The sequence below is a fragment of the Muntiacus reevesi genome, chromosome 5, assembly GCF_963930625.1.
Source record: "Muntiacus reevesi chromosome 5, mMunRee1.1, whole genome shotgun sequence".
In the NCBI taxonomy this organism is placed as follows: Eukaryota; Metazoa; Chordata; class Mammalia; order Artiodactyla; family Cervidae; genus Muntiacus; species Muntiacus reevesi.
The window spans coordinates 38557150-38627954 of record NC_089253.1 but is presented as its reverse complement, the minus strand read 5'-3'; the positions used below and the strand labels follow the sequence as shown (position 1 = coordinate 38627954).

The 70805-nt window shown below is 49.1% G+C and overlaps 2 protein-coding genes across 4 annotated transcripts; both read right to left on the bottom strand.

Moving 5' to 3' along the window:
• Positions 1-14253: 14253 nt before the first annotated feature.
• Positions 14254-42104, bottom strand: INCENP (inner centromere protein). 3 transcript variants are annotated; one of them, XM_065937487.1, is made up of 20 exons: positions 41972-42091; positions 41128-41753; positions 38492-38642; positions 38026-38139; positions 36416-37200; positions 31291-31342; positions 30385-30442; positions 30208-30301; positions 28841-28892; positions 28295-28412; positions 28057-28191; positions 27578-27589; positions 21887-21996; positions 21695-21815; positions 21249-21371; positions 20011-20189; positions 18209-18287; positions 17927-18019; positions 16230-16380; positions 14254-14782 (listed from the first exon to the last, which is right to left on the bottom strand). In XM_065937487.1, the coding sequence occupies exons 3-20, from the start codon at positions 38629-38631 to the stop codon at positions 14568-14570; spliced, it is 2631 nt and encodes an 876-aa protein (XP_065793559.1). In that variant the 5' UTR covers positions 38632-38642; positions 41128-41753; positions 41972-42091; the 3' UTR covers positions 14254-14567. The 3 variants fall into 3 exon arrangements, with proteins under 3 accessions (XP_065793559.1, XP_065793558.1, XP_065793560.1); XM_065937486.1 differs by lacking the exon at positions 41128-41753 and having other exon boundaries at positions 41972-42104; XM_065937488.1 differs by lacking the exons at positions 27578-27589; positions 41128-41753 and having other exon boundaries at positions 41972-42104.
• Positions 42105-43910: 1806 nt separating this feature from the next.
• Positions 43911-46830, bottom strand: LOC136168935 (uncharacterized protein C7orf50-like). The gene is made up of 2 exons (XM_065936679.1): positions 46725-46830; positions 43911-44493 (listed from the first exon to the last, which is right to left on the bottom strand). The coding sequence occupies exons 1-2, from the start codon at positions 46740-46742 to the stop codon at positions 44143-44145; spliced, it is 369 nt and encodes a 122-aa protein (XP_065792751.1). The 5' UTR covers positions 46743-46830; the 3' UTR covers positions 43911-44142.
• Positions 46831-70805: the final 23975 nt, after the last annotated feature.

Sequence of the window (70805 nt, the reverse complement as noted above, 5' to 3'; positions counted from 1 at the left end):
GCTCAGTAGTTGCAGCTCCTGGGCCCTAAAGCACAGGCTCCAAAGTTGTATGGCATGGGATTAGTTGCTCAGAGGCGTGTGGAATCTTCCTGGACCAGGGATAAAACCCATGTTCCCTGCATTGGCGGGCAGATTCTTATCCCCTGAGATCCCAGGGAAGTCCTGGTCAGTTGTTTTGAACAAGTACAAATCCAAGTGAAAGTCTTACTTCCTTTTAGTGACTTTGACCATTGCATTCAGGAGTGTAACATAAAGGCTCCTTCTAGTGACCAGCAGTATACATTCTGCGAGTGTTCAGGGAGATCCCAGATTCTATGTGAAATGGCACCACCTGGAGGCCCAAAGCTTACAGTTGCAGAGACAACGAATCTGCCATCTGGTTCTATTAAATTACCATTGCTCAGTTCAGTTCAGCTGCACGGCTGTGTCCGATTCTTTGTGATCCCATAGACTGCAGCACACCAGGCTTTCCTGCCCATCACCAACTCCTGGAGCTTACTCAAGCTCATGTCCATTGAGTCGGTGATGCCATCCAACCATTTCATCCTCTGTCATCTCCTTCTCCTCACGCCTTCAATCTTTTCCAGCATCAGGGTCTTTCCAAGGTCTTTTCCAATGAGTCAGTTCTTTGCATGAGGTGGCCAAAGTATTGGAGTTTCAGCTTCAACATCAGTCCTTCCAGTGAATGTGCAGGACTGATTTCCTTTAGGATTGGCAGCTTGGATCTCCTTGCAGTCCAAATGACTCTCAAGAGTCTTCTCCAAACCACAATTTAAAAGCATCAATTCTTCGGTGCTCAGCTTTCTTTACAGTCCAACTCTCACATCCATACACGACTACTGGAAAAACCATAGCCTTGACTAGACAGACCTTTGTTGGGAAAGTAATGTCTCTGCTTTTTAATATGCTGTCTAGGTTTGCCATAGCTTTTCTTCCAAGGAGCAAGTGTCTTTTCATATCATGGCTGCAGTCACCATTTGCAGTGATTTTGGAGTCCAAGAAAATAAAGTCTGTCACTGTTTCCATTGTTTCCCCATCTATGTGCCATGAAGTGATGGGGCCTGATGCCATGATCTTCTTTTTTTGAATGTTGAATTTACCTTGTTTTGTTGTTGTGGGATTTACAATTTTTGAATGTTGAATTTACCATTGATTGAGCCTATAATCTGTGCTGCACAAGGCAACAAAGGGAGAAAAATATCAAGCTTGCTGTTTGCAAGATGTGCAGCTGGAAGAAGAGTTAAAACAAATGACAGGAGGGGACGCTGTTAATGTTGGATGTTGTTGTTTTATTAGTTGCTCAGTCGTGTCCAACTCTTGGGACCCCATGGATGGTAGCCTGCCAGGCTTTTCTGTCCGTGGGATTCTCCAGGTAAGAATACTGGAGTGGGTTGCCATTTCCTTCTCTAGAGGATCTTCCCAACTCAGGGATCAAACCTGGGCCTCCTGCATTGCAGGCAGATTCTTTACCACCTGAGCCACCAGGGAAGCCCTTAACCTTGTTTAGTTTACTAACATCGGATGTATTTTAGTAAAATAAATGAGGTTTAAACCAACACTAAGCCATTTGTTTGGAAGGTTGGGGATGACAGGGTCTTTAATAAAATGATCTCCTTTTTGGCCAGGCAAATGCTCTCAGAATGGAAGAGAATGTTCCATCAGTGGTTTGCTGAGGTTCAGATAAGTTGATAAGCAGAAGTTGTGTCTTTAGTTCACCGAAGTCAGCCAAGTCCCAAGGCTGGGCTTGGGGCCAAACCCCAAGCCTTCCAGAAGGAGATGGCAAGCTGCCTTAGATCAGACCTCAAAATATGATCCTCACTCCAGCACCCTCAGTATCACCTGATGTTTGAAATGCAGCTTCTTGGACCTCACCTCAGAGCTACTGATGAGAAACCCCAAGGGCAAACCCAGCAGTTTCATCAAGACCTCTAGGTGATTCTGATGCAAATTGTATTTGAGAAACACAGCCCTGGAGCATCTCCCATTTGCTGGCAAACAGAACTTAATTGCTTATTTCCTGGAACACTGGTTCCTGCTAAGAGTCAAGACAACACATACTTACATAAAAACTAAAGAGAACTTGATGATCAGACCCTGGAGCACTCCACCTGGATCGCTCACTGACCAGACACCTCGGGCTCTGTCCCTCAGCTCCTTCATTAGGGCTGAAACATGTCCTCTTCTGTGAGGCTTTTCCTGTACATCCTAATAGTTTTACTGAAGTAAGGGAATGGCAACCCACTCCAGTATTCTTGCCTGGAGAACTCCATGGACAGAGGAGCCTGGCGGGCTCCAGTTCATGGGGTTGCCAAAAGTCAGACATGACTGACTAACACTACACCACTGTGATAGCCGATTTACAAAAAAAATATTAGTTCCAGGTGTTGGCTACCCTAATTAAAACCACAAAACCACCCTACCTCCTGCCTTATTTTTTCTCTATTGTATTTATCACCTTGTACTTTAAATTTTACCTCTTTAGTTGGTTTATTGTTTTGTTCCCCTCAATAACATATAAGCTTTGTGAAGACAAGGATTTTGGTTTGTTTTCTTTGCTAATGTATCCACTGTGGCTTACATGAAACACATGTTCAACAAGAGGTTTTATGCAGGAATGATTGTGACTGCAGGGAGGAACCAGTCAAAGGATGATTGATGAGGGAAGCGGGCTCCTGGGCAAGTCCAAGTAGGAGATGATGAGTAAGTAGCAATGGAATCGAAGAGAAGGTGGGTTCCAGAGTCCGGGTTCAGGAAAAGAACCATCAACAAAGAAACGGGAACTCCAGTGTGACCTGACTTTCCCTGCACCATGTATGTGCTCTCTAGGAGCTAGATTTACTGTGAAATGGGAGCGGGGGGGAGGCAAAAAGCAGAAACATTGAGGTTTGGAGGCAAAGAAGTGATTCCCATCCCTGGGGCACAAAGCCTTCTCTGTGAGGGGACCCAGCATCCCCGCTGACCTTGAGGTACATAGGAATACCACTCCCAGAAGCACTTGTGTTGCAAGTTCACATTCTTGCTCCTGTGACACCTTGGGACTGGCCTCCACGCCCTACCTGTCCCTAAGGTGTGTCCAGGCCGCCAGCTGGAGCCCAGATTGCTGTGGTAGGTGGGCTGCGATGCTGGGACACACGCAGTGGACACCAGAGACTCGCTCCTCGAGCCTTTAAACACTGCCCACTGCCAGTCCAGTCACGCAGGGGATCTTGGCCTTCCTGATTCTCACTCTGGGACTCCTCACCCTGTTGAGTGTCCTCCAGGTCAGATGCCTCCTGCCAGCAGAACATGGGTTACCCTGACCTTCTCAGCTCCATTTTACCTCTGGGGCATCGCCCCAGGAAATCTCTTATTGGATGTAGAAGATGCGCTGTGCTTAGCTGCTGTCTGACTCTTTCCGACCCCACTGACTGCCGCTCCTCTGTCCAGGGGGATTCTCCAGGCAAGAATGCTGAAGAGGGCTGCCATGCCTTCTCCAGCGGATCTTCTCAACCCAGTGATCAAACTCAGGTCTCCCACACTGAGGATGGATTCTTTACCGTCTGAGTCACCAGGGAAGCCAGGAGACCAAATATTAACCATGTGCCTGGGCTTTAGGGACAGAGACCTGAACTGGAATGTGACTGCATCATCTACTCGCTGTGTGATTTTTAACCCTAAGCCTGTTTACCACTCTGTAAAATGGGCATATTTAACTTACATGCAGAAAGGTTGTTGAAAGGTTGTTGCTGAGCTGTGAAAGATGCCGGGATTCTTGGCCTCTGGAGGAGAGGAATTCAATCCTGGGCCAGTGATGAGGCTTGATCGCTCAGAGCCTTTGTGTAATAGTTTTATTAAACTATAGAGAAAGCTTCTGACATAGACATCAGAAGGGGGCAGAAAGAGTGCTCCTCTGCTAGTCTTTAGCTGGGTGTCATATAGCTACTAGCCATCTGCTAATTAGAGAAAGGAAACGTCTCAAAATTCAGAGACTGGCATCAGGCCCCTCAACCACAACATGCAAATTGAGATAACACTGACACAAGGTCAGGATGCCAGGCTTCAACAGTACGTGAATTGTGAGCTTCCAGGTGTTCCAGCTGGATTTAGAAACGGCAGAGGAACCAGAGGTCAAATTGCCAATATCCATTGGATCACTGGAAAAGCAAGAGAGTTCCAGAACAACATCTATTTCTGCTTTCTTGACTACGCCAAAATCTTTGACTGTGTGGATTACAACAAACTATGGAAAATTCTTAAAGAGATGGGAATACCAAACCACCTGACCTGCCTCCTGAGAAATATGTGTGCAGGTCAAGAAGCATCAGTTAGAACTGGACATGGAACAACAGACTGGTTCCAAATTGGGAAAGGAGTACATTAAGGCTGCATATTGTCACCCTGCTTATTTAACTTATATGCAGAGTACATCATGCAAAATGCCAGGCTGGACGAAGCACAAGCTGGAATCAAGATTGCCGGGAGAAATATCAATAACCACAGATATGCAGATGACACCACTCTTATGGCAGAAAGTGAAGAACTAAAGAGCCTCTTGATGAAAATGAAAGAAGAGAATGAAAATTTTGGCTTAAAACTCAACATTAAGAAAACTAAGGTCATGGCATTCGATCCCACCACTTCACGGCGAATAGATGGGGAAACAATGGAAATAGAGAGACTTTATTTTGGGGGGCTCCAAAATCACTGCAGATAGTGACTGCAGCCATGAAATTAAAAGACATTTGCTCCTTGCAAGAAAAGCTATGCCCAACCTAGACCGCATATTAAAAAGCAGAGACATTACCTTGCCAACAAAGGTCTGTCTAGTCAAGGCTATGGTTTTTCCAGTAGTTATGTATGGATGTGAGAGTTGGACTATAAGGAAAGCTGAGCACTGAAGAATTGATGTTTTTGAACTGTGGTGTTGGAGAAGACTCTTGAGAGTCCATTGGACTGCAAGGAGATTCAACCAGTCCATCCTAAAGGATATCAGTCCTGAATGTTCATTGGACGGACTGATACTGAATCGGAAACTCCAATAGTTGGGCCACCTAATGCGAAGAACTAATTCATTGGAAAAGACCCTGATACTGGGAAAGATTGAAGGCGGGAGGAGAAGGGGATGACAGAGGATGAGATGGTTGGATGGCATCACCGACTCGATGGACATGAGTTTGAGCAAGCTCTGGGAATTGGTGATGGACAGGGAAGCCTGGCATGCTGCAGTCCATGGGATCACAAAGATCTGGACATGACTAAGCAACTGGTCTGAACTGAAAATGTCCTGCAGGGCCCTGAGAGGGTGAGTGAGGATAATACAGGTAAAGAACTCATCATAATTCCAGGCACACACTGTTTTTATTAAATGAAGCTGCTGATGACATCATTCTTGATGACTTTTGTCATGCTTTATAACGAAAATGTTTGCCACCGAATACATCGGTGGTTCCTTAACTAGAATCCCCTCGGGGACTTTTAGAGCTCCTACGCTCTAGCTGTGCTTCCCTTGTGACTCAGCGGCAAAGAAAGTGAAAGAAAGTGTTAGTTGCTCAGTCGTGTGTGACTCTTTGCGACTCCACGGACCACAGACTGCCAGGCTTCTTTGTCCATGGAATTCTCTATGCAAGAATGTTGGAGTGGGTTGCCATTTCCTTCTCCAGAGTATCTTCCTGACCCAGGGATTGAACCCAGGTCTCCTGCATTGCAGGCATTGGCAAAGAATCTACTTGCAAATGTGGGAGACATGGGTTTGATCCCTGGGTCAGGAAGACCCCTGGAGAAGAAAACGGCAACCCACTCCAGTTGTCTTGCCTGGGAAATCTGGGAAGCCCAGGCAAAGACATACTTGCCACTTTACTCAGCACAACTCCTCCCAGTCATAGAATGTCATATGAAACAAATTTGAAATGCACTCTGTATTTGAATAAGTCCTAAAACACTGTTCTTTGTATAGATAGAATCTTTTAGACTAAAGTGTACAGTGCATGTTAACTAATCTCTCATTTTTTGGAAAGCGCTCCTGTATTTAGCCTTAATTTTGTTCTAAAGGTAGACAGCTATAGATAGAGATATATATGTAGATATAGATATGGATATAAAGGTATATATATTAACATATGCAACTTTATATATAGTAAAGGTACTATACTTTTAAGTCTCATTTGGGTGCAAGGTAATCATGAACTCCCAAAAGACTGAGAAACTCATAATGAAAATTGTGTGGAGATGATGACAGAAAAAAAAAAAGGGCACACACATCATTATTGTGACATGTTTATGTACAGAAACTGCATTGTGACTTTCAAGGTGTCATGTATTATTTAAAACTTTCCTTTGTTCCACTGATATATTTTTCTATCTGTGAAAATAATTTGGGAACATTGGTTTGTAAGGAAACACATCATCATTTTTCCCATTAAAAATAACAGGATTTTTTTCACCCAGCGGGCAGGGATTTTAGGAATAAATGAAAGTTGTTATGCAAGGCACTGTGTCATGGACAGAGCACTCCTTAGACATTTTGAAAAAAATGAAGAAAGTGCAGGGAAGATGATGGAAGTCACTCGGATACAGCCAGCATAAACTCGAGTTTTTCCCCCATCCGTCCAGACACGGATGTCCATAGGCTTCACAGGTGGGGCCATGCTCCATGCACAGTGCTCCCCTGACAATGCACAAGCGCTGGGTTGCTGTCATGGTGAACGGGCCTGAGCCTTTTCCTCCAGCATCTGTGGGCAGAGTTGAATGTGTTTGTCAAAGCTCGCTTTGAGAGCTCATTTGCTGAGCTTTTGGCTGAGGAGAAAGCAGTGACAGCAGACACGGAGGTGAGCCCAGCTCTCCCAGCCCCTCTGCTCTCCTCCCATCCACCATGAGTCAGGGCTCAGTCCTGGGCAGGGCAACTCCAGACGGACCTGATCCAGAATCCAGAGATGCATGTCAATTTCACTGTATTTCTTCAACGTGTAGCCGGTGCTCCAGTGTGAGAATCTGATGTTTAGATTCTCCCTCTGACCAATGGAGATCCCAACAACCAAAGTTACAAGGGTCCTTCATGGCTGATGGGGGTCACTGTGTGTGTGTGTGTGTGTGTGTGTGTGCATGCTCAAGTCATGTCTGACTCTTTGCCATCCCATGGACTGTAGCCTGCCAGGCTCCTCTGTTCATAGCAAGAACACTGGCGCAGGTTGCCATTTCCTACTCCTGAAGATCTTCCTGACCCAGGGATCAAACCCACATCTCCTGCATCTCCTGCACGGGCAGGCGGATTCCTTACCACTGTCACTTAGAAAATAATAAAAATAAGGAAACTGGCCCTGATCTACTGTACTGCTCCCTTACTTGGCCAAGTCCGGGGACATCTATGCTGTGTACACCCGCTGTGCCCCTACCTCACCACTAGATGTCCCCAGGCCTCCCGGGAACCTGGCAAAAGGGACGTGAGCCAGGACAGGTGTCAGCCAAATGGGCCTGATTGCATCAACCACCGCTCAACGCCCACCCAGTGTGGAGACACGGCAGTTTGCTGGGCTGTGGGACTTCTCCAGATGGGCTGTGCGGAGAAACGATGCCTCAGAAACCCCCGTGGGAGACAGGAAGGTGGCAGCTCCCTCCTACCTCCAGTTCCCCATTAGTCAAAATCCACCCCAGGGAGACTTCAGTTCCTGGCGCTTCCCGGTATGTCATCTGCCAGCCTCCTGGGTGAAACATGATACCATGCCTGGCCACCAGGGGGCGCCAGGAAGTCTGGGTAAGTTACAGCAGCCTTGGATGAGGACTCATCGCAGGCCAAAGACTAGGTGGTTGCCTGCAGCATCAGAAAAGTCTGGGAGCAAGCAAGAGAAATTGGAGGGCCTCCCCTTACCTTCCTCATGTCTGGACAGCGGTGCAGCAGAGCTGATCTGCAGCAACACCTTCAGAGTCAAGAGATTCCGACCCGACCACATGCCCCACATGAGCTTGGCATTGACATTGAGTCTCACTTTGCATAAACTTAAAATGAAGACGAAAATGATACCATTACCACCCCTCCCCTGGCTCGGAGAGAAGGTGTGATTGAGGGCACAGACCCTCAGACCTTGCAGAAGACTTGTACATGGTGGTTTAGTCGCTAAGTCTGTGTCTGACTTTTTGTGACCCTATGGTCTGTAGCCCGCCAGGCCCCTCTGTCCATGGGATTCTCCAGGTAAGAATACTGGAGTGGGTTGCCATTTCCTTCTCCAGGGGATCTTCCCAACCTAGGGATGGAACCTGTCTCCTGCATTGCAGATGGATTCTTTACCAACTGAGCCACCAGGAAAGTCCACAGTTGGTGCTTTGTAATTGACAGTTATCATCCTTACTCCCAGACAGTTCCCAGGGAAAGCAGTTAACTCAGGCTGCATGACAAACCCCATGCCCTTGACCCTCACACAGTACGGAGTTTACTGCTGGGTTATGTTCTCTGCCTGAGCCACTCCTCCTTATCTGTTTCATCAAAACATGGGACACAACAGCGGAAGGGCCAGCAGGACCCGGTCCTGAGGCTGCAGCCCAGGAGACCATGCTCTTCCGAGCAGCATCCCCCGGGCTGGACCAGAGCGGGGACACGTTCCAGCTCCTTTGAGGGCCACCGTCTTTGTCTGGACCCCCCGTTGCTCCCACAGTACCACCTTCTTCTTGGCTTCTCTCAACAAAAACACTGTGACTGCCTTTGTGTTTACTTGTTTTGTTACAGAATCCCAGGGGTCCCTACCTCTTTGTTATTCTCAAATCACAACTCAAGGACACAAACACACCCCTCAAGTTCTCCTGCTCTGAGGGATGGATGCTCACCCCCACCAACCCCACCAGACCCAATCAGAGCTGGTAGGGACAACACAAGAGGCCCAAAGCAAAGTCACAGCTCTCATAGGTTGTCACCTCCTCTCCCATAACCCCAGAATGGTTACCCTGAAATTAATCTGATATGACCTGCCTTCCTGTATCTTCATAGCAGAGGATGGGGAATGTTTGAAGAGGTAAATAATGTTGGCAGGTGTGTGTGTACACAGGTGTGTGTATCTGTGGGCAAGTACGATTAAAGGCAACTAAATCAGAATGAAGTGTCCACGTACATGTCCACTTTTTCAGGCTTAATTAATTGGGATTAAGGCAAGTGCGAAATGAAGATGTGACTATTTTAGGGACTTCCCTGGTAATCCTGTGGTTAAGACTATGTGTTCCCAATGCAGGGGGTTCGGGTTCAACCCCTGATCAGGGAACTAGATTCTGGATGCCGCAACAAAGACCCGGTGCAGTCAAAGAAAGAAAAAGATATGACTATTTTAAAAGTCCTGCCCCCCCCCCCCCTCATTATAAGAAAATAAATTCACTTCCTCTTTCCAGCATGCATGACAGATTGTTTTGGTCAAGATAGTTCAAAATTATTTGCATTGAGTGGAGCTTTGGTTGGGGTGGGCCATGGAATTTATTTTGTTTTGCTGGTTGGGGACAACTAAGCTTGTTCTCCCATCAGGAAGGATACAAAGCTGGCGCCTTGGGGCTCGAGTGACAGCTTCTCTAGTGCTAGGCGCTGCTGACTGCTCTCTAGATGTTCAAGAGAACCTCAGAACTGAGCTCCAAGTGGCTCAGACAGGACCATAACCTTAGGTCTGGGTCAAGTTTGGAAGCCTTTGGAATACAGGCTATGGTCAGTTTCCCTTCTCATGCCTGCACTTCCTTCTTTCCTAAAGCTTCTGGAGGAGTGTTTGCATCACGGAAGCCCACAGGAGCAGAGGCTGCTACGGTTCTTGCCCAAGCAGAGATTACCCAGCACTCCTGCTGCTCAGCTGACTTCAGAGTTGTGGGTACCCAGAGCATCACCACCCAGAGGGAGCCAGAAAGCAGTTGTGCCTTAGTCCACCTGAGGGAGACAGGGGAAGCTTCACAGAGCAGGTAGCCAGCTGGGGCCTGACCAGGAGAAGAGTGTCAGATAGGTAAAAGGTTACGATGATGGGCAGGATGGGCACACATGAATGGGTCCTATGGAAGCAAGAGAGAGCCTCATTGAAGCCATTCCCAGCTTCATCCCTGGAAATAACGGTAAGCTCAATTGCTCAGTTGTGTCCCACTTTTTGGCCTCATGGACTGTAGCCCGCCAGGCTCCTCTGTCCCTGGGATTTTCCAGGCAAGAATTCTGGAGCATGTTGCCATTTCCTACTCCAGGGGGATCTTCCCGATCCAGGGATCAAACCCGAGTCTACTGTGGTACTGCATTGGCAGGTGGATTGTTTACCACTAGCACCATCTGGGAAACCCCAGGAATATGGTTACGGGCTCTTTGCATCACCCCAGTCATAGGGATGGGGGAATGGTTAGCAACAGCGACTTTCTAGTACTTTATTTGGCTGTGCTGGGTCCCTCCTTGCTCCGTGTGGGCTTTCTCTAGCTGTGGCGGGCGGGGACTACTCTGTTGCAGTGCATGGGCTTCTCTTGTTGCATAGCACCAGTTCTAGAACATGGGCTTGTAGCTGCGCTGCTCAGGCTTAGCTACCCCATGGCATGTGGGACCCTCCTGGACCAGGGATCCAACCTGTGTTCTCTGCATTGGTAGCCAGATTTTTAATCACTGGACCACCAGGGAAGTCCCAGCACTGACTTTTAAAGGGCCAAGAGTTTTAAACGTTTCCTTTTTCCTTTATGAAAGTGTTAGTCACTCAGTCGTGTCTGACCCTTTGCAGCCCCATGGATGGTAGCTCCTCTGTACATGGGATTCTCTAGGCAAGAACACTGGAGTGGGCTGCCATTCCCTTCTCCAGGGGATCTTCCCAATCCATGGGTAGAACCTGGGTCTCCTGCATTTCAGGCAGATTCTTTACCCTCTGAACCACCAGAGAATACTTTCATTGTCCCGTGTAAGAGAAATCTGTGCTGAACACAGATGCTAAGATTTTGTCCCATTTTTTTTTTTCTAGTTTCATATTTTCAGTTTTTACATTTAGGCCTACAATCCATCATGAATTAACCTGGTAGATGGTGTGAGTAGGGTTGAAGATTTTTAAATATATCCAATGGTTTCAAGACAATTTGCGTAAAAAAAAATTATTCTTCTCACACTAAATTGCCTTTCCACCTTTGTCCAAAACCATGTGACCATACATATGTATTTTAAACAACAAATTAAATTTCTCTCATAGATAGGGTTACTTGGGTTTTACATTTCTTTTTGAGTGACTGAGATAATTTGTATCTTCCAAGAGATCTGTGTTCATCTAGATTGTCAAACATCATAAACTGTTCATAATATTCTTTTAGTGTCTATAGAATCTGCAGTGTTTCCTCTCATTCCTGACAATGGTCATTTGTTTATTCTTTTTCTCTTTATCAGTTTTGAAAGAGGTTTACAATTTTTTTTTTTAGCTTCTTAAAGAATCAGCTTTTGGATTAATTAAACTTTTCTGTTATTTTTTCTTTCCAATGTCATTGACTTCCACTCAACCTTTGTTATTTCCCTTCTGCCTATATTTTGGGTTGTTCTTTTTCTAGTTTCTTAAAGTGGAAGCTAGGGTTGTAGATTTGAGACTTCTTCTAATACAAGCATTTAATGCTATAAATTTCCCTCTAAGTGCTGCTTAAGTTGCATTATAAGATACAAGGTCAACACGCAGAAGTCAACTGGATTTCGACATACCAGCAATAAATGAACAAGTAGAAACCAATATTAGAAAGACAATACCATTTATAACGGCTCCAAGAAAATACTCAGCTATAAATCTAACAATACTTACACAGAATCTGCATGCTGAAACCACAAAATGCTGATAAGAGACTAAAAATGCAAATAAATGGAGAAGAGCTATGTCATGTGACTCACCATCACTAACATGTCAGCTCTCCCCAAGTTTATCTATAGGTTTAATGTAATTTCAATCAATATCCCAGCAGCATTTTTATATAGACAAGTTGATTCTAAATTTTATACAGAAAGGCAACACTAATAGAAAAGCCAAGATAATTTAGAAAGGGAAGAATAAAGATGGAGAAATCACACTATCAGATTTTTAAGACTTTAAGCTACAGTAATCATGACCATGTAATATGGTCAAGACTACTGTAAAAGGAGAGACCCACAGACCAAGGAAGGAGAATACAAAGTCCAGAAACAGATACAGTCAAATACGGCTGACTCACTCTCGATAAAGACACAAAAGAAATTTAGTGAGAAAGAACAGTCATTTAAACAAGTGGCCCTAAAACAACTGGGAGCATATAGATATGCTCCCAAAACAAAAACATAAACTTCACATTAAAAAAAATTAACACAAACCAGATCATAAACCTAAACGTAATATGTAAACAAAATATGTATGTAAATATAAAATATTTAGAAGAAAACAGGAGAAAGTCTTTGAGAACTGGAGCTAGACAAAGAATTCTTAGACATGAAGCCAAAAAAGCATAATCCATAAAAGGAAAAAGTTAGTACACTGAACTTTATCAAAAGTAAAATTTGTGCTCTATGGAAAATACTGTAAGTGAATGAAAAGACAAGTTGCAGACCAGGACAAAATAGTGCAAAGCACATATCTGACAACAGATTTATGTCTAGAATGTATAGATTCTAAACAGCAGGAAAACTAACAACTTAAAAATGAACAAATGAGTTGAACAGACACTTCGCCAAAAATACGCAGATGGCAAGTAAGCACATGACGTTCAGCATAAGCAGCCATTAGGGAAATGCAGATTAAAACCATGAAGAGGGAATTTCCTGGTGGTCCAGTGGTTAGGACGTATCGACTCCAAGCTTCCACTGCAGGGGCACAGGTCTGATCCCTGGTTGGGGAACCAAGATCCTGCGAGTCTCACAGTGCCACCAAGGTGAAAACACAACAAACCACAACAAGAACTCACTACACCTCTATAAAACCAGCGAAAATAAGAAGCACCAAGAATATCAAGTGCTGGCGAGAATGCAGAGTAACTAACTACCCTTTTGCTGATTAACAACTTCTTCTCAAAACCACCATACAAATAAGCTTACAAGAGGCAATATTTTGACATTATGGCTTTAGGCAAAGACACCCTCAACAGTAGACTCAACACAAGTTTCTCATCAAAGAACATCTGTGTGTGTGTGCGTGCATAGACTGCATCAGTCATTTCTGACTGTGACCCCATAGGCTGTAGCCCGCCAGGCTCCTCTGTCCATGGGATTCTCTGGGCAAGAACACAGGATCTTTCCGACCCAGGGACAGAGCCCATGTCTCTTAGGTCTCCTGCATTGACAGGTGGGTTCTTTACCACTAGCGCTACCTGGGAAGCCCAGAGAACATATGAAACAAATTTAAATTGTGCACCATATTTGAATGAACAGTAAAATGTTTTTCTTTTCATGGGTGGAATCTTCTAGATTTCAGCCTGTTATGTATATTCACTCTTTCCTCATTTTAGAAAACCTCTCTTATATTCAGCCTTGGTTTTGTCCTGAGTAGGGTCAGCAAACATTTTCTGTAAAAGTATAAAAGAAATACTCTCACCTTTGTGAACCATTAGGTCTCTGGTGTAACTACTTAAGTCTGCCCTCAGTAGGGCAGGTGGAGACAGTATTTAATTCATGTCTAAAGAGTGGGTTCCAATAAAACTTGACAAAAACGGACTGTGACTTAATTTGGCCCACAGGCCCAAGTTTACCACCCCCCGTCCCAGGAGCTGGAGCAGGAGATGAAGCTATGGCAGGTTTAGCACACAGCTGGCGGCAGTGGGGCAGGGCCAGCTTCCATGAACAAGAAGTATTTAATGAGCGGCTGCCTGGTTTTGCTGGAGAAACATCCCAGCTGCTTGCACGTACTGGTCCCGAGGTAGTTTCAAGAGATGTCCCCTTCCTAATCCAGATCTGCTTCAGCGGCATGTCCATGTTCTAAAGTCCTTTCAGCATCCATGTGGCGAGGGTGGATGGAACCTGAGGCATGGAGGAGCTAAGGGCCTGTGTTAAGTGACAGAGCTGGGTCAAGAGCCCAACTCTGACTTCAACTCCAAGTCGGACCCACTGAACGAGCCTCACTTTCCAAGCCAGGGCGGTGCCCAGAAAAACAGGCTTGTAATGTCACCTGCCTCAACACGAAAGTAACTCAAGTGTTTCTCAGGGTTGTTCAGGGCTGCCATGGGAATCGCCTGCTCCATCGGCCCCTCTGGGGGGTGGGACCCAGCTGACCTTGACACATACCTCCTCCTCCAGCCCCTCTGGCAGCCCAAGACAGAGCCAGGGTCCAGGGCTTTGTGCAGCGAAGCCCTGGTGCCATGATACCCACAGCAGGCTTAAAGGAATAGACTTTATTAACCTAGCTCTCAAACACTAGAGGCTAAAATTCAGCTCAACTCTAACAATCTATTTACAGAGTGCTGTCAACAGACCAGCCGGGGCTGGGCCCGGGTCTTCCCTGAACACCCACCAGGCTCAGCCTCCCAGCCGGCCTGGGCCGCTCTTCACCCGTAGCACAGAGGACGTTTATATACACCTGACCAAACCCTCAGCGACAGGATTCCAAGCAGGAGGGCACCGGGTCAACAGAGAGACGGACAGACAGACACAGACAAAGGCCGAGACGGCCGAGCGGGCCCACGGGCCCAGCTCAGTGCTTCTTCAGGCTGTAGGCCAGGCTGCCAGGGACCCTGGGGCCCTGCAGGGGCGGCGAGTTCCACACGGCGGAGCTGGTGCGCTTATGGTAGCGGGGCTTGCTCTTCTGGAAGATTTCCTCCAAGTCCAGTTGGAGGAGGCTTCCGAAGAGATCCAGAAGGTCCGGGGGCTGGTAATACTGGCGGATGACGGCCTGGCTGAGCTGGGTGCCTGCGGGGGCACATGAAGGGCTGGCTCACTGCCCTGGGTTCCCCCTGAGCCTCCTCCCATCTCCCTGCCTTGCCACAGAACCCCTGTCAACCTCTCCACCTCATCACTCCCCCACCTCCTGCCACATCAACTCTCCTCAGGGTCCTCCTCCACGAAACAGCGATAACCTCCCACTGCCCGCTCCTGCAGCCCTGCTCTGGCAGCTCACGTGAGCCAGGTACTCGGCTGAGGTCACTGCATGACTGCCTCATCCCCACGGCCACCTTGGTGAGACCTGCCCGAAGGCACACAGCTGGTGACCGGCAGAGCTGGGGTCTGAAGACAAGTTCAGCTCCAGAACCAACTGACACCAGAACCATCTGACACCACGCTTGACGGCCTTGATCGGCTACTCACGCCATCAACAGCGCAGCCCCTGTCATGCCTGGAGCAGGTTGAGGCTGCTGCTGGCTCAGGGCCAAGAGCAAGGCTGAGGAGGAACCCAGGGGGTCAGGGTGGCAGAATGCGTGCCCAGCGCTTGCCTGGTACCAGGCCTTCCTGCACTAACGTGCTTCGTCATCAGTAGCCCTTCTCAGCTGGGTGCTCTCAGCACCCCCATTCCCGATGGGAAAACCGAGAGTTCAAGGGGGCTGGTGGAGGTCAACCACAATGAGCCTGGCATCCTAGCCATGCCGACTCCTGCCGGCTGCCACCTCCAGAATGACTCACTATTAAGGAGACGGAGTCAGATTCTGCTGACTGTGGGGTTGAGATGAGGTGAGACTCAAGGGCTCGTGGTCTGTAGAGGGCTGAGCCCCCGGGGTTCTCAGCCCTCCTCCGGGCAGTGAGGCCCACCCTGCCCCCAGCTCAGCCAGCTCTGTGAGATGGGCGCCCACTGGCCTCGCTCACTCCTGCAGGCTTTGGACCCGGGCCTGAGGCACCTTCAAACTCACCTGCACTCCCGTTTAGAGACATGTAAACTCGGGGACCAATCCTGCTAAAGGGTCCTTATCTGCACCCCCAACTCCCGCCACCAGCTGGCCAGAAGCCCCGCTCCAGCTCTTCATATACGGTCAAAGCCCCGCTACCTCTCTGAGCTCTGTTCCCATCCCAGGCGACATATTTGGGTCCATCTGGCCTGCTGGGTGGGGCTCCCAGGGGGAGGCCAGAGTCTGAGACGGAACACCCCGCAACACGCCTGCCAGCAGTCAGCCAGGATCTAACACATCTGCTAGAGAACGGAGGCACCCAGCCCCGTAGATCTGGTCTGCAGGTGAGCCCACTAGTCACGGGACACCCACCTTTCCAGGAGTGTCCGGAGGTCTGATGCAGAGTTGGCTCGAGACTCAAGCTGCCAGCCCACGGGCACAAAGGGCTCCTGACACCCACAGCCGCCGAACCACCCTCTCCAGGCCCTCGAAGTCACAAGTGGGGACCCGCCCTCCTGGGGGCTCCAGGCCCCGCTCACCTCGGGCCCAGTTGGGGATGGGCTTCCGGGGATGGGCCTCGTCATCGGTGGAGTCATCACTGTTTAGGTCCATCCCGTAGTCATCTGCATTGATCTTGGGGGGAGCCCTGTGCCCCTGGGGGGTCATCTGATACGAGGTACAAACTGGAGACTGGAAAAGATGAACACAGCTACTGGCTGCCCGCCCTACACGCTGGCCTCTCCTGACGCTGAGAAGCGCCGGGCTCTGGCCACCTCCCCTCACTTCACAGGGAAAAGCAAGAAAAAGGTTCAGGGGTCGCTTTTTGATTGGGGGGAAAAAAAAATCAGACCACATAGATGACTCCGTGTCTTCCTTTTTCATGTAAAAGTATGTTGCAAACGTTCATCCAGTGTGTGTGTGTGTGGGGGGGGGGGGGAATCAGACCACACAGATGACTCCGTGTCTTCCTTTTTCATGTAAACGTATGTTGCAAATGTTCATCCAGTGTGTGTGTGTGTGTGTGTGTGTGTGTCCTCTGAATGGCTGCAGGGCACTGCACTGGGAACTCCACGATTTATAATTTAACCACCTGGTTCAGTTACCTTCCAAGTTTTCAACATCCTAAGTTATATTGCAATGAAAACCCGTCCTCACACTACATCTGTCTGTAACAGCATTAATAGCCTCAATGCTTGTTGGGAAGGGGCTGATTAAAGAAATTCTGGTACCAACTAAGTGGAACACAGTCAGCAAAAGTAAGAAATTAATAAATGGTGAAACAGGCGTGTACAATACATTAAACGAGCAAAAAAAAGGAGGGGGAAAATCAAGCTGCCAAATGGTATGTGTTCTGGACTGAACATTTGTATTCTCCCCAAATTCCTATGTTAAATCCTAATCCCCAGTGTGATGATACCTGGAGGTGGGACCTTTGGGAGGCACAGCCTTCCTCAGTGGGATTAGCTCCCTTAGAAAAGACCCCAGAGAGCCCGCGCTCCCCTCCAGCCATGTGAGGACATAGTGAGAAGACGGCCATCTGTGAACCAGAGGAGGCCCTCACCTGCCAGCGCCTTGACCCCGGACTTCCCAGCACGTCTGCTGTTTAAGCCACCCGGTCTAGGGTCATTTATTATAGCAGCATTAACAGACTGAGCTGGTATGTACAGTTTGGGCCCCTTTAAAAAACTATGTGCATGTGCGTGTGAGAAAAAGTGTGTACAAAATATTTATGAACGTTTAAATATAGAAAGAAATACACCAGGCTGAGAATTATCCTTTGAGGGCACCTTTCTTTTGCTTTGTATTCTTTTATAAAGTTCAGTTTCTTTCTTTTAAAAAACTACCTTCTACTTTCAGAATAAGGAACACATATATCAAAAATAGTGGGGGGAAGAAAAAAACCACTTGGGCTGACTATATCCTTTCTCTTTCTCGTGAAGTGAAGTGAAGGTTACTCAGTTGTGTTCCCCTCTCTGCGACCCCATGAACTATATGGCCCATGGAATTCTCCAGGCCAGAATACTGGAGTGGGTACCCTTTCCCTTCTCCAGGGGATCTTCCCAACCCAGGGATCGAACCCAGGTCTCTCACATTGCAGGAGGATTCTTTACCAGTTGAGCCACGAGGGAAGCCCCACTCTTTCTCATTGTCCTAATACACTCAGCCTGTGCCTCCAGCTCCTGGGCAGAGACTCGTCAGAGCCGGGGGCCTCTCCACCCCAACGCCCGGGCCTCACCTGCACGTCCACGGTCACGTTCAGGCTTTTGCTGGCAGCTGCGGCCTCCTTGGCCTTCTTCTCCTGCTCCTCCTGTAGCCGCTGCTGCTCTTCCTGGGGCCCAGAGACGGGGGAGGCAGGCTGTCACAGACCAGGGGAGTGCGCGCCCCTCCTCCACGTCAGCCCCAGCACAACCCGGAGGGCAAAGCAGCTCCTGCCCGAACCACTGGGGCCAGGCTGCCCCACCCCAGAGCTCAGCGCAGAGCCCGTGGGAGTCACATGCCCGCTCCCCTCCCCCGTTACCTTTCTCCTCTTCTCCTCCAGCTCCCGCTGCAGCCGCTCCTTCTGTAACCGCAAGGCCTTCTCTCTCTCCTGCAGCTCCCTGAGGACCGAGCCAGAGCTGGTCAGGGCGGGAAGCCAAGCCCCTGTGCCATCCCTGCCAGGGAAGCTAGGCCCCCCAGCCCACTGGCGGGGCAGGCACGCCAGCTGAGGGCCAGCAGCTGCACTGGGGGCTGGGGGGCTGGCGTGCACACCCGATGGGGTGGGTGGTGCTGGGCTTCAAGGCCACCAAACTGGGCCCCCCTCCTCCACACAACTCTGCACCTCGCTCTTATCTGTCCTACGATGCGAGCCTAACCCCTTTCCTCCAGAGCTGACGGGAGAGTGAAATGAGGTCTTCCGAGTCACTGTCACTCGTTCTGACTGCAGGCCCACACCGGACCCCGGCCTGACGTGAAGCTGGGCGGGGCTGCTCATGGGCCACCTCCGTGTACCTGCTCGGATGACCCTGAGCAAGCCACGGAACCTCTGAACTTGTGTGCCCCTCTGGAGGTGGAGCCGCTGGTGCGCCTGCCACAGGTTTAAACAAGAAAACGGGTGGAAGGCGTGTAGCTGCCAACCACTATGACCACCAAACCATCGTCTGTCCCCTCGAAGCCCCCGGCGCTGCCCGGCACACGTCGAATTCTAAAACCACACCAGCTGCCACCCTCTGCTCCCTTCCCAGGCTCCTGTCTCCGACTCTGCCCACAGGTCAAAGGACACCTTTGTGCCAACCATCAAGCACGGGAGACAGCCCCGATGCAGAGAGTTCCCTGGTGGTGGACCCCCCACGCAGACGGACGCCTGGTGTTTCCTAGGAGGTGGAGGCAGGGCCTGGGCCGAGGTTTGCCCGTGTGTCCACACATGCACAGGCAGAGTTCTCTACGTCTACACACAGGCATAGGGCCCCATACAGCTCTGGGCCAATGGTGGTTGCGGCTTACCCTCCCCGGCACTCCCAGGACCCAGCACAACCAGGCCCAGGGACTGGCCTTGGATAAACACCAGTGGAAATCCTGTCTACTGCAGAGACCCCTGTCTCTGGAAGGGCTCATCCGCCACGGTCCCCAGTGGGGGAAGGGGGCAGCCAGGAAATGTTGATGGGGGGCAATCTGAGTCATCATCAGAACAGAGGAGCAGAGCGGTAGGCAGGAGCCAAGGATGCCAGAGGGCATCCTTCTTGGTGGGACGCTCCCACCCAAAGACCCTCAGCGACTGCTGAGAAATGCTGGCTCGTCCTGCGACCTCCCTGCCTCATGTCAGCTGAGAAAAAAATCACACCAATGGGCTCAGCTTATCTGGCTGGAGGCAGAATGAAGACAAAACCCTGAGTGACTCTGCCTGGTACTCCTTGAATCTCAAGCAGCCAACACACCACGTTTGGGTGGTCTGCCTGGTTTGGAGCCAAAAGGTAAAAAGGTTCCTTGTTTTCCAAAGCATCAGTTGCTCAGTCATGTCTGACTCTTTCCGACCCCATGGACTGCAAGCCCATCAGGCTCCACTGTCCATGGGGATTCTCCAGGCCAGAATACTGGAGTGGGTAGCCATTCCCTTCTCCAGGGGATCCCCCTGACCCAGGGATCGAACCCGGGTCTCCTGCACTGCAGGCAGATTCTTTCCCATCTGAGCAACCAGCGAAGCCTATAGGAAGAAGGGAAGCCTTCTTTTCCAGACCCTCGAGTGGAGGTGGGAGCTGCCCCTGGTCATGGCGACACCTGTGTCAACCTGACGCGCAGGAGGACGGCATGGCCACCAGGGGGCGGGCCACCCGCCTGGCCACTCACCTCTCGGCCTGCAGCCGCTCCTGCTCCTTCTTCCGCTCTTGCTCACGCTGCTCTGCCAGTTGCCGCTCCTGCTCGCGCTGCTCCGCCAGCCTCCTGGCCTCAGCCGCCTTCCGCAGCCGCTCCTGCTCCTCCTCCTTCCTCTTCTGCAGCAGCTCCTGGTGCCGCCGCTCCTCCTCCTCCTGTGAATGGGGAGCACGGTCAGGGCCTGCAGGCCAGCCTGGGCTGGAGCGGCCACAGAGCGTCCGGGCCAGCGGGGGCGGGGCGTGAGCCCAGGGACACCCCACCAAAGCCCCGTCCACAAGGAGCGCCGAGACCGGCCTGAGACGCATCTCGTGACAACTTTTGCTGCTGCTGCATATTCAGTAGTTAAGGGTACAGACTGGAGCCAGACCCTGGGGCTGGGGGACACTGGGCGGGTCACAGGGCCCTCTGGCCTGGTTTGTCCTCATTGATAAAACACGGACAACAGGTACGCCCATGCCTCATGAGACTGCTGGGTTTATACACAAGACACACTTAGAACAGTGCCTGGCACTATGTAAATACGTCATGCATTTCGGCCACTAGTCTTGTAACCCCCTAATGACAGATTTGTGTTCCCCAGACTTGTAAGACTGACAGTTCCCAGGAAGAGGCAGGCCTGTAATCTTGTGTGCTGGGCTCAGTTGCTCAGTCATGTCTGACTCTTTGCGACCCCATGGACTGTAGTTCGCCAGGCTCTTCTGCCCTTAGGGATTCTCCAGGCACAAATACTGGAGTGGGTAGCCATTCACTTCTCCAGCGGCTCTTTCTGGCCCAGGGATCAAACCTAGGTCTCCCACATTGCAGGTGGATTCTTTACCATCTGAGCCACCAGAGAAGCTGTGTAATCTTACAGGCAGCACATTTAATCCTCACAACAACCCTATCAAGTAGATACCACTGTTACCTGAAGGACCTGAAGCACAGAGAAGTCAAGGAACCCACCCAAGGTCACACAGCTAACAGAGGGCTGAACTGAAACTGGAAGTCTGGCTCCAGAGTCCATGGACTTGGCCCTCAAACTGCTGCCTCTACAGAAAACCCAAGGCAGGTCACCGTCACCATCCCCATCTCCACGGCCTCTGTTGAACCTCCTTCCAAGCTCGAGGCGACAAGATCCACCAGGATCAACCTGATGGAGTGGCGCGTGCCCAGAGGTCCTCGGGGCCCTGCGGACTCCCCCGCCTCTTCCCTGCAGCCGCGCCCAGCGTTCTCACCTGCTGCAGCCACTTGAGCCTCCGCGCCTCCTCCTCCTGCTTCCTGCGCGCCTCCACCTCCTCCATCTTCTTGGCCGCTGCCTTCTTTCTGGCCTTCTCCTCTGCCAGCCGCTCCTCCTTGGCCTGTGGAGTCCATGCCCAGAGGCCCATTGGAGCAGCCCCCCTCACTCAACCCTACGGAGTGGGGCTCGGCACTCTGTGTGGCGGACACTCCGAGTCCCTGTGGGCCCAGCTTGCTCCCACAGCCCCAGGGAGGGGGCAGCCAGGAGGCAGTCCTGCCAGGAGCGCAGGGCTGTGCTTGCTCCAGAGCAGACCTTCCACCCTCCACGTGGCTCAGAGCAGACCCCAGGGCCCATGACGGACAGGAGGAGGATATGGGGCAGGACACCGGTAAGGTCCCCATGGGCCCTGTCCACTGAGCTGCCGCCCACAGCCCAGGCCCGCACCTTCTCCGTCTTCTCGTCGATCTGAGCAAACTTCTGCTCGATCTGCTTCTTCTTCTCCTCCTTCATCTGCTCCACCCGCTCCCGGGCCTGCAGCACCTTGCGGAGGCGCTCCTCGCGCTTCCTGTGGGCACAGAGGGTGGTCACGGGGGCCCAGCGAGGCTGGGGTGGGCTGCAGGGCGCGGGGGCACTTACAGCTTCACCTCCTCCAGCCGCCGGCGCTTGTCCTCCTCCACCTTCTGCCTGCGGAGCTGCTCAGCCTCCTCCTTCCGCCGCAGGTTCTCCAGGCGCTGCCGCTCCTTCTCCTGGGGTGGGGGGTAGGGAGTGAGCGAGCACAGCCTGGTGCTGGGCCAGGACAACCCCTAGAGGTTGCCCTGGGACCCCCACAGTACCTCCCCCCAAACCCCGCCAGACAGGCAGCAGCACCAGACTGCTTCCGAGAGGCAAAGTCACCCCAAATGGGCCTCCATTCCCACCCAGATGGAGGCCTGGGGCTTCGGTCTCTCTCCTGGGGGAATCCAAAGGCCTCCCAGGGGCCTGAGACATGCATGCCCTCACCTGGGCCTGGGCAAGTCCTGGGCAACACAAAAGTCAGGCTCAACACTGGATGTATGCTCTGAGTCTAGCTATGTAAAAAGTGTATTTGAAAATAGAATGAAGAATGAGATTGGGAAGGGACAGAAAGGCAGTTTTGAAAGTTATTGTTAATATTCTATTTAAGGGGGTGGGTGGGCGAAAGTCAAAGTTGCTCAGTCCTGTCCAATTCTTTGTGACCCCATGGGCTATACAGTCCATAGAATTCTCCAAGCCAGAATACTGGAGGGGGTAGCCATTCCCTTCTCCAGGGGATTTTCCCAACCCAGGGATCAAACCCAGGTCTCCCACATTGCAGGTGGATACTTTACCAGCTGAGCCACAAGAGAAGCCCCTGGGTGGGTACACGTGTTAATTTTTTATTATATGTGTAATAAGTTTATGACTGTACAAACACACTTTTGTGTGTATCAACTATTTCCTAATAGTTGAAAAAATAATACTGCAAAATGCTAATAGAGGTTTACTATAGGCTGCAGAGGTAGATCAGAGATGCCATTTTTTTCCCTTAATTTTTCACACTTCTTATGATATGGCTACATAATAATTTCAAAAACAACTTTTTAAAAATACTAGTTGTTTTAGGGCTTCCCTGGTGGCTCAGTAGTAAAGAATCTGCCTGTCAACGAAGGAGAAACGGGTTCAATGCCTGTAATATCACACTTGAAACTCTGAGAACTAAAGTCATAGGCTACCTGCCAGATCCCAGACTGACCACTGACTGGTACACCCTGGACAGGTCCAAATAGCGCTCTGAAGGCTTTGAAATCTGAACTGATGCTGGAACCACAGGCCACAGAAAGCAGGCTGGAACCACAACCGGGACCAGTGGGAGGCCACTAATGCAAACACTAACATTCTTCTTAAGATTTAAACAAGACCCAGTCTCCTTGCATAGGGCTTCCCTGGTGGCTCAGACAGTGAAGAATCTGCCTGCAATGTGGGAGACCCAGGTTTGATCCCTGGGTCGGGAAGATCTCCTGGAGAAGGGAATGGCAGCCCACTCCAGTATTCTTGCCTGGAGAATTCCATGGACAGAGAAGCTCGGCAAGGCTACAGTCCATGGGGTAGCAAAGAGTATGACATGACTGAGCAACTTTAACTCACACCTAACATCATATTCAAAATGTCCAGGATGCAATCCCAAATTATTCAGCATAAAAGAACCAGGGAAATCTTAACTCCCATGAGAAAAGACAATCATAGACACCAATGCCAAGAAGACATGTTAGAATTACCTGACAAAGACTTTAATGCAGCTATGACAAAAGTGCTTTAATACGCCATCAGGGGATTCTTAAGAAACTGGAAAAACAGAAACTTTCAGCAAGTAAAAGATCTAAAGAAGAATCAAATGGAAATTTTGGAACTAAAAATACAGTAACTGGAAAAAAAAATTCAGTGGATGGACCCAATGGAGAATGGAGAAAACTTGAAGATAAATCAATAAAATGTATCCACTCTAAGCACAGAGAGAAAAGATACTGCAGAAAAATTAACTGAGCGTACCGGAACTGTGGGATGACAACATAAGGTTTATGAAATGCTGTGGAGAAAAAAAAACCTTGAAGAAATAATGGCTGAAAATGCCCAGAGTTGCTGAAAGATATAAATCTACAGATTAAAGGAGGTCATCAAAACTTAAAAGAGGATAAACCCAAGGAAACCCATACCCAGTCAGAAAAGAATCAAACTGATAATAACTTAATAATACAGGGCTTCCCTGATGACTGAGTGGTAAAGAGTCTGCCTGGCAATATAGGAGACATGGGTTTGATCCCTGGGCTGGGAAGATCCTGAATGCCGTGGATCAGCTAAGCCCATGTGCCACAACTACTAAGCCTGCGCTCCAGAGCCCAGGAGCTGTAACTACTGAGCCCATGTGCCTAGAGCGCATGCTCCACAGTAAGAAAAGCCACCGCAATGAGAAGCCCGCACGCCACAACTAGAGAGAGCCCCCCAACTTGCCACAACAAGAGAAAAGCCTGCAGGAACGAAGACCCAGCATAGCTTGAAAAAAAAAACAAACAAACCCCACTTAATACAAAGGGAAAAAGTCTGTAAAGTAAGCACTGGAAAAAAAGACACATTATCTTACAAGAAGCAATCATTTGACTGACATCAGAAAGTATGGAGGCCAGACAGAAATGGCACATTTTAAGATTGCTAAAAGGAAAGAACTGTTACTCGAGAATTCCACTTATTCAGTGAAAATATCCTTCATAAATGAACTTTCTCAGACAAAGGAAAACTAGAGAATTTTTGCTGCCAGCAGACTTGTTCTCAAAAAATTGCTAAAGTGTGTTTTCCAGATGGAAGAGAAATGATAGTAGAAGAAAACATCAAAAATGAAGAACAGAAATGATAAATATCTGGGTAAATATCAACAGACTTCCTTTCCTCTCGAGTTTCTTTAAAATGTTTGACAGTTGAAAGCAAAAATTATTCTGCCAGGGCTGTCAATGTATGGAGATGAAACATGTAAGACAAGGATCACACACAGCGGGGAGTCAGGCGCCTACAGGCAATTGATAAGATACAGATGCTAAAGTGATTGTGAAAGTTAGGTATGTAAAGCCTCAGAACAAACACCAGAAAACACTCAAAATAATACAGTCCAAATCGTGGAAGACAAATTAAAATGGGATACTAAAATATGTTCAAGGGACCCCCAAAAAAAGGCAGGAAAGGGAAACAGAAGGAAAAAAACAAAGGTAACAGCAATAAAACAACAATAAAACAGGAGGCTTAAAAAAAAAACAAAAACAGGGTGGGATGTTTAGAGAGAACAGCATCAAAACATGTATATTATCAAGGGTGAAAACAGATCACCAGCCCAGGTTGGACGCATGAGATAAGTGCTCGGGGCTGGTGCACTGGGAAGACCCAGAGGGATTGGGTGGAGAGGGAGGTGGGAGGGGGGATTGGGATGGGGAATACATGTAAATCCATGGCTGATTCATGTCAATGTATGGCAAAAACCACTACAATATTGTAAAGTAATTAGCCTCCAACTAACAAAAATAAATAGAAAAAAAAAGTAGGCTTAAATCCTTAAATCCAAATGTACAACAAAATAAATCAAAGACAGTTAGATTTTAAAAAGAAAAAACAAAACCAAACCACCATGACTCAACTATATGCTGTCTACCAGAAACTGACTTCAAATGTAATGGCTGAGATGCCAATCTCAAGAGGTCACCTGTTGTTATCATTCCACTCGTGACACTCTCAAAAAGCCAAAACTATAGTGATGGAGGACACAGGTTATGGGTGGGGGAGAGAGTTTTGGGGGTGGTGATGGAACTGCTCTGCACCCCAATTGTGGCAGGGGTTACATAAACCTATACTTACACAAAGTATAGATTTTACCTTATGATCATTTTTAACATAAATTTTACTATAAAGTTTTTTTTATATAAAAGTTTTCTTTTTTTTTTTTTAAGATGGAGAGAGAAATGGAAACAGAGATGATCCTGAGCCACAGGAGCCAGGATGGAGGAGGATGCTGGCCTTCAGGAGGCCCCCTCCTGAAGGGAGGGGGAGGGAGCAGGTGGCCTTTTGCTCTCCACCCACCCAGACCCAGGGGAACCCAGCAAGAGGCCACCCCGCCTGCGGGCCTGTGAGGAAAGCATCTGGGAAACAAAGGTCATGTGGTACCCAGAGTGTACCCACCCTCTCTTCCTACCCACCCTTCCTCCCCGTGCCCAGACTCCTGCTCCTAGCAGGGCTCAGAAAAACTGGTTCTTGTCCGGAAGTTCGAGTGTTAGGATTTCCCAGTCCAGGTCACAGAATTTATCCTGTTGCATTGTGAATTTCACACAAGGAAACAAGAGTTACTTATGCCATAGAACCCCTATTTCCTCTCTGCCCCAACCCTGGGAGGTGGGCTGCTCCCCAGAGGCCCCCATCAAGGCCAGGGCAGAGGGTGGGAGAAATCAAAAGCTTGCACAGCCCCTTCTGCCTCCAGGGGCCTCAACTGAGCAGCGTCACTGCTATTCATCAAATCACCACTTCATGCCGAGCCCTGTGCTGGGGGCTTGACACATATTACTCTGGTTCATCCGGTCTGCACGAATGGACCACTGTCTCCACATTTCATAGCCAAGGAAATGCAGGCCCAAAGGTTAGGAAACCAGTCCAGGGCCACAGGGACCTGCGTAGGTCCCTTGGTCCCCTGAGGACTGTCCTACCCACCAGATGCCCCGTGCAGAGACCTGGGCTCCCTACAGCTGGGAAGGGCAGCTTCCTGGATCCCATGGTCATCCCCAGGGGCCCTGCGAGGCTCCAAGCAGTCTGGGTGGGGCACGGGTAGTTCCTCGTAGGAGGCACAAGCCCAAGGCTGGTTCACTGCTGTGGGCACAGATGCCCAGCAGGGCCCTGGCGCAAAGACAGGTGCATAAGGACCACACAGCTGCTCCCTGGCATACTGGATGGCACGCCCTGGCCCTGTCCACCCAGATGGGACCAGCCTTCTTGCAGGAGAGGCAAGTTCAGGGACCGCATGTCCAGCTGTGGGGAAGCCCCTTGACTGCAAAGCTGAGGCCCTAAGACCCTCGACTGGAGGCAGAAGCCCTCCTGGTAGGAGACCCTTTAAAGTGCCAGTGGACACGAAACGACCACGAGGGCTGTATGTAGCTCTGCAGCTGCTCAGGAGACCCCGGGAGCCAGGACCATGGCCCAAGCCAGTCCAAGTGCCCCATGGCTCCCTGCACATGGCCGGTGGTCCAGCTCAGCTCTGGGACATCTGAGAAGAGAACAGCTCCTATGACTTTCTTTCTGAAGGGATGGCACTGACCGTTCCAGAAAGCGTCACCCGGCAGACCCGGACCTCCTTTCCCCGCACTGCCCTGCCCCTCAAGGTAGCAACTTAGGTCTGCAACCCAGTAAATCTCGGTGGCCTGGGATCAGAGAAGCCTCGTCTGTTCTCTTCGCAGCCCCAGATCCCGAGGGTGAGCCCAGCACTGGGGAGGAGAGAGGGAGGGAGGTGGGAAGGAGGTGGCTGGGGGCAGGGGGGATGCTGCAAGATGTGGCCCCGGTGACAGGCCGCAGGTCACACCCCCTCTGCTGCCTCTTGCCTCAGGGAGACTCTGAGACGCCTCCTCCGGAGCAGGCTCTGCTGGGTCAGCCTGCCTGCACCTCGGCTTCACCTCCCTCCTCCAGCCCCCCCTTAACGCTACCACTGATGATGTTAGTGCCTCTATGGGTGCTGTCAGTTTCACAGAGACAGGGCCACAGTGGTTAAGTGCTGCGTGGAGCTAGGTTACGAGGACAGGGGAAGGCCTTACTTACAACGAAGCTGCACTGTGGAGGAGAGGAGACAGGGAAAAAGTCAAGAGTTAATGCCAGGTGAGGGGAGACCTGGAAGGCAGACCACCCTCCTGATGACGCCAGCAAGTCTGCTTGGGGCCTGCCCACCTCTCGCCAGCATCTCCGTCACCTCCTCTGGCATCACCCAGCCCTCATCCCCAACAAATCAGTGTCCACGTGTATCCTCCACTTTAACTACTCAGGGAGGGAACGGTGTGTGTGTGTGGGGATGGACAGTCGTGGTGGCAGCCAGCCAGGTCAGTTCTGTAACTTCCCAGCCCAGGACCCAGGACCTGGGAGGCCACCCGGAGCGGGCCAAGCCTTGAGGTTGCCGGGTGGAGCCCAAGGGGGTGGGATAGTCCTCAGGGTCAAGGCAGCCCAGGGCCACAGAGGCTCGAGCTGCCCCTGATTGGTGGGCCGGGCCACAACCTGCCTTGGCCCAGACCCCCGCAGCTCCTCACCTTGGGGTCCACGCGCAGGGGAGTGTTGCGCTTGATGAAGGATTTCATGATGCTGTTGTGGGGGGTCGAGGTCGGTGTCATGAGCATCTGGTTCCTCTGAACGGTGTGCAGGAAGGTTCGGAGGGGCCGCACCACCTGCGGACAAGACCAGGGTCAGGCCCCGGGGGTGGGACAGACAGGCCAGGGTCAGACCCCGGGGGCGAGGCAGGGGCACGGAGGGAAGGCAGACCGCACTCACCTTGCTGGCAGGACAGGGTGGGGAGGGGGTCTTGCTCCTGGGGGGCTGCAGCTCCTCATCCTCCAGCTGCTGCTCCTCGTCCAGCTCACTCACCGCCTGCTTGTAGCTGCGCTTCCTCCTGCCGAGAGGTAGAGGCAGTGGTGTGAGGGGGCCGGCCCTGGCATCCTCCCCAGCGCCCCCATCACGCCCCAGGAAAGATCTCCCCCTATGAACAGAACTGGGCCCAGCCCCCAAGACTCCAGCCTGAAAGGTACTGCAGAGGTGAGTCTCCCTGACTGACCCTCTGCTGCCTGGTCAGAGGAAGGGAAATGACCAGTCTAAGGTCATGTGGCCAGGAGGATGGGGTCTGGGATCCTGTTGCCCACCCCCAGGCCAGGCTCACCCCCCGACAGCACAAAGCTGTCTCCTTTATTAAGTGACAGCACCAGGCCCCACCTCTGCCGAGAGGAAACACAGGTGCCCACCTTCTCTGACCAAGGACTCGGAGTTCACGCCCCTCTGGGTCCCTCAGAATGGTGGCCTGCCCGCCTTTTCCCGGATACAAACCTGACACTCTGGGGTGGCTCCTTGGGGCCATCTTCCTGGTCAGTCTCGGCCTCTGTGGAGATAGCAGGTTCAGGGGGGTGGCAGGGAGGGTGGGGAGGGGTCCAGGGAAGGGGCCCACAGGCAGCAGCCCCAGCAGGGGTGAAGTTCTCTTCCCAGCATATCTCGGGGTGGCCAGGGGCAGGAGCATCCGCCTTAGCACCGTCTGGCTCTGACACATCTCGGGACGTGCAGAGCCAGCATGCTGCCCCCAGTCCACAGACCCCTCGTTCCCAGGCCTGGCCTCCGGGGTGAAAATGGTGAGACAGTCCCATCGAGGTGGCCCCAAGCATGTCCCATCCGCCTTTAACACTGGGAGCCCAGTTGCCCCCTCTTCCCAGACCAACATTAACAAGAGGTGCCTTTCACGGGAGGAAGAATTGGAAGCTGCAAGCTCTAACAGGCCCCTGGACTGGCTTCAAAACCTGACCTCTCCTGGCTCTTTCCGCTGGGGGTGGCAGAGGGGTGGGGGTGGGGTGCTCCCGAGCAGAGTCAAACACGTGGGGTGCGGGTCAGTAGGTTTTGTTTCCCTGGCAAGAGAAAGGGCCGATCTCCCCTCCCCTGGTTCTTCAACACTATTACACTTTTATTTTTACATTTCTATTTTTCGGGGGGGCCACACCATGTGGCATGCAGGATCTTAGTTCCCCAGCCAGGGATTGAACCCAAGCCCCCCGCAGTAGAAGTGTGGTGTCTTAGCCACTGGACCGTCAGGGAAGTCCCTCACAACACTCTCTACTCCAAAGGGTTCTGGTAGCGACCCCTGGGGTCTGTGGGGCTGGCGTGGCTGTTGTCTCTAACCCAGTCATGAAGTTAGGGAGCCACGTTCAAACCCCCTCAGTGTCTGCACTTTGAACCAGGGAAGGTGCGGGCAGGGCTCCAGAGCCCACAGCGCTCCTGCCCTTTCAGCTGGGACACCCAGAGGTGAGAAGTGAGCCAGCAGCAGACGAAACACAGGCCAGGTGCTCACACCCCAGCACCCAGTCCCTCCTGTTCCTCACTGGAGGGAAGCTCGAGGCTTTGACCTGGCATGTTCACAGTTACCGCCCTAATCCAGGTCCCCCCACCCCACCCCAGCTTCCTGGACCGACTGGCCATGGCCACCCAATTGCACCCAGCAGCAGCTTCGGTCAAAAGGTGGGAGATGAAACATGTAGACTCAAGGAGATCTCTGCACCCCAGGTCTCATGTACCCTCGGCCTGTCAGCCCAGAAACCCGGGCTTGCCCCTCTTCCGAGTGAAAGTCAGGCAGAGGCTACCAAGGCCTGCACGGCCCTGAGTGTCCCTCGCCAGCAGGGCAGGAGACTCACCCTGCCGCCCTTCACACTCACCCTGGCCACTGGCTGCAGGCTGTGAGCTGGGTGGGCTAAGGGTGATGTTGGTGGTGCTGCGGAGCTGCAAGGCCTTGCCATTGTTCTTGGGGACCTGAGGGAAGAACCAAGGCTTCAGGAGTCTGCACCCGGGACTTGCAGGCCTCGAGCCCACCCCTCCCTGGCCTGCCCACTTACCTCTGGCTCGGCTGCCTCCTTAGGCTCAGCTTCCTTGCTGGGTTCCTCCTCCTTGGGGCTGGAAGCAGAGCAGGGGGCACTGTGGGACCCACCCAGCCCAAGCCTCCCCACAGGAGCCCCTCTCCCGTGCCCTGGGGGAGCGAGTCAGGAGGGGACCATCAGATGCCCCAGACTGGACCACAGCCCCCCAGCCCCAGGCGGGCAGGGCAACCAGAGCCAGGTGCTCGGAGCTCTGAGTCTGCGGCCCGGGCAGACAAGGGGTGTCAGCTTCTGAGTCTGGCTTCACTCAGATCCCATCGGGGCCTGGGTTCCGGAGCCCTTTCCCAGCTCCGTGTCAACCTGGTTGGCCGGAATGAGCCATGTCTCATTGAGGCGTCTCCTCCATTCACCGTGGGGCCAGCAAAGCCAGTGGGTCTGCCCATCCCCAGCACTGACCCTCTGCTCCAGAGCAGGGGCCGCGGGGTGGGGGGGCTGGAGTAGTTTCAGGGATGGCAGGACGTGGCCTTCTGGAAAAGGGGCGCTGGCCCCAAGCAGTGCTGGGGTATAAATGGAGCAGCCCTGATCCCTATGCTGCCCACTCCAGGAGGAACTGGCTCCTCATGACTGTGCTGGCTTTGGATTTGACAACCTATGGAGCCCTGGCCCCAGGGTAAGGCTTGGAGGGGTCGGGGCTGATGAGGGATGTTGACGGGCAATGTGGGAAGCCCTGGCACCCGCGAGGCACTTCCTGCTAAGACTGGGGCAGGGGCAGGGGCAGGGGCAGCGGTGGGCTGCTCAGGAGCAGTTCCCAAGGGAAGGGAAGGCTCGGGCACAGGAAATGCCTCCACCTGGGGGGCTCACCTGGAAAGGCCCCCGTGTGCCCTGCCCAGCCCCGGGAAGGTCCCCAAGCCCCGGAACTCAACTCACCTGACTTTCTGGGGCACCTCAACATTCAGGAGCCTCTCCAGGTAACTGTGGCCTGACGGGAAAACAAAGGGACAAAAAGACGCCCTCAGAATTGGTCCCGGACCAAGAGGTCCCAGGAGTCAGGCTCTGCTGGGGGTCGGCTGCGTCCCTCTGCAGGAGACCCCATCCACCTGCAGATCCCATCCACCTGCAGACCCCTCCCTTCACTCATCACAGACCCCCTCCACCCCACAGATCCCTCCCTTCTCTAGTCACAGACCCCCTCCACCTGCAGACACCTTCCATCACTAGACCCAGACCCCCCACCCCACAGACACCTCCCTTCACTAGACCCAGACCCCCTCACCCCACAGACACCTTCCATCACTAGGCCCAGACCCCCCACCCCACAGACCCCTCCCTGTTTCCGGGGTGCACAGTCCTGCCGTCAGCACTCCTTTGACTCCTCACACCCTCCACGGAGCTGCTGCCTGAGTATCTCCTGCTCCTCCCTAGCTGGTAACACGCTGCTCCAAGGACAAAGTTCACTGGGCTGGGAGTTGTCTGGAAAGAGGGACAATGCCGGGCTTCGGGCCTCCACCTCCCAGCACAGGCCGAACACAAAGCAGCAGATGCATTCAGCAAACATTTGAGGGCCTACTATGCACCACGCCTGGGGACCCAACAGAGAGCAAACCAGACTGTCCACAAGTTGGTCTAGACAATCACCAGATAATCCTGTGGCTGACACGTGACATGTGTCATGACAGGAAAGAGGAGGACTTGAAAAGCCTATGATGGGGAGACAAGCTGGTCCGGAGGCTGGAACGTGAAGCTCAAGAAAGCAGCAAGGGAGGGGGTGGGGGTGTCTGGGCCAGTAGTTCTGAGTGTAGTCTGGGGCTCCTGAGAGCTGAGGGCCCAAGAGGACTCTTTTGGGGGACTCACAAGGTCTTAACTATTTTCACCATAATACCAAAACCACAACTAAAGATCCCACATGCTGCCACAAAGATCGAAGATCCCGTGTGCCCCAAGTAAGACATGGCACAGTCAAATATGTAAGCATAAAAAAAAAAAAAAACCTTGCAGCCAAATAAATAAGTAAATAAATAAAATATTTTTAAAATAAATAAACTTAAGTACATATCTTTTTAATACACTATGTCATAAAGTAGAAAGTATGCAAAATGCCCTTGGGCTGCATAGTCAAATCTCTAAAAAGCAGAGGGGTCTGAGGTCTCACCTGAACTGGTCCCACCCCCTCCCTCTTTTTAAAACAGAATGCTGTTTTTAAAGAACAACTGACAAACAATGGCTCAACAAGCTTGGGTGTCTGGCAGATACTTTCTTAGAAATGAACAAAGGGAGCCTGTCCCTTCAAATCAAAAGAACAGGATTTGTTGCCAAGAATAAAAAACTGAGCCCCACGAAAAGCCAAAACGGCCATGAACTTCATAGCTTCCTGATACCTAAAAACCTTTCTGATGAGACCAGAAAACAAACGTGTTCCTTTAAGACAATATATAATAAAGTGTGTTGACACCTGGAAGATGTGCGTAACTCCGCAGACTTGCGAGTACACACAAATTAATTGGAAGAAAAAAAGAGAGTACACAACAAAAGACTTTCTAAGTCCTCTTCCCTTTTCCAACTATGTTTCCGTGTGAGGCCAGATTTTCTACACAGACCTGAACCCAAACAAACACAATGCAACAGACAGAATGCAGCACCCAGCTGCCTTCTTTTAAGCCACCCATGAATGGGATTTACAACATGAGAATAATGCCAGTCTCCTCACCACATTTGTTTGGAAAACAGTTATCTTTTTCTTAAAAAAAAGATAGAAAAACTAACCATAATAGGTAATTGTTTGTTATTCTTATATTAAAGTATTAAATAACTACCGATAGATAAGAGTCCTCATAATCAAAAGCTCTTTGAGGTCCTGAGGCCACAAATGGAGAGGTGCCAGTCTAGGCAGAAGGAACAGCATCTGCAAAGGCCATGAGGCAGGAAGGAGCAGGCTTTGTGGAGAATCTGAGCCACGGGGGCCTGGTCAGAAGTTAAGGCAGTGGATGGGAGGCCGGAAGCAGGGACCTTCCTGCAGTGAAGTTTCCCTGGTGGCTCAGACTGTAAAGAATCGGCCTGCAATGCAGGAGAGACCAGGGTTTGATCCCTGGGTTGGGAGGATCCCCTGGAGAAGGGAACAGCAACCCACTCCAGTATTCTGGCCTGGAGAATTTCATGGACAGAGGAGCCTGGCAGACTATAGTCCATGGGGTTGCAAAGAGTCGGACAGACTGAGCGACTTTCACTGGGGGGAGGCAGGCAGGCCTGGGGGAGTGGGGTGGAGAACAGGGGCAGGCTCCTACCTGCGGGGTCCACATTCGGGAGACTCCTCCCACCCCCTGCCTCCCATTCCGGCTCAAGGCTGGCTGATGAGGGGGCCGAAAGCTGAGAAGACGCCCATGTGACCACGTGACCACGCAGAAGTGTGCAAAGGCTTCTCTGGAATGTTAAGTGCCGACTCAAGCCATTAGGGCTTTAGAACAGGTCTGGTGGCAGGGAGAAGGCCTGGAGAGGGGCTGAGGGGCCGTTTCTCAGTGCAGAGCTGGACGGGGCACCCGAGGAGGAGACCGGCCTGTAAAGCTGGGCCCTGCAGAAACCCCGGGGCAGCGGCCCTGGCCCCACCTGACCACTTCAGAGACCACTTCTTTGCCCAGTGAAGTGTGGCCAACTGTGCACCCTGCCAGAAGTTTGGGGGGTTAATGCCTCCACCCAGCAGCCCCTCCCAAGGGCTCCACACTGGCTCCAGAGGTCCCCTGAGGTCCCAGTGCCGTTACTGGCGGTCTTCTCTCCCCGGCTCACCTCCCTGCTCCCTTGCTGCAGGTGCTTCCTCCCCTCCCCACAGTAACAAGCTTCTCTCAAATCCTGACATTCAGGGCTGCTTCTGGGGAACCCAAACTAAGACCCGCACCTCTAAGCTGCCCGACCTGCTAAGCCCCAGGGCCCGGGTGTCAGGAAGGCCTCCAGGAAGCCCTCTTGCCCCTCCCTGCTCCACACCCTAGGAGGGTGCACCAGGCCACACCTCCGCTGAGCTTTAGGGACACAGGCTGACTGTGGTTTTATCATCTAGTTTTGTTTTGTTTTGTTTTATATGAAAGAGCTGTACCATATCCAACCACTAAGATGGGTCTTCTACCCACAATCAAGGCAGGCATTCTTACCATTTAACAGATGGGAAAACTGAGGTTCTGAGAAAGGTGTGCCCCAGGTCCCCCAGGCTCTAGGTGACTCCAGGGCTTAACCACCTTGTCTGACTGTCTTCCTTCCAGAGGACTGGGTCATAGGCAGATCAAATCTGAAGCCCACCTCTGTGCAGAGCGGGGCAGTGTTGTTTTTCAGTCCAACTCCTTTGCATGGTGGACTACAGCCCACCAGGCTTCCCCTCCATGGGATTCCCCAGGCAAGAATACTGGAGTGGGTTGCCATTTCCTTCTCCAGTGAAAAGACTGGCTTAAGCCTATCCAGATGTCTGAACCAGAAGTGTTGGTAGGGCCTTAAGGGTCTTTCCCTGACCCTCCCTCTAGAGTTCCAGGTCTGCCCTCCGCCTCGGGCTCCTGCCCAGGATGAGATTCACACCTACGGAAATCCCCAGGACAGGTCAGAACCATCTGGGCCCTTCTGAAAATCCAAATATGGTCAGTGTGTCTGAACACAGGTCTGCACAGGCCGCCGGCTGTGTGTCCCTGAGCCCCCAACCCTGCAGCAAGCCCTTCCCCAGGCAGGGAAGAAACTGGGCCGGGCCCTCACCTGCCTGAAGCCCTGCCCTGAGGCTTTCCACCTGGCTTCCTTGGTGAGCCGCCCACCATCCCAGAAAGGATGAAACACACCAGGCTTTAACCCCAGCTTCCCAACTTAACAGATTCAGTGGCCTCCTTAAGCCTCAGTTTCATTAATGTAAAAACCTGGCTTGTCCTCTCCACCAATCCGAGGACCCTATCATCCTCTGGCTGGACCCTGCAGCCCCCTCCCTGGCTTCTCTGCCCTGTTCCTTCTCTTCTGAGCTGTTTTTCACACAGTGCTGGAACCTTCCAACAATCATCGAGGGGACACATCCTTCGTGGGGTCAAGCTCGAGTCCCAGATACCCCATCACTGGCCAGTTCAGGCCTCAGGGTCTCCATACAAGCTGTTCTCTCTGCCAGGAATACCTTTTCCTGCATTTTTCCACCAGGCAAAAGCCCAGGAAGCCTTCGCAACCCTCCCAGCTCAGACCCCACCTCCTCCATGCAGACAGTCCTGACTCTTAGAGCTGCCTGTCCTCTGTGGCTCACGACACCTGCTACCACCTGGGACCAGGATCCCTGGAGCTGGGATCAGATGATGACAAAGCAGCTAACGTTACACAGACCTTGCTCTGTGCAGGCACTGTTCTAAGCATCCTATGTGGATTAACAAGAAAACCTCCCAATGACCCTTTGAGGTGATGCTATTATTATCAGCTGACACACGAGAAACTGAAGCTCATGAAAGAATTCCTGTAACTTGCCCGAGGTCACAGGGTGGGTAAAGGGTCGAGCTGGCACTCAAACCCAGCTATGTGTCCCTCTCAGAATTCATCTCTCTTCACCTCCGTATCTCCAGGCCTTACAGTTATGCTAATAGGAGAGGGCCCATAAGCAGGATGAATCTAAGAGAGTCTGGGCAGGAGGGAAGTAGAACATGCTGGCCCTGGGGGAGGGGCCCAGGTTTGAGCTCAGCATGGCTTTAACCACAGGGACACCGTGGAAAACAGCACTGGACCTCAATTTTCTCATTTGGAAAACAAGAGCATTGGATTGAATCTGTCCTGTCCAACATGGCAGCCACAAGCTTTGTATGGCAACTTAAATCTGAAATAAATAAAATGTAATAAAACTAAAAATTCAGCTCCTGGATCAAATGAGTCACATTTTGAAGGCTCTATAGCCACATGTGGCTAGCTAGTGGCTACTGTGTGGGATGGCACAGATCTGGGATGTTCACATCATCACAGAAAGTTTTGTGGACAGCTCCTTGCTTAGAGGGTCCCCAGACACCCTCTGCTGAGCCAGGCACAAAGGACCACCCTCTGGAGCCTTGCCCAACGCCGAGCCCCAACTCACAGATGATGCGGGCGGAGGCAGTTGGCTCTTTGGCAGCCTTCTTGGAGATCCTTCTGCTTGATCGTCGGACAGTGCCCTCTTCTTTGGAAACCGGAGAGCGATTCTGGGCCAGGGAGGCCTGGGGGCCCGGGGAGGATGGGGCGATCAGGCTTCGCCGCACAGACCGCCGGTTGACACGGGCACCCGTGGGCGTGGAGAAGTTATCTGGCTGGAGGGGAGCCAGCACCCGCTCCCGCCACGGGGAGGTCGGAGAGCTGGGTGAGCCCTGAGGGCCCGGGGCAGCCACTGCAATCCGGAGCTTGGAGGCAGACCTTCCTGCCCCGGCCCCTCGGCCCTTGGGGTCCCGGGGTGTAGTCATCAGGGAGCTCACGGTGACAGAGTCCAGCCTCCCAGCCTCTGCCTTCTGGGGTGTTGAATCCTCATCCGAGCTCGAGGGGATCTGGGAGGCCGGGGCCAGGGCAGGGGTCGGAGCCTGGGCAGAATGGAGCTGACTGAGGTACTTCTCGGCGCTCTGGCGCTCTTTGGCATCGATCTCTACCGCAGGCACCGGCAAGCAGTGGGTTGGGCTCTCCTTGGGCTTCTTGGTCAGGACGGTGGGAGATCCAGGGGTTGGTGAAGGAGGGGCGGTTGCCGCAGAGGTGGCCGCTGCTGCAGCGGCAGCCCGGGTCACGCGTCGCAGGACGGAGCCGTTCTCGCCCACCACCGTGGCCAGCTTCTCCGCCTTGTCCTTGCTGCGGAGGTGCCGGGAGATCCGCTGGCTGCTCCGCGTCTTTCTGCGGGACAACCTGGTGAAGGGGGTGGAGCGGAAGCTGAGACAACCCAGGGAGGCGGGGAGGTTGCCCAAAATTCCAGCTGGAGGAGCTGCTAGCTCCAGTGGAGTCTGAAGCTTGGAGACCGAAGACTAGGGTTCCAATTCAGGCTCTGCCACCCCTAGCCAAGAGACCCTAGATGCTCCTCTCTGAGCCTCAGTCTCCCTATCTATGAACTGGGGAGATGCCCAGGCCTCACAAAACCACTGGGAAGATTAAATTCCCATAAACCTCCCGCTGACCGGGTCACAATGGGCCAAGCACCCTGCTGGAGGCAGAGCGTGTTCTGTCGCTTAATCCACCAGACAGTCCCCGAGAGACAGGGACACTCATCCTCACTTTAGATTTCAGAAACTGGAGGCTCAGAGAGGTGGTACATTAACCCAAGGACACACAGTTGCTACGCAGCAGAGCTGGCGTGTACACCCAGGACTGCTTGACTCCAAGACCCAGCCTCTTTCCCCTGGTACTCTGAAACCCACAGTCATTACAGGGGCAGTTAGAACCAGCATAGCGACAGGGTTGGGAGACAGCCAGCCCCCAGCCTACACCTCTGGTCACTCTCCCCCAAGCAGAAAGTCAGTTCTCTTGCTTCTCCCACCTCCAGAAACCCTTCCCATCTTCTGAGGTCCAGATCAAACACCACCCCAACCCTAACGCACACAAGTTCTGGACTCCACGGTCTCCAGACCCGCTTCATTTCCCTCGGCATGGCGCACGCAGTGCCCACTGCTCCTGATCTCAGTTAACACCTTCGAATCAAACTCTCCTCGTGGGCACCAAGCCTCCCGCCCCTCCTACCTTTTCCGGATGGGGTCTCTGTTTTCGTCCTGAATGGAAGAAATTCGTCTCTTCTTCCGTCGGTTTTTCTGTGAAGGCGTTCTAGGCATCAGCTCAGGCTCTTTGCTAAATTCTCTGTTTGGTACGAAGACAGTGATGGTCGAGGCTGCCTGGAAACCACTGCCCCTCCCCCACCCAGCCAGACCACTGCCCCATTCCTGGCAATGGCTGGTCAAGCTGAGGCCAGGCACTTGGGGCTTCCTCGCGTAGACACAGCAGGGGAGCAAGGTTGCCAGGCAGCCCTACCTTCCAAGGCGCAGATCCACCCCTCTCCCTAGCGCCGGGCACTCAGGAGGGACCCCTGGCAGCCTGTCTTGCCTGGCAGGTGGGGAAGTGCCCTAAGGCCGCAGCAGTCAGGCAGCCCCTGGTGCATCCTGCCAGCACCGTCCCCGCTCCTGCCGCCGCCCCCGCCCCCCCAGCCCCACACCTGGTGAACATGCGCTGGGCCTCCTCCTCAATTTCCTCCAGCCACACCATGTCCTTATTGTCCACGTTGCAGACAAACTCCAGGAGCTTCTGGTCACATAGCTCCAGCAAGTGAATGGGCCCTTGGGCTGTGGTCCCCATGGCGGCTCTGCCTGGAGAAAGCAGAGACAAGAGGCATGGGGCTCAGGCTGGAATCTTCACACTCTTCAAACACCACCCCCTTCCCACCCCCATAAGGCACTGTCCGCCCAATTCTGGAATCAATGGACCTCCTTATAAATGGGCTTCCTGGATTCAAGAGAAACTGCAGACCAATCAGGTAGGACCCCTTTGACCTACCCAAACACAGGCCTGCTCTTACCCACTCCTCTTACTGCCTGAAGGTGATTGAGGGCCACCTTAAGGTACACCTAGGGGCTTCCCTGGTGGCCCAGACAGTAAAGAATCTGCCTGCAATGCAGGAGACCTGCATTCGATCCCTGCGTAGGGAAGATCCCCTGGAGAAGCGAATGGAAACCCACTCCAGTATTCTTGCTTGGAGAATCCCATGGACAAAGGAGCCTGGCAGGCTATGTTCCATGGGATTGCAAAGAGTCGGACACGACTGAGTGACTAACACTTGAGGTACACACAAGCTAACCCCAGGTGTCCGGCCAACGAACATCGAATCCAACTGCCTCTTACGGATGCTAGTAACTGACAGGAAATCTGCATTCCAAAGGAGTGGGTAAGAAAGTGGTGGTCCAGAGACAGGTTCTTCTCTAAGGGGCCTCTACAACTCTCTCCCTTGAGCTGAAACGCCTTCGGATGGATGAGGGAGCATGAGGGGAGCAGATAAGCAATGTTTTATTTTTTAGAAAACAGTCTAGAAATATCAGGTAGTTTATCAGGTGGTATAAAATACAAAATTAGTTTTCCCTTAATTTTTTAAAAATAATTTTTATTGAAGCATAGGTGATTTGCAGTGTTGTGTTAGTTTCAGATGCATGGCAAAATGATTCAGTTTACAGATACATATATATCTATTCTTTTTCATTACAGGTTATTAAAAGATACTGAGAAGAGTTCCCTGGGCTATACAGTAGGTTCTTGTTGGTTATCTATTTTGTATATCATAGTGTGTATATTTTAATCCCAAGCTCCTAATTTATCTCTTCCCTCCTTTCCCCTTTGGTAACCATAAGCTTGCTTACTATGTCTTAATTTCTTAAAAAACTAGCAACTCAAACAAACAAAACCAAACAACTAGAAACTCGGATATTCTCCTCAAATTCAGTTATAAAATTATCACCAAAGCCCCAGGCAAGGAAGAAGTGTTCTATTCTGGTTCACAGCAGGGGCTCAATAAATATCCCGACTAGGGCAATGAAAGAACGAATTAACGGGTGACAGTCACAAACCATAATAACAGATTGCATGTCTCATGCCATGGCAGTGACCCACCACTCTGATCGACACCTTCAAAACCAAGAACCACACACAGCTCAGCCTCTACCTAAGACAGGAGGTTCTGCAAGGAGGGGCTAAGTCACTGACCTCTATAAATGGCTTAACGCCAGGTGCTGTTGCAGCCTCATTCGACTGACTTCCTGGGGCCTGATTTCCAAGGCACACTAGCCTCTGTTCCTCGAGTAAGCTCTGCCCTCTGCCTGGAACCTTCTGTCTCCTATTTGGTACAGCTCACTCCTCAGCACCTGACTCTCAGCAACGCAGGGAGGACCTGACCACCAGCCACCATCCTATCCATCAATTTCAATACTCTGCACAACACTCAGGTGACGATGTATCTGCTTGCTGACTGCCTGTCTCTGCCCACTAAGCATTTGTTCCCTGAGGGCAAGCCCTGGTCTGTCTTGCTTGTAGCTTTGAAGCCCAGAGCTTGGCAGAGTGCCTGGCACAAAAGGAATACTTGTTGAATGAATAGATCCATCTACCAACTGTACACCTAGAAATAAACATTCTCTAACTCCCTGCCCCAAGACACACACACACACACACACACAGACACCAAATGAGGGCATTCTACACAGGTTAGAGCACACCTTCCTCATCCAAAGCCCTACTCCGAGGAGCCAAGAGCAGCACCCATCAGGGTAGGACCAGCTGGGCAGGATCGCAGAAGCTTTGGGCAGAGACAGGTGTGGATTCCAGTCACAGCACAGCCTTCTGGCTGCCCTCTGACTCCCCCCAGTCCCTGTGTCCCAGCACTCAGCCCTGGTTAACGACAGGAATCCAGTTTGAGGCTAGGAAAGAGAGACCTGTTTAAGGAACACAAAACACTTTGTGCTATGGAAAGCAACAACTTGCTCTTTTATTTAAAAAAGTATTTGTTCAAAATGGCAAAGTAGGTGTGGGCTTCTTATACAAAGTGCAAAAAGGCGTTTGAGCTTCTTCCATAAAAAGTTTGTTTTCAGCAGCCTCAGCCGATTTTATTTATTTTTTTTTCAGCAGCCTCAGCCTATTTTATTTTTTTAAATTTATTTATTTCTTTGCCTTAGCCTATTTTAAAACGGTCACTGTCATTAGATCAGAGAGGACCCTCAGAAAGGAGTGTTAAGAATAAGGGTCCCATGGAAAAGCAGCAAAAATCTCTTTAGCCCCCTGTAAGAACCTGGATACAAACCCAAAGTACCTTACCTCCCACCAAGGGTGAAGGAGACTCATCTTCCTCTCCCAATACTTTTCTCACGTCATACACCAGACTAGAGCCCCACGGCCCTCCTTCACAATGCCTGTTCTTTTGAGGGTGCGGGAAGTCCACCAGCTAACCCTGACCACACCTCAGTGAAGGAGGGTCGTAATAGCTGCTTTCTTTAAAGAGACCTGCTCCATGCTCGGGTGGAGCATCATCTCATCTCATTCTCGCCACAACCTCAAGGAGATCCTAGCGCAGATGAGCAAATTGAGGGAGACTGAAGTTAAGTCCAGGTCTTCCGGCAAGTCAGGGGCGGGGCCCTGATTTAAACTGTGCTCTTAACCTCAAGCTTTGCCGCCTACTCCATTTCAACTTCGGAAAGGTAGGCGGCAAGTTCTGACTGGGCGCCCCAGAGAAGGCCACTGTCAGTAAACGGGCCTGGGGAGTGACAAGGCAGCAGTGGCCTCCGGAAATGGGTCAATTTAAAACGTTGCTCAGTCGATAAGGGATGTGGTGAGCGAGGGTTAACTGTACAGAAATGCCATCTGGTGAAATGCCATCTGGTATAATGCCGCCACACAACCGGGTCGGTGGGTGCTTCCTGCGCGTCCAGGTCAACAAAAGGCACCTGGATGGGGAGGGGACGGGGTTATTCTCTTGGACGCGGCGGGGTGGGGTCATCTTGGGCCCCAGGACCAAGGCAGGGCACCTCGTCACTTGAAAGAGGTGACCCATCCCCTGCAAGCCGCAACGGGCGATAGAGGAGGTCATGCTCCCCGGTATCGGGCTGGCGGAGGAATAACAAACTGCTAACGACCCCCCAGCCGGCCGCCCGCGCACACTCACTCGACTGCACCGCGTCTCCTTAAGTGCTGCTCCGATCCAAGTCCGGCGACCTTCCCAACACAAATCCCAGCCTGCCCAGGCCCCACGGCTCCCGGCCTCCGAGGCTTACGGCTGCAGTGAAGCAACGGGGCGGTACAGCGCGGGCCAAACCTACGATTTTCAAAACTGAAGACTCGACCAATCCCCGTCAAGTTTGTCTGGGCGGCTGCAAAACTCTAAGCCAATCAAGTAAAAGGGAGCACCAGTCAGGCCATCGATTGGCTCTGCGGATTGGCAGTCTGCGGGACTAAGAGGAGGGGCGAGGAAGCGTTGAAACTTTAACCTGTACAGCTTCCGGGAACAGCGGCGCGCGGCCTAGAGAGGCGATCACCGGAGGTGGGGGTTGCGCGCGCAAGGCCTCACACGCCAGAACTACAAGTCCCAGCGTGCATTGCGAGTGCCCTGAGGGACCTGGGAGATAGGTGAGGCCTTAGTTGTGGATCGTCCTCTTTTCGGGAGTCTACACTTTGCTATTTCTTCACCCAACTCTGTCCTCAATACGGGACGACCTCTGCCACTTTACAGAAATAATATAGACGATGATGTTTCTTAATGATTTCAACTTAAAATTACAAAGCAAAACAGCAAAATTTATAATACAGCGAAATTATTTCCATAACAATTAACATTGTCTGAGCCACAAGTAAAGCCACTTTGCTTATATGCTTTCCATGCTGTCAAAGGTTAAAGTAAGAATCCAGATTTCCATTTCCACACAAATTTTCAACCTCAAACTGCAGTTCCAGCATACTTTTTCAGACTTTGATGCAAATGCAGAGGAAATTTCCATTATTTCATAATCAACTTAACTCTGTTATTCAGGACTTTCCACTTAATCTCCAACTGGAATTCATTAATCTGCAATGCGATGACCTGCTAAAAGCAGATATCAAGAGAAGAAGCTAACAATTCTACACATACCTTTCTGGTGATAGTTAAGTTACCAAGGCGTGTTGGACTCTCCTGAGACTCTATGGGCTATAGCCGACCCTGTGGACTGTAGCTCACCAGGCTCCTCTGTCCATGGGATTCTCCAGGCAGGAATACTGGAGTGGGTTGCCATTTCCTTCTCCAGGGGACAGTCCCAACCCAGTGATTGAACCCTGGTCCACCAGCATTGCAGGCAGATTTCTTACTGATTGAGCCACTCAGTTCAGTTCAGTTCAGTCGCTCAGTTGTGTCCGACTCTTTGCGATCCATGGACTGCAGCACGCCAGGCCTCCCTGTCCATCACCAACTCCCAGAGTTTACCCAAACTCATGTCCATTAAGTCGGTGATACCATCCAGCCATCTCATCCTCTGTTGTCCCCTTCTCCTCCTACCCCCAATCCCTCCCAGCATCAGGGTCTTTTCAAATGAGTCAGCCTTTCACATCAGGTGGTCAAAGTATTGGAGTTTCAGCTTCAACATCAGTCCTTCCAATGAACACCCAGGGCTGATCTCCTTTAGGATGGACTGGTTGGATCTCCTTGCAGTCCAAGGGACTCTCAAGAGTCTCCTCCAACACTACAGTTCAAAAGCATCAATTCTTCAGAGCTCAGCTTTCTATATAGTCCAACTCTCACATCCATACATGACCACTGGAAAAACTATAGCCTTGACTAGACAGACCTTTGTTGACAAAGTAATGTCTCTGCTTTTTAATATACTGTCTAGGTTGGTCATAACTTTCCTTTCAAGGAGCAAGCATCTTTTAATTTCATGGCTGCAGTCACCATCTGCAGTAATTTTGGAGACCAAAAAAATGAAGTCAGCCACTGTTTCCCCATCTACTTGCCAGGAAGTGATAGGACCAGATGTCATGATCTTAGTTTTCTGAATGTTGAGCCTTTTTTTTTTTTTTTTTGAACCACGGCCCCCAGGGGCCTGTTTTTTTATTGAAAATACAGCCAGGGGGAGGTGCGATGGATGAACCTCAGCCCGGCCATCAGCGAAGGCAGGCAGGTGGCCTCGAAGACTCATGGGAGGGACCGTCAGCTGAAGGAGGGGGCCACGCCCCCACGTGGATGGGCTGCAGCTGGCAGGAAAGGCCAGCTCTGACCTCTAGCATAGTCCTGGTAGAAAAACAAGACGTTTCCCACAAGCAGCAGCTTCTGTGGGAGCCTGCAGGCCACCGGGAGGCCAGGTCATTTCAGAGTGACCGCGTTCTACCATGGAGGAGGTAACTCGTCTTCTCCTCTGAAGAGTTCCTGGTCGAGGAGTCAGGAGAGAGAGGCAGGCCCTTCGGGGTGCAGGACCCAGAAGACCCAGGGCCCTTGCCCTCGCTGGGGTCCACGGGGCCCAGGCGCCCCCGAGCTGCCCGCTGGGAGAGCAGCTGCAGCACCTGCCGGGCACGCTGGGTCCCCCCGGGCGGCAGGGCGCAGGCGCCCGCCTGGTCCAGCTCCCGCATCAGGGCCTCCGCCTTCTGCACCGTCAGCTCGCGGGCGCGGCCCCTGAGCCCCTCCAGGTAGGCCAGCAGGGCGGGGAAGTGCTCGTCAGGGACCTGGAAGGGGCGGGAAGGTGGTCAGGGTTGGTGGGTGGTGCTCGGAGACAGCGGGTGTCCAGGGCTCACCCCGAGGAGCTGCTCCCAGACGGCACCCCCGGCCCCCGCACAGGCTCTCCTTATGCTCCAGGGGCTGGCAGAAGTCGGCCCTCCTGAAACGCCGCGAACAGTAGGCAGATCGTTTTTAGAGAGAAGTCTCTTGGGACAAAGAGAATCCATGAAGAGGTGACAGTGTTCTGGGTCAGAGATGGATGAGAATGCCGGGTCTCAAGAAGGGGAAGCTCAGGCTGAGACCCGGGAGTCCTGCTCAGCCCCTCCCGACCCCCAGACCCTCCTTCCGGGCTGGCTGCGCAGCCCTCCCAGAAGCAGGAGCAAGGGCGGGGCTGAAACAGGGGCTGGGGTCCAAGTCAGAAGTGGCTGGCGCCCTGCAGACTCCAGAACCTGAGAAGAGGCGGGTGCCCCGCGCGGCCCAGTGGGGAGGGCTGTGGGGAAGGGGCGCGGGCTGGCGTTTCCGGCCTCTGCGCCCCGCGTCCGGCCCCGCAGCGCATGGCCTCCTCCATGGAAGAGCCCCCACCCTGTCCTGTGCACGCAGAGGCGGCCCTCGACGTCCCCACCGGGGGAGTCCCTCCTAACTGGGATGACTCTGACAATTGTCCCAATGGATATGACGGCCCCAAAGGAATGGATTACAGCCCGTCCAGGGAAACGGGCGAGTCTAGGCTGATGCGAAACTCGCAGTACACGGTAGGGCAGCAGCAGAAGGAAACAGAAAAGCCCCGGACAGGGTCACTGAGGCGCAGCGAGCGTGAGACAGGAGGCAGCTGCCCAGCTCCAGGCGGCCCCCAGGCACGTGCTGGTCACTGAAGGACTCAGGAGTGACGTCACAGGAACAAACCTGACAGCCACCCGAGTCACACGACTGACATCAACGTCAAGCCTCTGCGAACCGGCCACGCCCAGCCCACCACGCCGGGCACACAGGAGCCACGCAACTGTCCTCTGAGCACGCCGGGCCGGGCGGGTCAGGTCAGAGAGGAGACAGGGCAGGTCCCCGGCAAGCGCGGTTCTGCACAGACCCCGCACAGACGGTGGAACCGTTGTCTGGTGGACGCCCCATCGTCAGAGAGGCGCACCGCCAGGTCTGACGGCGTCTCCCGGACACAGCGGAGGAGCCGTGGCGGGGCAGAGTGGGCAAGACCTCCAAGCACGTGGACGGTGGCTTTTCTGGAGTGGCGGCCCCAGAGCCGGGAGCCCCGTGGCTGAGTCCAGCCGCTGGGCAAAGCCGGCAGGGCTTCTGCTCCCTGACCCCCAGGGGCCCTCCCTCTGGGCCCAGTTTCATCTCTGGAAGACGGAGGGCTCAGTGGGGTTCTCCCACGCGGCCTCCATGAGCTCCATAATTCCTTGTCCTCCTAACACAGGCCACGGGAGGGGGAGGACTTCCCCGCACCTGGAGGGAGGCCGAGTCCAGTGTGGCCCAAGCAGGCACTGCCAGCCGGTCCTTCCCCTCCATCATGAGGAGACCCGACCGCACCCTCTGCCACTCAACTGTGCAGAGGCCTCCCCCCACCCCCCGAGTGTGCACAGACGTGTCCCCCCACCCCCCGTGTGCAGACGTCCCCCCACCCCCCGTGTGTGCACAGACGTGTCCCCCCAACCCCCGAGTGTGCACAGTCGTGTCCCCCCACCCCCCGAGTGTGCAGACGTGTCCCCCACCCCCCGAGTGTGCACAGACGTGTCCCCCCAACCCCCGAGTGTGCAGACGTGTCCCCCCACCCGAGTGTGCAGACGTCCCCCCATCCCCTAGTGTGCACAGACGTGTCCCCCCACCCCCCGAGTGTGCACAGATGTGTCCCCCCACCTGAGTGTGCAGACGTCCCCCCATCCCCTAGTGTGCACAGACGTGTCCCCCCACCCCCCGTGTGTGCACAGACGTGTCCCCCCAACCCCCGAGTGTGCACAGACGTGTCCCCCCACCCCCCGAGTGTGCAGACGTGTCCCCCCACCCCCCGAGTGTGCACAGACGTGTCCCCCCCACCCCCGAGTGTGCACAGACGTGTCCCCCCACCCCCCGAGTGTGCACAGACGTGTCCCCCCACCCCCCGAGTGTGCACAGACGTGTCCCCCCACCCCGAGTGTGCACAGACGTGTCCCCCCACTTCCCAAGTGTGCACAGACGTGTCCCCCCCCCCACATGTGCAAAGGCCTCCCTGCCCCAGGGGGAGGAGCCCCACCTGGTCACGGTCATACATGTGCAGTAGCAGCCAGGTCTGCCTCGTCTTCTGGAACCTCCAGTCCTCGTGCTTCTGGGCCCAGCTGGGGAACAAGGACAGGGGCTCAGGTCCCGGAGGGGAGGCTGAATGTTGAGCCTTAAGCCAACTTTTTCACTCTGCTCTTTCACTTTTATCAAGAGGCTCTTTAGTTCTTATTCGCTTTCTGCCATTGGGTGGTGTCATTTGCATATCTGAGTTTATTGATATTTCTCCTGGCAATCTTGATTCCAGTTTGTGCTTTATCCAGCCCAGCGTTTCTCATGATGTACTCTACATATAAGTTAAATAGGCACGGTGACAATATACAGCCTTGACGTAGTCCTTTTCCTATTTGGAACCAGTCTGTTGTTCCATGTTCAGTTCTAACTGTTGCTTCCTGACCTGCATACAGATTTCTCAAGAGGCAGATCAGGTAGTCTGGTATTCCCATCTCTTTCAGAATGTTCCACAGTTTGTTGTGATCCACACCGTCAATGGCTTTGGCATAATAAATAAAGCAGAAATAGATGTTGTTCTGGAGCTCTCTTGTTTCTTCGATGATCTAGCGGATGTTGGCAATTTGATCTCTGGTTCCTCTGCCTTTTCTAAAACCAGCTTGAACATCTGGAAGTTCACAGTTCATGTATTGCTAAAGCCTGGCTTGGAGAATTTTGAGCATTACTTTGCTAGTGTGTGAGATAAGTGCAATTGTGCAGTAGTTTGAGCATTCTTTGGCATTGCCTTTCTTTGGGATTGGAATGAAAACTGACCTTTTCCAGTCTTGTGGCCACTGCTGAATTTTCCAAGTTTCCTGGCATATTGAGTGCAGCACTTTCACAGCATCATCTTTTAGGATTTGAAATAGCTCAACTGGAATTTTATCACCTCCACTAGCTTTGTTTGTAGTGATACTTCCTAAGGCCCATGACCTCACATTCTGGGATGTCTCGCTCTAGTTGAGTGATCACACCATCGTGATTATCTGGGTCGTGAAGATCTTTTTTGTACAGTTCTTCTGTGTATTCTTGCTACCTCTTCTTAATATCTTCTGCTTCTGTTACATTCATACCATTTCTGTCCTTTATTGAGCCCATCTTTGCATGAAATGTTTCCTTGGTATCTCTAATTTTCTTGAAGGGATCTATAGTCTTTCCCATTCTATTATTTTCCTCTATTTCTTTGCATTGATCACTGAGGAAGCCTTTCTTATCTCTCCTTGCCATTCTTTGGAACTCTGCATTCAAATGGATTTTTCTTTCCTTTTCTCGTTTGCTTATTGCTTCTCTTCTTTTCACAGCTATTTGTAAGGCCTCCTCAGACAGCCATTTTGCCTTTTTGCATTTCTTTTTCTTGGGGATGGTCTTGATCCCTGTCTCCTGTACAATGTCATGTCCTCTGTCCATAGTTCATCAGGCACTCTGTCTATCAGATTTAGTCCCTAAATCTATTTCTCACTTCCACAGTATAATCATAAGAGATTTGATTTAGGTCATACCTGAATGGTTTAGTGGTTTTCCCCACTTTCTTCAATTTAAGTCTGAATTTGGCAATAAGGAGTTCACTTATTGTTTATTTTAGTTCACTGATTCCTAGAATGTCAACGTTCACTCTTACAATCTCCTGTTTGACCACTTTCAATTTGCCTTGATTCATGGACTTAATATTCCAGGTTCCTATGCAATATTCCCTGGTGGCTGAGAGGGTAAAGTGTCTGCTTGCAATGTGGGAGACCTGGGTTTGATCCCTGGGTCGGGAAGATCCCCTGAAGAAGAAAATGGCAACCCACTCCAGTACCCTTGCCTGGAAAATCCCATGGACAGAGGAGCCTGATAGGCCACAGCCCATGGGGTCGCAAAGAGTCGGACACGACTGAGCAACTTTGTTTGCTTGCTTATGCAATATTGCTCTTTACAGCATCAGACCTTGCTTCTATCACCAGTCACATCCGCAACTGGGTGTTGTTTTTGCTTTGGCTCTGTCCTTTCTTTCTTTCTGGAGTTATTTCTCCACTGATCTCCGGTAGCATATTGGGCACCTACCAACCTGGGGAACAAACAGCCACTAGGGAAGCCCATTTTCTGGTGATGAATATGGTCTACTGAAATCATCTCAGATTATATCTGGCATTACATATCTGTGTGAAAAGACACTTTAGAAAGGAAGTGGGTAAAAATCTCACTGTAGATCTGCATTTACAGATGAACATCATATTTGAGTTTTAATGATTATTGTTGTTCAGTCACTCAGTCATGTCTGACTCTTCGTGACCTCATGGACTGTAACACTCCAGGCTTCCCTGTCCTTCACTATCTCCTGGCGTTTGTTCAAACTTAATTATGAACCACAATTAAGAAAATATTATCCTCCACACCCCAGCCTCAAACTACAATTCTATTTTAATTAGTAGGCCTATTCCTTTAAAACTTTTAATCATTATTGCTTTATTTTGAATTATGTCCATTTTTAAAGCTGTAGATAAGTTTTTCTCTTGTTACTAAAATACCTGTGTAACATAGGAGATTTTCCCTCTTGGCCCACAGAGCCTAAACTATTTACTGTCTATCCTCTATAGGTTTGCTGATCCCTATGTTAGATTCCTGGTGGCTCAGACAGTAAAGAATCCGCCTGCAATTCAGGAGACCTGGGTTCGACCCCTGGATTGGGAAGATCCCATGGAGAAGGGCATGGCAACCCACTCTAGTATTCTTGCCTGGAGAATCCCCATGGACAGAGGAGCCAGGCGGGCTACAGTCCAGGGACCGCAAAGAGTCGAACACGACAGTGGCTAAGCACAGCATAAGTCAGAACAACATTTCTGGAACTAAACATGGCTATCCCTTTAGTAGCCTGCAACTCGGTTCAGCGGACATGCGACTTCACCTCCTGGCCAAGTATTAATACTTTACCCACAGGGAAGCTGCCAACGATTCCCTGGCTCCAGCAGCTCCTGGACTGGAGTTAAAGCCCAGCAGCGCAGACTGCGCAGGCGTAACCGAGTCTCCCGCAGGCACCTATGCGCAGGCGCAGGTGATTGGAAGCCGCTGATTGGCTGCCCAGAGTGCTGCGCTTCCAAGCGCCATTCTAGGCATTTTACTTTCTAGACAGCTTGTGCCAGAGGATCTGGCGACCAGAGAAGGGTCTCCCCTGGCCGGGGCTTCATGCTGCGGGTGATGTATGGACCTGGGGGCAGATCCTGGCTTCTTGGACACCTCAAATTATCCTGAGTGAGGATTTCCCTTCCTTCCTCCCTTCCAACAGTTTAATTGTGAAATAGAGCACACCTCTAGAAAAAGGCACAAAACAGAGATATACAGTTTATTAGTTTGTCAAAATCATTCCTTAAAAAGCACCTCCCAGGTTAAGAAATAGAGCTTCGCTAGCCTCCCGGAAGCCCACTTGCTCCCTTTCCCAAAGTAAAGCCTTAAAAAAAAAAAAAAAAAAAAGTAATCTTTAATTGCTTGTATAGTAGTCTCCCCTTATCCATGGTTTCACTTTACAAGATCTCAGCTATCGGGGGTCAGATGCAGTCTAAAAATATTACATGGAAAATTCCACAAGTAAATAATTCATAAGTTTTAAATTGTGCTGTGTTCAGAGTGGGGCGTTGAAATGTCGAACCACCTGCTGTATCCAGCTGGTGCCAAGATTCATCGCTTTCCAGTGTACCCCACCCATTTAGCTACTTACTGTCTTGATTGATTAGATTAATTGTCCAGGCATCAAAGTGCTCAGTGTTCAAGTGGCCCTAATTTTACTCAGTAATGGCCTCAAGACAGCAGAGTAGTGATGCTGGCAATTCAGATATGACAAAGAAGAGCCATTAAGTGCTTCCTTTAAGTGAAAATGTGAAAGTTCTTAATAAACAAACAAACAAAAAATACACAGGTTACTAAGATCTTTGGTAAGAATGACTCTTCTATCTGTAAAATTGTAAGAAGGAAAAAGAAACTCCTGCTAGTTTGCTGTCACATCTCAAACTGTAAATGTTTGAGATGTGCCCAAGAACTGCTTAGTTATGATGGGAAAGGCATTACATTTGTACAATAAGATATTTTGAGAGAGAAAGACCATATTCATATAGCTTTTATTACAGTAGATTGTTATAATTGTTCTACTATTATTGTTGTCAATCTATTACTGTGCCTAATTTATAGTTTAATCTTTATCATAGGTATGTATGTGTAGAAAAAAAACCCTGCTATATACTTTGGCACTGTCTGAAACTTTAGGCATTCACTGGTGGTCTTGGAAACTATCCCCACAGATAAGGGGGACCACTGTAAAGGTTTACCACCAAAACCCATGCATCTCTCAACATAATTTTTGTTTTTTAAAAAATAAAAGTTTGTATTTAAAAAAAAAAAGTGTTATACAGTTTGCTCTTGTGTCTGGCGTCTTTTGCTCAATATTATGTGAGATTCATCCATGCTGTTATTTGTGACTCTAGTTCCTTCATTCTTACTACTGATGTATAAAAGTATTAATACAACTTATGAATATTTTGTGATCTTAATTCATTCTGCTGATGGGGATATTTGGGATACGATTTTTTCCATGTTTCTGTTATTATGAAAATGCTGAGGCATATAGCCAGTGTATGTGTAACTTGATAAAATACAGTTTTCCAGAGTGTTTGCGCCATTTCACCCTTCCACACGCAACTGATTCTAATTCCACTTGCTCCACATCTTCCCTACTTGGTAGAGGACCACACAAATGTCTGCCCATGCTCTGAAATTCGTCACTCCACCTGTTCCTAGATCTGATATCTGCTTCCTCAGCTACTTGAGGTGTCAGCTGACTACACCCCAGGGAGACAGAGTGGTCCTGGGGCTCAACCCCAGGTGTGTCCCTTCTCTCCAGGACAATAGTCTGCCTCCTACTGTGGTCTAATGCCTAAAAAGAGTTGCTCATATTTTTGACTCCAGCTTTACTGTTGTTTACCATAGGAGGGCTTATTCTGTACTGGTTCCATCACAGCTGGTAGCTGAAGTTCTCCACAATTGTGTTTTATTTGGGGGGGGGGGGTGTGTGATACATTGGAGTCTCAAAGAATCACTCTTTTTATTGTTACCCTCTGATCATAATGGCTGAGAAACTCATTTATATGAACTAGGAAGTGTGCAAAGGAAATTTAAAGAATGCTTCCTGATCCTCGTGCAGTAAAGAATAAAGCTCACCAAACTAAATCCTTGAGTGTTATCTGTGTAGTCTCCCTCAGACAATGAATGAAATCACAATCAGAAGCTCATTTGTTGAGGATTTAGTTTGAGGAATCCTAGTTTTGGGGCAGCCAGTTTGAGGCTGGATGCAATCAAGTGCATTTCTCTGCTGCTGCTGCTGCTAAGTCGCTTCAGTCGTGTCCGACTCCGTGCGACCCCGTAGACGGCAGCCCACCAGGCTCCCCTGTCCCTGGGATTCTCCAGGCAAGAACACTGGAGTGGGTTGCCATTTCCTTCTCCAATGTATGAAAGTGAAAAGTGAAAGTGAAGTCGCTAATGTACAGCAAAAACCACACTGTAGTCCCATGTGCTGCTAATTAGCATGGGGATTTGGATGAATGGTTAATGGCAGCCAGCTACGACAGCCTGATGCATTCAGCTTATAACAGAGAGGGTCTTGCCAGCGGAATTAGAAATGCGTAGTCTGTCACGTTCCTTGAGTACATTCCTAAGAGATGTAAAAAGTTACTCATAATAAATACCTCAGTTAAATAGAGTTGGGAGACCAGCAGGGGGCGCTCTCACACCCTGCAAGAACAGCAGAGCCCAACAAAAGAAAAGACCCATCTTTCCTGGCAAGGACTCAGCCAATGAAAAGCCAAGGACCCTTTGTTTATACTAGCCCAGCGAAGACTACCGTACCGCCCGTTCCCCATTTCCTTCTCCAGGGGAGTCTTCTAGACCCAGGGGTCAAACCCAGACCTCCTGCATTGCAGGAGGATTCTTTATTGACTGAGCCACCAGGGAAACCCCCCAACTTCCTTTTCTTCTCCGTAAAATATTATCTCCTTCCCCTTGCCATGTGGGGACTTGCATATAGCTCACCATGGTGGCTGACTCTGAATTGCAATTCTCTGCTGATCCCAAGTAAACCATCCTAGCTGGAAAAATAGCGCTTTGAAACAGGAACTGCTTAAAGTTGGTGACTAAAACTCATCCTTCCCTGTATAGCACTTGGACAGGAAGCGTTTTCTTCCTGCTGTACCTTTTGCTTTGCTTGGGAGACTTTGATTGTCTCCGCTTTAGTCCCTTATACGTGATCATAGAGTCAATCTCATGGATGGCAACCCCAGTTACCTCATTTAAGGTTCATAAGGAGCTCCCCTGTAGCTTCAGGTATGGAAGGTGGTTGAGTGTGCTGATCCTTTGCTGAGTTCTAAGGCTACATCTCTATTCTATTGCAGAATATATCATCTGGACTGTCCTGCCTTTTTTGTGACCTAGGGATATAGAAGTCTTTTTTTTTTTTTTTTTTTAATTTTACTTATTTATTATTTTTGATCGGGAAGATTCCCTGGAGAAGGAAATGGCAACCCACTCCACTATTCTTGTCTGGAAAATCTAGTGGACAGAGGAGCCTGGTCAGCTACAGTCCATGGGGTCGCGAACAGTCGGACACAACTGAGCAAGTTCTCTTTCTTTTCTTTCTTTTGGCCGTGCTGGGTCTTTGTTGCTGTGCGCGGGCTTTCTCTAGTTGTGGAAAGTGGAAGTTACTCTTCATTGCAGTGTGTGGGCTTCTCATTGTGGTGGGCTCTCTTGTTGTGGAGCACTGGCTCTAGAGATTGGGCTCAGTAGTTATGGCTCACTGGCTCAGTTGGGACATGTGGGATCTTCCCAGATCAGGGATCAAACCTGTGTCCCTATATTGCCAGATGGATTCTTAACCACTGGACCACCAGGGGAATCCTAGGATACAGCATTCTTTTCTGCCCTTGGCTGAAGGAGATACTGTAGAAGGATTCCTACTCATTCTGCATTAGATTATGTTTCTTCCAACTGATGATTCTTTTCTAGAAAATATTTATTTTTATTTATTTATTTGGCTGCTCTGTGTCTTAGTTTCAGCACATGGGATCTTTGATGTTCATTGAGGCATGCAGGATCTTTAGTTGAGGCATTCAAACCCTTAGTTGAAGCATGTGGGAATCTAGTTTCCTGACCAGGGATTGAACCTAAGCCCCTGCATTGGGAGTGCTGAGCCTGGGAGCACTTGGTAGCCATTGGGCCACCAGGGAAGTCCTGCAAAGAATGATTCTGAAATTCTAAGTACACACAACCATTCCATATTTTGAAATTTCACAGTCATTGGATACTTTGGAGAAAAGGCAGCTTCATTTGGTCCTGCAAAATCAAAGTCTATTTGACAACTGGAAGGTGTTTGATGGAGAAAGCTCTGCAAAATCTGTTATGAATTTGGTAGCACTGCCATAACAAAGTACCACAAACTGAGTGGCTTAAATGACAAAAATGTATTGTCTCATCATTCTGGAGTTCTGAAGTTCAAGATGGGGTCGGCAGCATTGGGCCCTTCTGAGAACTTTGAGGGAGAAGCTGTTACCTGCTGCTCTCCTAGTGTCTGGTGGTTTGCCGGGCATCCTGGCGCATCCCATCTCTACCTTCATGTTCCATGACCTTCTCCCTCTGTGTTAGCCTTATCAGGCCTAAGAAAGGAATAATTCCTGCCATATCAGTAAACAAAGGATGTCACAGTCATCAGCAATTGTAAGCATTATGGATGGTAAGCTGGTGAGTCCAGAGGGAACTCAGGAAGGAAAGAATACCTGCCATCTAGCAGCCATCAGACTGCAGCCACTCCCCATGGTGAGCCCTGAGGAAACTCAGGATGGGAAAACACAGTTTACTGGCCCCAGATAGGTGACATACAGGGAATATCCTACATAGGTGCGTATCCCGGGAATGAGTTAAGTGAACAGAGACTTGTGTGTGTGTGTGTGTTAGTTGGTCAGTCGTGTCCATCTCTTTGTGACTCCATGAACTATAGCCCACCAGGTTCCTCTGTCCATGGGATTCTCCAGGCAAGAATACTGGAGTGGGTTGCCATTTCCTTCTCCAACAGAAACCCTTGATTTTTTTTACCATACATAGGAAAGCACTAAATTCCCTAACTTGAGATATCTGGTATTTTGCTGCTCTCTCTCTTTCTCTCTCTCTCTCTCTGTGTGTGTGTGTGTGTGTGTGCGCGCTCTGTTGGATCTGACTCTGCAACCCCGTGGAATGTAGCCTGTCAGGTTCCTCTGTCCATGGGATTTCCCAGGCAAGAATACTGGAGTGGGTGGCCATTTCCTCCTTCAGGGGATCTTCCCTACCCAGGGATAGAACTTGAATCTTCTGCATCTCCTGCATTGGCAGATTGGTTTTCCTTTAATTCACGACAATCTTTTGATGTTCAGACTACTGCCCTTTGTTGCAGAACTTCTATGCAACCTGGCTCCTTCCTTGCCTCCTCAGAGCAGTTCTCTTGGGGCTACTTGAGATGCTGTCTCCTGGATCTGAAGTCCTAAAAATTCCCTCTGAATAAACATAACTCTCAACTTTTAGGTTGTGAATATTTTTCAAGTCCACAGGTCACATGGCTGTGTCTGAGGCATCCTCCTCCTGTTCCAGTGGGAGACCAATTGACGTGGAGAGGTATCTTTCTTTTCCTGCCAAAGGTAGTTCCGCAGCGCTCAAGATGTTTACAGAAATAGGCAGAGTTTGTGCAACCATATGAAGCTGCCATGTGATGCAGGGGGATGGTCCCTGGACTTGAGACAAAAAGCCCTGGGCCCCACCATGTGACTTCAAGTGTCAACATCCCCATCGCACAGTAAAGGAAGTGAAACGGCCAGCTATTTACGGCCCCTCCAGCCGCAACGATTCTTGCAGCTGCTGGGCAATTGAGTTGAAATCTCTGAATCTAGAGGTGAGCCCCATGCTGTGTGTCCACTAAAAGGCAGTGACTCTCTGTATTTGGATCCACTGCCATTTGAGAACAATGTTTCACTTATTTTGTTGTAGTTGCTAAGTCCTGTCTGACTCTTCAGGATTATCAGGTGGCTCAGTGGTAAAGAATCTGCCTGCAATGCAGGAGACACAGAAAATTCCGGTTCAATCCCTGAGTCGGGTAGATCTCCTGGAGGAGGGCATGGCAACCCACTGCAGTATTTTTGCCTGGAGAATCCCAGACAGAGGAGCCTGTCAGGCTACAGTCCCTGGGGTTGCAAAGAGTTGGACATGACTGAAGTGACTTAACATGCATGCATGTCTGACTGTTTGTGACCCCATGGACTGTAGCCTGCCAGGCCCCTCTGTCCATGGGATTTCTCACTTACTAGAAGTCAGTGAATGGGGAGAGGGGAAGGGATGGGGTAGGAATGTCTTAGTTTTCCTCTCAATACCAAACCACTCTAGAATAACAACTTGTAAGTCATGACCATTTAGGGCAATAAGAAAAACTGTATGTTTCCAGTTTTTAGTTTCACTGAGTATATTGCTGCTTTCTATAATTAGTGTGAATTTTCCCAGCGTTGACCCCTTACCCAGGAGGAACACTCTGTTTTTCTTAATATGTTGAACTTGCAGATCATTAACTTGTTAGGTTACAGAATTTCAGATCTGGAAAGGGCTTTTTGCAGCCTGAGGAAACAGACCAGACTACTAAGTGGCTAGTTCAAGGTTATATGTCAAGTTAGTGGTAGGGCCAGGACTAGAAACCATCAAAGTCAACTTTCTCAGCTATGTGAGAGGTGATCTCTGAAGATCTAAAGCTTTAGGCTTAAGAAACTGATGTTCTGGTCTTGGCCAGAGATCTCTGCTCCCCCATGGCAGCTCTAACTAATCATTAATTTTGCTTGATAGGTTGACTTTTTTAAAAAAGACTTTATTCTTAAATGAATTTTCAGGTTCACAACAAGCTTGAGTGACAAATAGAGAGATTTTCCATATACCTTCTGCCCCTCCACATGCTTAGCCTTCCCAGTTATTAATATCCCTGATCAGATGTTCCACTTATTATAATTAATGAACTTACACTGACACATCATTATCACCAGAAGTCTATAGACTTCTATATTTAAAAAAGAAGTCTATAGACCTCTAAGCTTAGAAGTCTATAGCTTAGACATTAGAATTCACCCTTGGTGCTGTAGAATTTAGCTAAAATTGTAATGATATGTATCAAAATGATACATATCAAACAGAGTACTAAGAATTCTCCTGCTTTGCCTAGTCATTATCCCTGCCTACAACCCCTGACAACCACGATTATTTTTATCATCTTCAAAGTTTTGCCTTTACCAGAATGTCATATAATTGGAATCCCAGAATACAGAGACTTTTCAGATTCACTTCTTTCAGCTCATAATATGCATTTAAGTTTCCCCCATAGCTTTTCATGCCCTGATAGCTCATTTCTTTTTAGTACTGAATAATATTCCATTTTCTGATAGACTGCAGAAAACGGAACTTATCTATTATTTATCTATTCATCTACTGAAGGACACCATGGTAGCTTCCAAGTAGGTTGACTTTTTGAATGTACAAAGATAGATTATTCAGAACTTTCCTCATCGGAATGAAATGTTATTCAGTTCAGTCGCTCAGTCGTGTCCGACTCTTTGTAACCCCATGAACCGCAGCACACGTGGCCTCCCTGTCTATCACCAACTCCCAGAGTCTACCCAAACCCATGTCCATTGAGTCGGTGATGCCATCCAACCATCTCATCCTCTGTTGTCCCCTTCTCCTCCTGCCCTCAATCTTTCCCAGCATCAGGGTCTTTTCAAATGAGTCAGCTCTTCGCATCAGGTGGCCAAAGTATTGGAGTTTCAGCTTCAACATCAGTCCTTCCAATGAACACCCAGGGCTGATCTCCTTTAGGATGGACTGGTTGGATCTCCTTGCAGTCCAAGGGACTCTCAAGAGTCTTCTCCAACACCACAGTTCAAAAGCATCAGCTCTTCGGTGCTCAGCTTTCTATATAGTCCAACTCTCACATCCATACATGACCACTGGAAAAACCATAGCCTTGACTAGATGGACCTTTGTTGACAAAGTAATGTCTCTGCTTTTTAATATACTGTCTAGATTGGTCATAACTTTCCTTTCAAGGAGTAAGCGTCTTTTAATTTCATGGCTGCAGTCACCATCTGCAGTGATTTTGGAGCCCAGAAAACTAAAGTCAGCCCCTGTTTCCCCATCTATTTGCCATGAAGTAATGGGACTGGATGCCATGATCTTAGTTTTCTGAATGTTGAGCCTTAAGCCAACTTTTTCATTCTGCTCTTTCACTTTCATCAAGAGGCTCTTTAGTTCTTCTTCACTTTCTGCCATAAGGGTGGTGTCATTTGCATATCTGAGGTTATTGATATTTCTCCTGGTAATCTTGATTCCAGTTTGTGCTTTATCCAGCCCAGCGTTTCTCATGATGTACTCTGCATATAAGTTGAATAAGCAGGGTGACAATATACAGCCTTGACGTAGTCCTTTTCTTATTTGGAACCAGTCTGTTGTTCCACGTCCAGTTCTAACTGTTGCTTTCTGACCTGCATACAGGTTTCTCAAGAGGCAGGTCAAGTGCTCTGGTAGTCCTATCTCTTTCAGAATTTTCCACAGTTTATTGTGACCCACACAAAGGCTTTGGCGTAGTCAATAAAGCAGAAATAGATGTTTTTCTGGAAATCTCATGCTTTTTCAGTGATCCAGCAGATGTTGGCAATTTGATCTCTGGTTCCTCTGCCTTTTCTAAAACCAGCTTGAACATCTGGAAGTTCACGGTTCATGTATTGCTAAAGCCTGGCTTGGAGAATTTTGAGCATTACTTTACTAGCTTGTGAGATGAATGCAATTAATTAAGTCTCATTAAATACCATTATCTCATATTAAATCTCTGATGAAATCCATGAGAGCAATTGTTCTCTGGACTTCTGGATTTCACAAAGTTGTAAATTAACAAAAATGTACATTGTATTGATTTTACTGAGCAGATACAGGTCTTTTTAAAAAAACTATCACTTTTTATGATCCTACTATTATAAAAGACATTTTAACCCCCCCCCCCAAAAAGAGTACGCAATCTCAGAATCCATGACAACTAGATAAATTCCTTTTTGAAAAATGCTTGCCTTGTTCTTATTTTTCTCATTTTGCCCAAATTAGTAGAATCCTTGTCACCCACCAAACCCAGCCTACACATCAGCCTTGGAAACCACTGCCTTAAGGAACTAGCCAATGTGACTGAAGTTCCTCTACAAAAGAACACTTTTGCCTCTGCCTGGCTCCCCTCAAGAGATGCTGGAGGTTGAACACATTTCTAGGCTGCTAGAGAAAATAGTGAGAGTGGGAAAGTAGGTCTTCTAAAGCTGAACTTGCAAAGAACTTCCTAGGAGATTTGTAACTTGAATTTCTAGATGATAAAGCATTCTGGAGGCTTAGGAGTCAAATGGGGGTGGGAAAGAGAGAAAATTTTTCCTTCTGTGAATGTTAACCTGCTGGACCAGTAAGAGGTAGGTTAAATCCTACAGGATGGTGTAGGCAGCCGCCGTGTGGGCTCATGAGTCAGTGTGCTCAGAATCAGCAGATTCAGAGAGCGCAGTTAAGGGAGCGGTAATCATAACCCTGAGTATTCACTGGAAGAACTGATGCTGAAACTGAAGCTCCAATACCTTGGCCACCTGATGCAAAGAGCTGATTCACTGGAAAAGACTCTGATGCTGGGAAAGATTGAGGGCAGGAGGAGAAGGGGGCGACAGAGGATGAGATGGTTGGATGGCATCAGTGACTCAATGGACACGAGTTTGAGCAAGCTCTGGGAGATAGTGAAGGACAGGGAAGCCTGGTGTACTGCGGTCCATGGGGTAGCTAAGAGTCGGACGTGACTGAGTGACTGAAAAACAATAAAAATCATCCTCAGGAGAAACCGAGACACTGAATTCCTGTTTTTATTTACTCAGTGGCTCTTTGGCAAAGGGACTAATCCCCGTGTAGAGTTTTAAAGGACATTGTATGACTATTAGCAATAGTCACTCAGATAATGCTGGCTTTTCTTTTCTTCTCTTTAAACAAGATTCCAGCTTTTTTTTTTTGGTTTTGTTTTACTGTACTACATGGTATGTGGGATCTTAGTTCCCTCAGGAATGGGACCTATGACCCCTGCATTGGGGGCATGGAGTCTTAACCACCGGACCACCAAGGAAGTCCCTCCAGCTTTTTCTCTTTTTAAAATATTTATTCATTTATTTATTTAGCTGCACCAGGTCTTAGTTGTGGCATGTGGGATCTTTTTAGCCACTGGAATCCCGAGGAAGTCCCAAGATTCCAGTTTTAACAAGCAACATGTTCCTGACAGCAATTGGCACTCTTCACTTTATCTGCCTCTTATGTTATATTGTCTGAAAAAAAGACATACTTAAAAAAAGAAAAAAACAAACTTCATCCTCTTTCGAGATTTACTGGGTATATAGAAGTCAGAGTATGATTCCCAACATCTTTCGGTCATAAGGCTGTACCTATATTCTGTTTTATCAATAATGACCCAATTTGCTCTCTCGTAGACTCTGCCTGTTTTCTTCAAAGAGCCAAATAAAAGTGATTCTAGGGCTCTTTGCAGAGAGTAGGGGCATTCAGGGCACTCCATAAGCACTGTGTGCTCTTGAATAACGTAGGAGCCCAGGGAATTCCTACCTGCAGGGGACAGGCAACCACGACCACCTGAAGGGAAAGGGGTTTGTGCCATGACGTCTCTCCAGAACTAGAAGTTATGCCTGAAAATCTCATTTCCTCAGAAAAGTTGAACCAGGGGGAGAGGGTGAAATAAGAAAAAAAAAAGACAACTGTTTGAACTTTCCTGGTGATCCCGTGGTTAAGCATCCACATTGCAAAGCAGGGGACATGGGTTCAATCCCTAGTCAGGAAACTTAAGATCCCACGTGCTGCAGAGCCACTAAGCCTGCACAAGGAAAGATCCCAACTAAGACCTGATGCAGCCAAATAAATGAATTTTTTAAAAAAAGAAAAAACTTTAAGGATTATAAAGTTTCTGCTATAATAAGAAGCTCTGGTGGGTTAGTACATATTTTCCCAAAGATAAGTACATATTATTTGCAAAACTTTTTTCATCAGGTATGCTGTTAGGAATGTTCTAGAATCTTTCAGGAGAATGGTATAGTCATTCTACTGTTCCTGCAACCCGAGTTTTTGTCACCTTGAGAGCTGTGATTTTTTTTTTTTCCACCCACATATGAACTGGGGACTGAGAGCTGTGATGTTTGATCACCAGGTTTTTACATAATTAAAGTAAATTTTTAAGATAAACTATAAAGTAAAAGAAAATATTTAGAAATAGGGCACATTCATTATAGGAACTTTGAGACAAACAGAAATAGAAAATGATCACTAATCTCATTACCTCATCACACTGTGGCTGTATTTCTTCCTATGGCTCCTTCTGGGTATTTTTTTTAGGCACAACTGTAATCGTGGCATCCTACAATTCAGTTCAGTCACTCAGTCATGTCCAACTCTTTGTGACCCCATGGACGGCAGCACGCCAGGCTTCCCTGTCCATCACCAACTCCCAGAGCTTGCTCAAACTCATGTCCATCAAGTCAGTGATGCCATCCAACCATCTCATCCTCTGTCATCCCCTTCTCCTCCTGCCTTCAGTCTTTCCCAGCATCAGGGTCTTTTCCAATGAGTCAGCTCTTTGCATCAGGTGGCCAAAGTATTGGAGTTTCAGCTTCAGCATCAGTTCTTCCAATGAATATTCAGGACTGATCTCCTTTAGGATTGACTAGTTTGATCTCCTTGCAGTCCAAGGGACTCTCAAGAGTCTTCTCTAACACCACAGTTCAAAAGCATCAATTCTTCAGCGCTCAGTTTTCTTTATAGTCCAATTCTCACATCCATACATGACTCCTGGAAAAACCATTCCTAACCACCTCATATTCTTTCGTCACTTGTGTGTGTGTGTGTATTTTACCATGTCACCATTCCACGAGTCTCACTTTTACTGCCTATGAAATTGCTTCCTGTGGGTGGCACATGTCAGTTAATATTCCTTGCTGAGCTTGAGGACAATACAGTTTTTGTTGTTGTTGTTACTCACTGGAAACTCCTGAAGGATTCATTCTGCCAGGCTCTTGCCTATGTTAGTTATTGTTATGCTCAAAATCTTCACTGATTGAATTAAAATAAAAGCTTGTATTTAATACATGTTTCTTTGATTATCAGTGAAGTTGAGCACTTTTCCATATTCTTTTGTTTGCATCTTCTGTTTTGGGGACATCCTGGTTAAATCCTTCAGGCAGAACCAAGAAGAAGGATGTTTCCCATTGATAACCATTTAGAGATTAGCAGTACATGTTCAAAGGGGCAGCATTCTATAGAGTGTGGGAGTGAGAGGGCTAAACTTTGTAGTAGTAATTATAAAATATTCAATTTTAAATTAGATATAGGTTAGCTAGGTTAACAATTATAAATAGGTTACATAGCATCACCAGCTCAGTGGACATGAATTTGCACAAATTCCATGAGAGGGGAGGACAGAGGAGCCTGGCATGCTGCAGTTTCATGGGGTCACAAAGAGTTGGACATGACTCAGTGACTAAACAACTAGGACAATAAACAGATGAAATGCTATTTTTTTTTTAAATTAATATACGAGCACTTTATTTTTTTTTCCTGTGTCTAAGAGTATGGGTTTTTTTTTAATTTATTTTTTTCCATTTATTTTTATTAGTTGGAGGCTAATTACTTTACAATATTGTAGTGGTTTTTGCCATACATTGACATGAATCAGTCATGGATTTACATGTGTTCCCCATCCTGAAATGCTATTTTAAAACGAAAGACTAGTAAGTCAGAGAGAAAAGGACACATATCATATGATATCACTGATATGTGGAATCTAAAAATAAGCTACAAATGGGGACCTCTCTGGTGGCCCAGTGGTTGAGAATTCGCCTGCCAATGAAGGGGACATGGGTTCGATCCCCAGTCCAGGAGGACCCCACATGCCTCAGAGCAACCGAGCCCATGTGCTACACTTACTGAGCCCACACTCTAGATCCTGAAGCGCTGCAACCAGAGAAAGCGGGCATACAGCAAGGAGACCCAGCAGGGCCAAAAATAAATTAAAAAAAAAAAGATACAAATGAACTTATTTACAAAACAGAAATAGACACGCAGACATAGAAAATAAACTTATGGTTACCAAAGGGGAAAGGTAGGAGGAGGGATATATTAGGAATTAACATACACATACTACTAGGTATAAAATAGATAATCAACAAGGACCCGCTGTATAGGGCGGGGACTCTACTCAATATGCTGTTAATAATCCAAGTGGGAAAAGAATCTGAAAAAGAATGGACATATGTTTATGTATAAACAAATCACTTTGTTGCGCACCTGAAACTAACACAACATTGTAAATCAACTGTAGTCCAATATAAAATAAAAATTAAATTAAATAAAATGAAACACTAAAACACCTGCCCCTCTTTGTTCTCAGAGTAGTTTCAATTCGGTTCAGCACATGTACTTGGCGTTTAACACGTCTCCATGTAAACTGAACTGGTTAGCTTTTGTCTACTTCCTTCCATGGTCAGCGAAGACCAGAAAGTAGTGACATAAAATGCTAGTAACGAGGGCTTCTCAGAATAAGCCTCACATATTCAAATACTCCAAAGTATATACTCCAAGTGTAACCCTAGGTCCTTTTCTACTGCTGTGGAGATGTCCTTCCTCTGGTTTGAAGGCTTTCTGACTGGCTTTACCTTCAGGTTTCTGACCTCACACTTTTGTCACGTTGTCCCCTTTCTTAGCAACTTTTCAGCTTATCCACACCATAAATTCTTTCTCAGATAATGTGTATTTGCTTTATATTACTGACTAACATCTACTGACACTGCATGTACCAGGCATGGGGCTTAGTACTTTTCAGGCATTACTCAATCCTTACAACATCCTATATGGTAGTTACTAGCATCATCTCCATTTTACAAATGTGGGCAGAGTCTCAAAGAGATGAGCCAACTAGCTCTGGACCCAGAGGAGGTGCTTGGGGAACGGTCAGGTTTTGAACTCAGGCCCTGATTCTAGAAACTGTTAGTCACTCAGTCACGTCTGACTCTGCAATCCCATGGATTATAGCCTGTCAGTTTCCTCTGTCCAGGAAGGAATTCTGCAGTGGGTAGCCATTTCCTTCTCCAGGGGATCTTCCCGACCGACGGATCTAACTGGGTCTCGTGCATTGCAGGAGAATTCTTTACCATCTGAATCACAAGGGATGCCTGATTCTAGGGCCCCTACAAAATGTCACCTCAAACCTGCAGTTTAACCTCAAAGGTCCTGGAAAGGTACTGCAGTATGAAATCTCATGCAATATGGCCGAAGATTTGTACATAGTAGGTGCTCATTAAAATACTTGCTGCGAGGCCACACTTGCCCTCTGGGATGGCCCACGCTCTATCTGTGGAGTGTGTTTCTTTCTGAATAAAGTCCACTTCTTACCTATTTAAAAAAGCAATCCTTGCTGAGTAAAAAGAGGATCTTCCTGTTTAAAAGATTTGATGTCTCCAAACGAGGCAGTTTCTCTGCCTCTCTAGAAACTATAAACTCATAGTTAAGAATTCATGGGACCATCCCTTGGGGCTGCAGTGGACTAGAGCATTTGAGTCTTTGGAATGCCCTGAGAGGGAATAGAATAGAACTTTTGACCTAAGAAGCTCTACTACGGAAAAACTAATAAGCTGTGGATAAACAGTAAAGCGGGAACATCGCAAAGGATTGAACACTCCACATCCCTCTGACTTCCAAAGACAAAATTTTGCCCTGTTTTCCAGATGGAATTTGGACCAGACACATCTGGCTTCTCTCTGTGTGTGACATAGCCTCTTAAGACATGTTTATACACTTGGCAAAGAAACCGCCTTTTCGAGCTTGGACCTTGACATTCCAGTGAGATCTTCCTGACAGTGGCTTCCACGGCAAGGACACTCCCCTTTTCCTAACAAAGTCCTGACTGTAGTGTTGGTAACCTTCTCCCAAATTCAAACAGGACCTCAGCATCCTGGGACTCCCCTGGAACCATTCTGTTTATCTCTTTGGGCAAACAGCATGCTCAGAGTGTAGTGAAGCTCACCACGGTCCTTTGTTTTGGAGAGTCTTATTTTTGCCTAAGTTGTCCATCCTATACAGGTTGCTAACTAACTGTGCATTCCCCTTGCCCCTATAGCTGCTGGTGTAAATAACCTGCATCTCCCTATTGGTAAACAATGATAATAAACAAAAATTTTAAAAGTGAGAAACAAAACTAAACAGGCTCAGTTTAAAGTCTTTGTCAGATTATTTTATTAGACTAATTTCATCTAAAACTCATATTCTAATTTCTGATTTTATGGACTGCTTTAGAATTACATCTTTTCAGGGTTTCATAATTTGGTTTGTGGGCCATGCTCAGGGTTTGTATGTTTCTCCTGTCTCTCTCCTGTGCTCAACCCTCTAGGTTTTATGCTTTTGCATTTGCCTTCCTACCATCCTCAAGGCCCTAGCTCAGAACTGCCTCTCATTATGATGGTTGAGCTGCCCCCCTGAGTGATGAAGGAGGACACAGATCCAGGCACGAAGCCAGCAGGCAGCCTGGCTCACTCCCTGGGCTGCAAGATGAGTCTCTGGACTTGCAGCCTGTTATACACCTTAGCCCAGGCAGGTTTCAGCAGCAATTTAGTTCAGCAGCCCCTAGCCTGGCCTGGTTCGGCCCACAACTTTGGGCAGGGGTCCAATTCTATCCCCCATCTAATTTGAGACTTTTAGTTCCCATGACCCCCCAGGAATGAATCTGGGGCTTTCACTGAATGTCTGAGCCTGGAGCTCTGCAGCCTACTCACCATAATGCATTTTCATCCTGCTTCTCGTCTGTGGTTCTGAGCACTCCCCACTCCCACCCACCGCCACGCAGAATAATGGCCCATAGAGATGTCTACATTCTAATTCCAGGAACCTGTGAATTTGTTATTTTACATGGCAAAAAGGAATTTACCGGTGGGACTGAGTTCAGGATCTTGACAATGGAAACAGCGGATGTCACAGAAAGAAAGAGGTTTGAAGATGTTACACTGGTGGCTTTGAAGAGGAAGGAAGGGGCCACGAGCCAAGGAATGTAGGCAGCCTGTAGAATTTCCTCTGAGTCACCTATCTCCCCCTTTCCCTTATAAGGACTCTTGTGATCACATCAACCCGTCTGCAGAATCCAAGATAATCTCCCCATGTCAAGATCCTGAACTCAGCCCCATCTGTGTGAAACAGACTTCCCCTTGACTCTTCAGAATAAATGCAGGCCTGTTGACACCTTGATTCTGAGCTCAGTGAAATCTACTTTTTGCCTTTTTATGGCTGTGTAATATTCTATTGTACATATGTACCATATCTTCTTTTTAATTTTTTTAAATTCATAGTTTATTTTTTGAATGTGCTGCACAGCTTGCAGGATCTTGGTTCCCTGACCAAGGATTGAACCTGGGCCCTCTGCAGTGAAAGCGCCACGTCCTAACCACAGGACCGCCAGGGAGGTCCCTCAGTTTTCAGTGTTTGTTACAGTTGCCATAAGAAACTGTCTTTTTGTTTGTTTGTTTTGGTTCTGTTTTCTTTTTGAATATTTTATATCCCCCCCTCCTTTTCTGTGTGCGGAGTGGAAAAAGACTATCAAACATGAATTTGCCCACAAGTTGATGTTTTCTCTAGGAATGAACGGTGACCATTTATTAAAGCAAGAAAAACAGATCAGTAATGACAGGAGTGTGCAGAATACTAGCTAGAGTATTTCTAGTACTTAAGGAAGTTGGGAAACTTTTTTCTAAATCACACATATACCATGTATGCATTTATAAACCTAACATTGTAAGATTTAAATGAGTTACCAGACTGTTTTCATTTTTTTTTTAATATTTATTTATTTGGCAGTGCCAGGTCTTAGTGACATGGGAACTTTTAGCTGTGGTGTGAAAACTCTTTGGTTGTGGCTTGCAGGATCTTAGTTTCCTGGCCAGAAATCGAACCCAGGTCCTCTGCACTGGAAACAAGGGGTGTTAGCAGAAAAGTCCCCAGAGTGTTTTTAAAATAGCTATAACTTGAGAGTACAAGTACTGTACTGTGCATTGAAATCTGAAATCTTTTTATCCCTGTCATCTATCCCTCTGAATTAAAGAAATAGTTCACCTTCTCTAAGACTTCCCTTTCACCATCTGCCTCAGAGTCTGTGGGAGTAATAACAATCATTAAAGGCTTCTGAGCAATTAGAATTGTTTTCTTGTTATTAGACTGGTGATTATCTATAAGAAAACCATTGTACAAGTTATCTATTGCTGCAAAACACATTACACCAAAGCTTAGTAACTTAAAAAAAAAAAAGGACAAATATTTATTAGCTCACATTGTTTTGGTGGGTCAGGAATTCAAGAGCAGCTTGTCTGGGTAGATCTGGCCCCAAGTCTCCCACGAGGCTGTGGTCATGATGTCAGACATGATGCAGCTGATCTGAAGTTGATTAGGGCCAGAGGATCTGCTCCCACCCTGCCTTACTCACGTGGATGATGTCAGTGCTGTTAGCGGGAAGTCACAGCTTCTCTCAAGGATCTCCCCATAGGGCTGCCTGAGTGTGTTACCACTCAGCAGCTGACTTGCCACAGGGCAAGCAGTTCGAGAGAGAACAAGGAAGAAACTTCAATGCCTTTTACAACCTAGCTCAGAAGTCTCAAGGTATCCTGTCCACAGCATCCAACTGGCTATCCAAGTCAACTCTACTCAGCATGGAGGGGACCATGCAAGGGCACGAATAACAGGAGACAAAGATCACCAGGGGCTAGCTTAGAAGCTGCCTACCACGACCTAGGAGAAGGTTCTATTATTTAGTCTTCTGCCATAAAGCTTTCCTTATCTCATAAAGCCCTAGATGTGCAGAGTGGGAAAGAAATTACAGGGTTCGTCCAAACATCTAGCTCACATCAATCACTTCCTTTTTTATTTTTAGCACTTTTTAAAAAATTAGGTTTTCTTAAAAAAAAAAAATTATTTGCTGCTCACAGGCTTTGTCTAGTTTCGGTGCTCAGGTTTCTCATTGTGGTGGCTTTCCATGTGGCAGAGCATAAACTTCAGTAGTTGCAGCACGTGGGCTTGGTTTTTCTGAGGCATGTGGAATCTTCCCGAGCCAGGGATCGAACCCATGTCCCCTGCATTGGCAGGCGGATTCTTAACCACTGGACCCCCAGGGAAGTCCAGGAATCATTTCTTTAAAATCATATCACTTAGAAATCTCTACTGATAATTTAAAACTGAGTTGCATAAGCCTTGCCTCATTCGCATGAGAACCCCCAGATCTCCGAAGAACAGAAAACCTGTCTTATGCTTCTGAAACTCTTCAAACGTTTTGCTTGCTCCTTGGCACAAAGTTAGGGATACATACATTTTTGTAAACTTGACAAACTGTCAACAGGCATTTGAAGAGTAACTCACTGCTTAACGGGCTTCCCAGGTGGCGCTAGTGATGAAGAATCTGCCTGCCAATGTAGGAGATGCAAGAGCTGCAGGATTGATCCTTGGGTCAGGAAGATCTCCTGGAGGAGGAAATGGCCCCCCAATTCACTATTCTTGCCTGGAAAATTCCATGAGCAGAGCAACCTGGTGGGCCACAGCCCATTGGGCCGCAGAGTCAGACACGACTGAGCACATCGTTGGTTAATATCCAGCCACCACCTCCTGACCCCTACCTTCTCACTTTGATGTTTCTGTGTGTTTTGGAAGCTTGGACTTATGGGAGTGACTGACTCCAGAATTTAAGGAGAAGTTAGCTATAGGGTGAGTCTGTCCACACTGAGGTTAAATTTAGAGTCCAAATAGGAGCCAAACTGGGTATATACAGAACCAGAAATATTGCCAGTGTCCTTGTCCAGGGATACTAGTGAGGCACATTGAATAGAAGCAACATGTGTAAACTGGGAGGCAGGATGTCAGAGATGATGGAGACGCAGTTGCATCTGCTGTGTGATTTTTAGGCAAGTCTTCAAATCACGGAGGGGCTTCCCTGGTGGCTCAGTGGTAAAGAACCCGTCTCCAATGCAGGAGACACAAGAAACATGGGTTCGATCCCTGGGTCAGGAAGATCCCCTGGTGAAGGAAATGGCAACCTGATCCAGTGTTCTTGCCTGCAAAACCCTATGGACAGAGGAGCCTGGCGGGCTACAGTCCAAAGAGTTGCAAAGAACGGGACACAATTAAGCATGCAGGCAGATTACTGAAGCAACTTAGCACTCACGCGCTAGATCACCTGAACTCTCTGGCTGTGGTTTCCTTATCACTTAATTGGGATAATAATGGCCATGTGTTTTCAAAGATGTGAAGCAATTGGACCTCTCCTACTGGAAGGACCATAAACAGTTATAATTACTTTATAGAGCACTGGCAATATCCAGGAGGGCTTACGATGTAGTACCACACCTCAGCAATTCTATCCTTGGTCTGACCTTATAGCAAAAGTTCTCAACCCCGGTTGCATGTTAGAACCACTTGAAAGAGTTGCGTTTTTTTTTTTTTTTTTTTTTTTTAAGTCCTAATGTCTCAGCTCTATCCTCAGGGATTAAGATTTTATCAGTTCTGGGATGGGGCCCAGAAATTGGTTCTTTTAAAAGCTCCCAAGGCTATTCTAGTGTGCATTCTGCCAGCGAGAAGTTCACAGGGACAAAGAGCTATCCACCTGGTGCACCAAATACGTAAAAACCACGGGGATTAAGCATCTAATGTGAAAATCCAATCTTTAAAATTCTTTTAAAAAGATAGAGAACTAAAAAAAAAAAAAAAAAAAGATAGAGAACTAACACATGACCTCGGGACCTGGAAGGATTTCAGAAGATTCAAAATGCATTCACCAGAACAGATAAGACAGATATATTTGCCTTTAATGTGTAAAAATCATGTATTTGAAAATATGCCATTAACAAAGAGAACAGAGAAGCCACCAGGTGAAAGAAATAATCAGAGAATCAGATAAGCAAGGGATCTGTGTTCATAACATAAAAGGAATTCAAATGTGCCAGTAAGAAAAAGATGAAAAAAAAGATGAATTATCTAACTGCCATTACTTTATTGTATGGAGAATAGAAAAGTAAACTACCAGAGTTATACAAAGAACTTTTCAGCAGGAAAATAATGAATCAACTATGGATTAATATATATACTCAGGGACTTCCCTGGTGGTTCAGTGGTCAAGATGCCAAGCTTCCTAGGGGCATCAGTTCAATCCCTGGACAGGAAACTAAGATCCTGCGGGTTGCATGATGCAGCCCCCCCCAAAAAAACTCAAACAAAAATATGGTGGTGGTGGTTTAGTCTCCAAGTCGTGTACGACTCTTGCGACCCCATGGACTACTGTAGCCTGCCAGGCTCCTCTGTCCTTGGAATTCTCCAGGCAAGAATACTGGAGTGGGTTGCTATTTCCTTCTCCAAGGGATCTTCCCAACCCAGGAATCGAGCCCAGGTCTCCTGCATTGCAGGCAGATGATTAACCGACTGAGTTATGAGGGAAGCCCTATAAACAAACAAACAAACAATATATATATTTACGTATTTCATACATGTGTGTTAGCCAGGGCACTGGACATGTCGTCCTGCTACATGGAGTGGCCTGTCAGGCCTAGTCAGGGTCTGACAAAACGTGGTCCACCGGAGAAAGGAATGGCAAACCACTGCAGTATTCTTGCCTGGAGAACCCCATGAACACAACGAAAAGGCAGATGAGCCCCCCAGCTTGGTAGGTGTCCAATATTCTGGGGGAAGAGTGGAGAAGAAGCTCCAGAAAGAATGAAGAGGCTGGGTTAAAACAGAAATGTCATTCACTTGTGGATGTGTCTGGTGGTGAAAGTGAAGTCCGATGCTATAAAGAGCAATATTGCACAGGAACCTGAAATCTTAGGTCCACGAACCAAGGTAAATTGGATGTGGTCAAACAGGAGATGGGAGGATTGAACATCGACATTTTAGGAATCAGTGAACTAAAGTGGATTGAACCCCGGTC

Coding starts and splice junctions, on each gene's coding strand:
- INCENP (XM_065937486.1), bottom strand. CDS start 38,631: ATGGGGACCACAGCCCAAGGGCCCATTCACTTGCTGGAGCTATGTGAC. Junction 20,190..21,248: donor GGCTCAAGTGGCTGCAGCAG/GTGAGAACGCTG, acceptor CCCCATTCACAG/GAGGAGGAGGAGCGGCGGCA. Junction 18,020..18,208: donor TGGAGGAGAAGAGGAGAAAG/GTAACGGGGGAG, acceptor TCTGGGCCCCAG/GAAGAGCAGCAGCGGCTACA.